This window comes from Centroberyx affinis, unplaced genomic scaffold, assembly GCF_046629955.1.
Source record: "Centroberyx affinis isolate AG114_WGS23_722 - 3 ecotype Tasmania unplaced genomic scaffold, CSIRO-AGI_Caff_v1 ptg001906l_1, whole genome shotgun sequence".
Lineage (NCBI taxonomy): Eukaryota > Metazoa > Chordata > Actinopteri > Beryciformes > Berycidae > Centroberyx > Centroberyx affinis.
This window is the reverse complement of record NW_027280269.1, coordinates 158,677-221,336: the sequence shown is the minus strand read 5'-3', so window position 1 is coordinate 221,336 and position 62,660 is coordinate 158,677. Positions and strand designations below refer to the sequence as shown.

At 41.3% G+C, this 62,660-nt stretch overlaps 4 protein-coding genes across 5 annotated transcripts; 1 reads left to right on the top strand and 3 right to left on the bottom strand.

Moving 5' to 3' along the window:
* Nucleotides 1-28,593: 28,593 nt before the first annotated feature.
* vrtn (vertebrae development associated) lies at nt 28,594-31,102 on the bottom strand. Its single transcript, XM_071530258.1, has 2 exons — nt 30,791-31,102; nt 28,594-30,369 (listed from the first exon to the last, which is right to left on the bottom strand). The coding sequence occupies exons 1-2, from the start codon at nt 31,100-31,102 to the stop codon at nt 28,594-28,596; spliced, it is 2,088 nt and encodes a 695-aa protein (XP_071386359.1).
* A 3,709-nt stretch (nt 31,103-34,811) lies between these two features.
* Nucleotides 34,812-37,811, bottom strand: LOC139653265 (uncharacterized). The gene is made up of 6 exons (XM_071530252.1): nt 37,723-37,811; nt 37,326-37,613; nt 36,555-36,860; nt 36,352-36,408; nt 35,269-35,315; nt 34,812-35,167 (listed from the first exon to the last, which is right to left on the bottom strand). The coding sequence occupies exons 1-6, from the start codon at nt 37,778-37,780 to the stop codon at nt 35,051-35,053; spliced, it is 873 nt and encodes a 290-aa protein (XP_071386353.1). The 5' UTR covers nt 37,781-37,811; the 3' UTR covers nt 34,812-35,050.
* A 3,779-nt stretch (nt 37,812-41,590) lies between these two features.
* LOC139653260 (mitochondrial basic amino acids transporter-like) lies at nt 41,591-50,263 on the bottom strand. Of its 2 annotated transcripts, XM_071530245.1 has the most exons (4): nt 49,853-50,263; nt 47,776-47,819; nt 47,090-47,173; nt 41,591-45,973 (listed from the first exon to the last, which is right to left on the bottom strand). In XM_071530245.1, the coding sequence occupies exons 1-4, from the start codon at nt 49,878-49,880 to the stop codon at nt 45,218-45,220; spliced, it is 912 nt and encodes a 303-aa protein (XP_071386346.1). In that variant the 5' UTR covers nt 49,881-50,263; the 3' UTR covers nt 41,591-45,217. The 2 variants fall into 2 exon arrangements, with proteins under 2 accessions (XP_071386346.1, XP_071386347.1); XM_071530246.1 differs by lacking the exon at nt 49,853-50,263 and having other exon boundaries at nt 47,090-47,189; nt 47,776-47,782.
* Nucleotides 50,264-50,948: 685 nt separating this feature from the next.
* slc25a47a (solute carrier family 25 member 47a) lies at nt 50,949-56,247 on the top strand. Its single transcript, XM_071530247.1, has 6 exons — nt 50,949-51,086; nt 51,567-51,610; nt 51,698-51,769; nt 52,030-52,209; nt 52,566-52,830; nt 54,342-56,247. The coding sequence occupies exons 1-6, from the start codon at nt 51,050-51,052 to the stop codon at nt 54,653-54,655; spliced, it is 912 nt and encodes a 303-aa protein (XP_071386348.1). The 5' UTR covers nt 50,949-51,049; the 3' UTR covers nt 54,656-56,247.
* Nucleotides 56,248-62,660: the final 6,413 nt, after the last annotated feature.

Genomic DNA, 62,660 nt, shown 5'->3' with positions numbered 1-62,660 from the left:
GTTTGTGTAGGCTTTTGTTACAGCTCAAGTGCATAAACTGGTGTATTTTAATCCTACCGACTGGGGTGCCCGCAGACCCCAGAGGTATACTTTTTGTCATATCTCACAGGTGCTTTATTCTATCATTCCAATTTTTCATGACTTTGTCAATCAATTTGTTCCTAATGACTTCATATCATTGTTTTCTGTTTCTGATTTAATTAGTGCTTTTTAAAAATACCAATGTATTGGGGTCCTGGGGGACCCCAGTCAAAAGCACCCAATTCCGCCTATGCAGTTTTAATAGATGGAACTATTTATTGAGTTCATGTTTGCTATGGGTCCTAATTAAAGTATCACACACTATTGGGGGGGTAGGGGCACTCTGTCAGTCATTTTGAAGGAGACAGACACAGATCCAGCAGACACAGATTTCCTCATGTGCTCTGTCGACAACCCTAAATACTGCTCTTCCTAAGGTAAGATGATGTTCAAAGTCAGAAATACAATACATAATTTAATTAACTGTAACTTTCCTAAAATAATAATAATATGGTTGTTTTTTTCAGATGACATTAATTACATAACTAATAATGTTTTGAGAAGAAATAAGTTAACATTTTACTATGATGGTTGTTTATTCTTGGGGTCCCCAGTCGGTAGTCCTTGTATGTTAATGTTGGTAGGATGTGGGTTAAACATATTGATTGTTTCATGGCATTTGTGCTTGTGAGCACAGACAAAAGCTGGCACTCAATAGAGCTTACCAGGATGAATACCGCTTCAATGCCACAAGCAAACTGAGCCGCTATGATGAGATAAAAGAGGATAGTTATGTACAAGAATCAATGTGTGTAACCTGGGGAATGTCACTGAGACTGTTTGTCCTTTGTGCAAAGCAGACATGAGTGGCTGCAATCAGCTGGTGGCAGGGAGAGACCTTTAGAATGGGGATCAGCCTCATAGTCGTCCTGATCTGGTGAATGGAGCAATCACTCCTCCGAAAGGGCCCAAGGAGAAACAAAAAGGTATGTAAATAGCGTCAGGGAGAGCGGCATGAGACGATACTTCCCGGCAGAGAGAGTAAAGAGTCTGGCATACTTCAGAGAGGTAAGGGAGAAATAGTGAGAGTCAGATAGAGAGAGACAGAAAGAGTGAGGGGAATGAAGAAGAGACCAAGGCAGCCGAGGCCGCCTGACAGACAGGTAGTGATTTACTGCCTTCCTACAGACTCTCACGTTGTTGTCTCTGTCCCCAATTGACAGTCAATTATCTCCCGATGACAGCCCCATCCAATGGCGAGCCAGTCTGCGTGAAGGCTTTGTTGACATCCCCAGGGCACGGCCAAGTTTACGAGGCTAGACTCCAGTGACAAATCAATCCTGCTTGTCGAGATCCTTCCTTTCACCTCAACAATGCTGAAAAAGGCCCATTGTGTGCCACATAGAAGAACGCATGCGTAACTGATGTATGGGGAAGATATCCATACCTACCGCTGCTAAAAATAGCTAGAAAAGGTGTTCTAAAGCAGTAAAAGAGGCTGATTGCAGGGTGGATGATTGTGCTTGATTATAGTGTTTTACAAGAAAGCATAATGATGATGAAAAGGGGAAAACGATGGATGGGCTCTTTCAAAAATGTCCTGAAGAGAGTCCTGAGAGTCCTGAGATGGACAAAAACACAGGTGGAGATCTACTGAAAGCCCCCAACCTGTGGTTTTGACCATGATCCATTAGCAGATCATTCCGCTGCTAATCGATTCTTAATTATGTCGCGGGCTGAGGCATCCAGCTGTTTGGGTTATTGTAGAAAAACTCTCATCCTGGGTCAAAGGGTGCCAGTGAGGCATGGCGGCGGACAAATCAATGTATTGACTATGTTGCAGCAGCAGGATCACAGCAGTATAAAGCAGGAATAAACACACCATCACAAGATATTGCCGAGACTCAGAAGTGCAGAGCCTTAGTGAGGGGTGTTTGATTGAATGTGTATCTACATGTCTTGCTTCTGAATGTGTGTATGTGTGTGTGTGTGTTGTGTTTTATGTGCTGTGGGTATTTTTATGGTCCTTGAGGCACAGCTCGGGTCCCAAGGTTTCTTTCAATCACAGCTGTTGTTGTAGATGGCTTTTTTATGCGAGGTCTCATCTCCCATCATCGATGAAAACAGCTTGATAAGGGTGTGTACTTGGCTCCGTAATGAAAAGCCTTGCTGTGCGCTGCCAGGCAAAGAGAGTGGTTACAAACACCCCCAACACCTGTCCAATCAGCCTGCAAGACCCAGCCTTAAATGTTTCCATCAGTGCTGCTGGTGTTCAGGAGCTCTGAGCTCACAGGAAAACACTAGTAATTGGCTTCTGTTTGTCCCTAGCCTTATCAGCGTATTACTTTCATGGATAACTTGGAACTAATTAATCAGGGTATAGCGGGATGGGAATTGCTCCCCCCACCCCACCCCACCCCACCCCACTCCACCCCACCCCTCTCTCTCTCTCTCCCCTACTTTCTTTCATTTCCTTTTCCCTTTCCTTTTCATTTTCTCCCAATAACAAACCCTACTCACAGTGTCCGACAAGCCCTTTTATTTTTGAACAATTAGAAAAAAAGATATGAACTTGCAGCAGTTGTGGAGATAAAAGTTTGAGTATTTCCCATTGAAACAGGTTCTGTTTGTACATGTCTAATCATATGTATTTGTCTCACATTGTCATTGTTGTTGTTTTTTTTATGTTTATATGTCTGCCTACCTACCCTGCAGCGTCTCACACACATTGGAATGCAAAATAACTAGATTAAAAATTCACTCTGTGTTAAAGTAATTGCTTTGATACAATCAAGAAATTTCATCTATTAATGCCCTAGGAAAATCATTAATGGAAATTGACTGGGTGTTGTTTAACATTTATGCTAGGATCTGTGCTCTCTCGCTCAGAAACCCATTCTTAAACATATAACATACCACTAAGGAGAAACCAGTATAACATAGTACAGTACATTCATGAAAAATATCTAACACATCCTCAAAACTGGGCAGTTATGATGAATCTCAGGAATTTTTCAAGCACTTGATTGAAAATAGAACTTCAATATTAATTCAGATAGCATTCAGTATTCAGATTCAGTATAGTATCAACAAACAGACCTGATGGTCAATACTCTTCAATTATTTATTGCAAGGTTTAATCAGTAGAGCAGCTGCCTTTGCTTTCTGATGGCAGTAGGTGATCATTTTGATGGTTATATGTTCAGTCAAGCGAAGCTACCATTTCAAAAGCCTTCAAAAACCATCCGCCCTGCAATTATATCCAGAGTATATACCACATATTGCGAGACAGATGCCCTTAAAACATGCTCACCCAACCATCAGAACACTAAATAAGCACGCATGTGTATGAACATGCTGTTTTGTGCATGTATATAAATATACAAATACATAAATACACAAATTCTGGTGTGCCTGTGAGCAAGCACGCACTTCTTGTTCACCCATCATAGCTGATGATGACCATGGCACGTCTCATTTTGTTGGGTTTTGGTGAGTGTGCAGATGGCTGAACAAACCAATCTGAGCCTGGAATTCTCTGTGGCACACTGGACAGGTCAGGGAGGATGTAGAGCTCTGAGGTGCAGCCACAAGTTCTTCCTTGGCAGATTTGCGCTCTTGCCTCTTCAACATAGCACAGGAGCTTCTCCTGCTCTCACAGAGGACTGCACCTTCCTGGACTTTTCTTCTCCAGGCAGGTTGGTCCTGAGCTAGGGGTTCCCAGCTTTTCAGGTCAAATCCAAAGCTCTTCAAGGAGGCTTTCAGGGTATCCTTGTACCGAGTTTTGGGGCCACCTTGCGCTCGCTTGCCATTTTTCAGCTCGCCAAAGAAGACTTGTTTTGGCAGTCTCGTGCAGGGCATTCTGGTCACATGGCCAGTCCATCTGAGCTGTGCCTTTCGCAAGCAGGGTGGGGATGCTAGGAATATTGGCCTTGCTGAGGACTTCAGTGTCAGGGATTCTGTCCTGCCACTTGATCTTCAGCAGTTTCCTCAGACAGCTCAGGTGGAGATGGTTCAGTTTCCTGGCATGACTCTGGTAGACTCTCCAGGCTTCGCACCCATACAGAAGAGTTGGTAATACGACAGCCTGGTAGACCTTCAGTTTTGTCTCCTGCTTGATGCCATTCCTTTCCCATACCGAATCACGTAGCCGTCCAAAGGCTGCACTAGCCTTAACAATATAACATACCAGTAAGGAGAAACCAGTATAACATGGTACAGTACAGTCATGAAAAATATCTAACACATCCTCAAAACTGGGCAGTTATGATGAATCTCGACAATTTTTCAAGCATTTGATTGAAAATAGAACTTCAATGTTAATTCAGATAGGATTCAGTATTCAGATTCAGTATTAATATCAATGAACAGACCTGATGGTCAATACTCTTCAATTATTTATTGCGAGGTTTAATCAGTAGAGCAGCTGATGGCAGTAGGTGATCATTTTGATGGTTATATGTTCAGTCAAGAGAAGCTACCATTTCAAAAGCCTTCAAAAACCGTCCGCCCTGCAATTATATCCAGAGTATATACCACATATTGCGAGACAGATGCCCTTAAAACATGCTCACCCAACCATCAGACCACTAAATAAGCACGCATGTGTACGGACATGCTGTTTTGTGCAAGTATATAAATATACAAATACATAAATACACAAATTCTGGTGTGCCTGTGAGCAAGCAAGCACACACACACACACACACACTCAAACACAAGCCATGTTTCTTTAGTAACCCTGATCTCTGTAGGAGGTCGCCTGTGTGTGTATGTGTGTGTGTGTGTGTGTGTGTGTGTGTGTGGGCTTGAGTCAGTCCAGTTTGCTGGCAGCTAATTCTCAGTCTCTGTCCATGTGCTGCAATGATGAGATAGTAAGGCATCTGTTACACTGTTGTTGCTTGAGTCCATAACTAGCTCATCTATATCTTTGGTCCCTGAATGATTGTCACTCATACTCCATATAAGGTTTTTACTGTTTGACAGAATTAATAAATATTCATGAGCATGCATTATATATGACACCATACATACTGGCAAACATATCAGTATATGTCAATAAAAGCAATGTCTGAATAAAGTTGTGCTGGATGCTATGGGCAAAAAAAGCTCTATGTTTATGTTTTGAGTCACTATGAATCTAGTGCCATTGTCAAATTATTGCATTTTAGTACTCTTTCATGCTCCGTAATCAAGAGGGAATTCAAGCCTTGCGGAGGTCTTCTATTATTTAAGAAACAGTGGGGAACATATTTGGGGTATAAAGCACTTTGACACATTTCTGAGGTGATGTCGAAATGTATCTTTATGCTTCTGTGTAGCATGAAGCACTTTCTCTCACTACAAATCCATCATTTGACTAGCGGCCCACGGGAGATCCGCGTTGTCATTTCTTTTCTTTTTTTTACCCCTCTCTTCTCAGCTTTTTGCCTTAGAGTGTGGGAGGAGTGCACAGAGGCCTCACATTAATGCTTTGTGCTTTCAAATGGAAGCCTATCGACTGGGGATGTGTGTTCATTTCATTTGCCTGATATCTAACTCGGGAGGTGGGAAGGGAAGAGCAAGGATTAGCAGGCAGACAGACACACAGCATGGAGGGCTGTCTGGCTCTGTTGACTCTGTGGGATCCCAATAGACTCTGTGCACACATATATATGTGGGGGCTTCAGGGTGGAGAGGAGGCGGTTTTGATGTATGAAAACATACAGATGCCAGCCAATATTTGGACATCTGCACACACTCAAACACACACACACACACACATGTACTCACACTTGCACTTACACATACACACACACAGAGAAGCATACATACATGTATACATTCATTGTACTGTTGTTGAAATAGGCTCGCTTCATTTTAGTAAGAAGTAGCACAAGTTCATTCTTAGCATGCCCTTCCACATATCAAATGGCTTTGAGATTTGGAAGATTGATAGATTTCTATCCACATAAAGCTCAGTAAAATCTCTCTCCCAGTGTGTGTGTGTGTGTGTGTGTATGTGTGTGTGTGCTGAGACCGAAGCATGGAATTAAAGACAGCAGTTACTATTATCACAGTGTTTGAGGGCTTCATTTGACTCACCAGCATAATGGCCATGCTGTGATTTACATGCAGGGAAGGGAAAATCAGTAATGTAATTGCACCACTGGCTGCTCTTTAACAGCCTACCTCGTCTTAAGCAGATGAAGGCGAAGAGAGGCCTGCTGCGTGCGTGTATATGTGTGTGTTCTGTGTGGTGCGTGAGACACGTGGGTGCGGGTGACACATGACGGCCTTGTCAATATGGCTCTGCGTGTGTCTGTCTGTCTGTGTGTGTGAGCGTGTGATCCTGAAGCACAGCTGTGATGTGGCAACACACTGAACATCAAGTTCAGATCAGGCCATTCATACATCATCCCAACAGTTAGAGGATCCTACAGTCATTTGTGGAGGCACGCTCCAGTAAGCAGCTCATCTTCAGAGCCACTTGTCGTCTGTACACTCGACAACACTGAAATGATGCCTGTAGGGCCTCAAGGATGAAAAGTGTGACGGAGTTTTCTATTATGCCTTAACAAAAATTCATACATTTTTAATCTGTTTCATGGAGGTGTTATTTCGTTTTACTTGTCCACCAGCAGTCTGTGATTTTCTTTAATTTATTAAAAGTTTTGAAATCGATAACCTCCCTATGCTTCTTTTTAGCTGTGTGGGATTATGTGTGTCTATGTGCATTTGTGTATGTGTGTATGTGTGCGAGATTATGTATGCTTGTGCACATTTTTGATTGTGTGTCCATGTATGTGTGTGTGTGTGTGTGTGTGTGTGTGTATGTAATTGTGTGAACGGGTGGGTTTGTTTTTCAGCACTGAGATGAAAAGCTTTGAGATGAGAAGAACAAGCCCTTTATTGTTTTCTCAAAGAGATTTATGTGCAATCTTCGACTGCAGCGCGGCGCGGCCTGATAACGGAAGCCAGTAATCTCAGCCATGGATTTACTGCCAGGGTCTGAGGGTCAACAAGCTCTCCATCCACGCCACAGCCTCAGTGTGTGATGGATGACCTGGACCACATCTGGACACCACAAACCTCAGCAATATTGTCCCTGTCCGTCAAATCCATACTGACGGCCTTCATGTAAGCACCTTATATGTCGTCTTATGTGTCCTCTCCCTCAAAGATTGAGACATCTTGGGGCGGCGGTGCAGCTAAATGGCTGTCACTGTCAACTCACAGCAAGAAGGACCTGTGTTTCCTCCCACTTTCCAAAAACAGGCAAATCAGGTGGATTGAAGGAATGAATGTTTGTGGACGCCAGGAAGACTAGCAGTCGCTGATGTGTCAGCTAACAGGGATCCTAATAAAGAATCTCAGTGGAAGCTGTTGTGAGGATGTGTCGAGATGTGTAAGCATTTCATGTAATCTACAAACTTTGGCTGTAATGGCTGACTCATCTGATTTTGTTTGACACGTCAGAGACCAAAGTTAGCCCTGGGTCTGATCCAGATTGATATGTTTTTTCACTCAGAGTATGTCTCATATCATAATTGGTCCTAGTGAGTCTTTGGTGAATGAATACTACCAGGTGCACACTTTAGCAGAGCCAACTTCCAGACACACACATTGATTTTCTCAGATAAACTGCATACACAGTCCACAGATGGTACACAGTGGAGTCCGCCGCAGCTTATGAATAGTTACTATTTTCAACTCCACTGTTTATTTAACTCAACACCACACAAACAGAGCGACATACTGAGCTATAATAACTTCACTCAATAAGCTATCACTGTCACCTTTTGACTCCAAAAGAAACACCTAATCAAACTTTGGGAGGGCCCGTCTGATTTGATACACTGAAAAAAAAAAAGCAAAGGGTAGGATTCTTATTGATATAAACATTATTAATAAAACATTACTGAGAATGACCTAAATGACTTTCTGTAGTCAATTTCCTCTGCATGCATATCCTATTTCTTAATATTCAGCACAGCTCTCTCCTCTCTCCCAGCAATTGCATTCTCTCTCTCTTCCAACCATATACTTTGAAAGCTACTGGGACAATTAGTGAGACACATTGACATGAAAATGTAATTATAATGTCGTTAAATGATAATTAAAAATGAGGCCATGATAATCCCGGCGGGACCACTAACTCCTCATTTGCCGTCAGCGCAGTGGTCTTCAGGGTCTGGCAGTATAGTGAGGCAACATTCACACGTAGCCATTAGCAGTGTTGGCATGATTTAAAAGAAAGTAAATTCCTTGACCATACACTATGTCCAAATGGGGGAATAATAGGGATGGGACGATATATCGAAATTCAATATATCGCAGTATAAAAGTGTGACAATACGTATAGTGAGGCAGAAAAATGAATCGCGATATTAGCTCCATTTTATTCTGCTGTAGTAATCACAAATGCGATGGCTTGCCATTGCTAGACAGATTTGTGGCTCAGAAATAAACATAATTCTGCACAGTCAGACTTTGTTGTCATTTAACTTTTATTTACTGCATTGTATCGCGAACCCCATATCATGTATAGAATTGTATCGCTAAAATAAGCAGATCATCCCATCCCTAGGGAATCCCTAATGATTATATAAATGGTAACCAGATACATAGGATCTGTTAGAAAATACTTTAAACTCCGCCTGTTATTCAGTTTTGTTTCTCTTTGTGCCAGAATCATAATGCTTGATTCTCTGTTGTTGTAGCTGCTGAATTTTATATTTTAAGGTTCGTCAGGCATTCATTTTGCTTGTTATTGAAGTGAAATTGGTTCCGTTCCTGTAGTTCCTCAGTGTTGCCATGTCCTGGGACTCAGTTTTAGGCCTACTCTACTCTGTTCTCCTCTGCTCCAGGTGGGATCTGAGCCTCCAGCCAGTCAGACAACAAAGGTAGCTGTGGAAGACAGTGATCCTGCTCTGGAGACTGAACCCATTTTCCAAACACTAATATACCAGGCGGTGGTATGCAAGTGGGCTTTTTTTATGTGCAATAGGTCCAGCTGGAGTGCTCTAGCTTACTAACTCAAAACTTAGATGCATTACTTCTCTGATGAAGATGTAGAGAAACCCAATCCAGACACAGAGCAGGCAATCGGCTCTCCCCGCCTCTCCCTATTGATTTTCCAAGAGCAGTCTTAAAGCCTGCTTAAGCCTAGTCTTGGCACAGGTGTGGAAGCCTCGAGAGGAAGAGATTTGTCTTGACTGGAAGAATAGGAGACACAAAACAATTCTAGAGATCTGGTTGTTCCTGGTTTCTATGACTCAGATATCTCAGTCTGATTCCCTCTTTTACAGTTAAAGCTTACAGTGCAGACATTCGCTGATTATAGAGGGTGCATTCAATGTTGTGATATTATGAACTTTCAAATTTGAATTGTGTGTATTTTATTTTTATTTAACCCATTTTTGTCAATCATATAAGAGACACTTAAGTCTGTTATGTCCCTTCTTCCATTCTTTCCTTCCTTCTGTCTTTCCTTCCTCCCTGTGCCACAGATAGGAGTTTTGCTTACTGAAACATCTTCTCAGGGTAGAAACTGTTATGGATGTTTCAATAAGAAAAACTCCTATCTGCCCCGGTGCCACCCACACCCCTTCATCTCTCCCAAAAAATTGTTGCGTAAACCTCATTTGACAAACAAGTCCCTGTGTGTTAGCAAGAGCCAAGAGCCATGAGCTATGCTTCCTTTTATTGCTAAATTTTACAACAAACATAGTAGGGACAGGCCATTTCTGCTCCTTGGCCGACGTAATGATTTCCCTTGGACTCTGTGGGATGTTTTGTCGGCAGCCAAGTGTTGAGTTGTTGTAGAAAGTAATCCTTTCAGCTCAGTTGCTAGCATACCTTTATCTGGGTAATGGCCATGAGTGTGTGCCACACATATGGGCGGGAGCCGAGTGAGGAGAGAAGTGTGTTGAGGATATAGGACATTGTGTAGCTCAGCTGCGATTGTAGCCTGAGCCAAGATTGCAAGTCACTGCCACTTAACTGCTCTATTGACTGTTAAACAACAGGCCGTAATAACAGTGGACCTTGGAGTGGTGAACAGCTCCTGCTCTGCCCATTTGGAAATAAACAGCACCTGCCTCATTTCACACTCTTCAGATCATTGTCCCAGCTGCCATGGCCACCGGGAGCAGGAAGCAACATGTGAACACGCAAAAAAACATGGATGCAGAGACTGCTGGCATACAAACACACAAGAATACATACTCAGAAAGGAGATACAGATTAATGCGCATGTACTGTGTAGTCATACAAAAAATGCCCGCAGGCACACATACACACACACACAAACTGCATAACCCTCTCTCTCTCTCTCTCTCTCTCTCTCTCTCTCTCTCTCTCTCTCTTTCCATAATGTACAATAACTTCGTCTAAAGTGTCAGTAGCTGGAATTTCCAGACTCTACAAGTGGCTGGAGAGAGCATCATCTCATGAATGTGATGGATGTGCAGGAGAGTAACTCAGGCAAATGGAAAAGTAAACAGCCCCGGGCGATGAGTGTATTAGAGGGGATTATACAGGTGGCAGGCTGCAGGGCCGCTCCAGCCCCATCAGCATCAATACTGTCCTGGCTTTATAGCAGAGGCAGCGTGCTTCTGGGGCCCTGACTCCACTCCAGATGTGTGACTCCACTAAGCTTGCCTGCATCTAAGGAGGGGTGTTAGAGGCTTAACACCCCCATGTTTACTGAGATAGAGGGGAGCATGTGTGGCAGCAAGATGACAAAATTAAAGTTGTGCATGTATCTCACATTTCATCATTTGTCTGTGATGGGAAATGCAATCCTCAAATGGTTGAAACTTTTGGGGAAAAACTTTCAAAATCCCCCCCTCTACCCTGTACTTCATTTGTGTTGTGTATTACATTTGCCATTAAATTTATGTCAAATGTCGCACGACCACTTGTTATGGCAGTTGCCATTCTCTGCTGTTCTTTTGATGTGGCTGACAAAGTGTGTTGCTGCAGCGGAGAGCAGCATGTGCACAGCTACACTGACATGTTTTATCTGTGTCAAAATGATGTGGCACTAATTATCTTGCATGAGTCACTTTAAATAGAACCCCCATTGCTTACGCGGTGCCTCCATTTTCCACTGCCGTCCAGAAACATTCACAGGGAGGAAAGAAGGAAAGGAAGGTCTTTGATTCTCAAGATTTCTGTATGTGTAGATTGATTGCCAATTAGAAAGGCAGACAGCGCTCTCCTGGTTCAGGTTTAGGGACAGATATTGACGCCTCAGGCCCTCTCGCTGTGCCTTTGTCTGGGTTTTTGATAGGGTGCAGTTGTGTTACCATGGGGGCATAGAAATGAACTGCTCTCTTATTTGCACTCTCCTGCTCTCTCGGAGGGAGCTGCTTCTTGAATGCTAAGCAGTGTCGCTGTGTCTTCAAAAGGCGACGGTGGATTGATCCCCTTGAGCAACAGAGGATTTTTCCATCAAATCTGGGATCAATTTACCTCCCTACCCCACCCAGCCTCCACCATTTGAGAGTGAAAACACAAGCCTGATTTCAGATCAAGATCCAGACTCTTGGGGCCAGGTTTACCTATGTCCTGCTACTGTGAGGCCTCCCTCATAGACTCTCTATTTCAGAACATACTGAGATACGCAGCACTCTCTTCAGGTGTCCTCCACTGGAGCAGGAAAACACAAAACTGAAAATGTGACTCAATGAAAATGGTTCACAATACACCTGCTCCTTGTTTATCTGACACCCATAGAGAGCTCAAGGTTGTAGACATACAAACAGCCCCCTGCAGCTCTTTCACTCTGCTTATGGCAGAATCCTAACAGGCAGCAGCGGTGTGAATGCAGTCCTACAGGCAAGGTTGGGAGTGATGGATTACAATTAACAGGATTCCCAAAAATGCTAATTTTAATACATTCCAGTGTGGACACAATGCACAGATTATAGAAACTAACACAGGTTTACAAATCCTGAAATAATAGTAATCATGCAGATGATTAAATGACATTATGCAAATTACAATCTAAAATTGTAATAAACTGTACATTTAATCACACATGTTCTAGATTCTGGATTTGAAGTAACAACAAGTAATCAGATTATGTAACAAATTATAATTGGAAGCAGATAATGTGCAAAATTTTTAATGTACTACAATTCATCCAGACCTGCCCACAGGTTAGTACAGCGGGTCATGGCGGAGGTTTGCACCCCTTCTATGCTCCTCTTGCGAGGCAGTGAAAGTGGTTACTACAGCTGTGCTGGACCAGTGTTACTGAGGACTTCTGCTACTGACAGTATTTCCACCTGTTGGAAATCTGCAGGAAACAAAGGACTCCATCCTATCTCTCAGTGCCCCACAGCTGGAGTTCAACCAGACTAGTAAGAAGGTGCTGAACCTGGTTGCCTTTGTTCGGACACACTGAAGAGGGTGAAACATTCAAGTGGCTCTTGGATTTGGGCCCTAACTCATTGCTAAGTGGTCGCTGAAGTATGTTTTCTAAACCTCCAATAGAGAAGCGGGCTGAAGTGGATGGTTATTCAGGAGCCACTGTGACAAACAGAGATGACGTCTGTTCATAGCACATCCACATGTGGGAGAGGGAGGTTTCCTCAGTGGCAAAGCTGATATGGTCTGAGTTTAGACTGTTACCCTTGCTGACTGTGGTACAATTTCCCCAGCGAGCTGTGCAGGAGACAGGGCCAGGTGAAAGCTGAGGGGATCTTTAGCAAACTGTGCCGCCCGTCTTTGGACCGAGGAAACCTAATTTGACAGTCAAAATTGTGAATATTGATTTCTCTATTACTGTTTCTTTTTTTTCCATCTTTCCTTCCATGTCACGTTCTGCAATTATTAGTCCGCCTCACTTTGTGAATGTGGATGTAGCTTATGCTGCGCTCCTGTGATGTGGGAGTATTTGATGAATGACTTAACAGCTTGGAAGTGTTCATGCATTTCAACCCGTTTGAAGTCAAACACCATGACAGAAGTTTTCTGTACTTTGTTGTTGCAATTAGTGACTGATACAATTGCTTTGCAACAAACAAAACATTGTAATGTCAATCACAAACAAAAAATAAGACGTTGTGTCCTGCATTTTATTCTGTCTTTGCAATCAGGTTCACTAAATTTACAGAAACTCTCCCACAGTGGTTCTATTTGGATGCTGTATATAGTTAGGACTAATCTTTTCTTTTTTCTTTTTTTGGTGGGGCGAACTATACGATTTTCATATTTCTTGCAGTGTATCAAGTTTAAAAATATAAAATGCTGGGGACAAAGGTACATAATGTGTCACAGTAAAATGTACAACTGGTCAGAAAGCCGCATCAGATACAGAGCCAGACACCAGCTAGTAATTTCCAGTGGAGCACCCACCATGTGGCCTCACCGATATCCTGGATACAAGCTATGCATCTTAGGCTCAAGCAAGGTCAGGTAACGCTTTATTTTACAGCCCGCTAATTACGGTGTAACTAGTTTGTAATCAGGCTGCAAGCGTTACCCAAGGTCATTCTAACATTATGTGGAACCTTCACTGTGTGGGCCGGGCACCAGCCACCGTGTGGCCATTCCCCTATTAGACACCCTTGACCATCAAGAGGAATATACTATCTAGTGAACCTTCTAGTGAACTTCCAATGTGTGGGCTGGGCACCAGCCACCGTGTGGCCATTCCCCCATCAGGCACCATCGCCTCCTTCTGTCATTTCTGTTCCATAGATGGACAATGTTGATTACCACATTTTGTTTTTTGTTTCAACCAGAGTCATAATAAGGACATCAAACCCCTGTAGGAGGACCATCAGACAGTGGTCCCCTGTAGCCATAGATAAGTTGAGTGACTGTCTCGCAACAACTGACTGGGATGCATTTAAGGAACCAAATCATGATCTGGACTCTTTCACTGAAGTGGTCGCACCTTATATATAGAATCAAATTTGAAAATAAGCTTAATTCTAAGGACTGATAATAAGTAAATTCTGCATTGTTCCTCATGGTGCTCAGTCAAACCATATCATATCACATTGAATCGTATTGAAGCTTATTGAGTCATATGATATTGTATTGTACTGTACCGTACTGTATTGCATGGTATTGTATTGTATCATATCATATCGTATTGCATCGTATCGTATTGAACCACAGCGTAGCATAGCTTAGTATATCGTATCATATCATATCGTATCGCATCATATCGCATCATGTTACATCGTATCAGATTAGATCAGATCATATTAAAAATGAACACAATCATATCAAATTGTTGACCTGCACAAAGAAATTTCTCCTATATTGAATCACTCACATCCTGTGTCATATTGAATTGGTTTAAGAAGCAGAGATTCACGTCCCTAGTGATGAGGATGGTGTGCCTGCTGGCCTGGGTACAAGGTCAGGCCAAGCTGTCAGACCTGGAAGAACAGATAGAGGAAGAGGATGGGATCAGTGTGAGCGGAGGCAGAGCGGTTTACTCCAGTGTTGTTCAGCAGGAAGGCTTCAGATGGAGTTCTTTTCATAAGATGGTGCAAAATATACTCCGTTTTTTTCTTTTGCTGTGAGAGGGATGAAGGGCCTGCTCTGCCTTTGTGGAATGGATGAGGAAGCGATGCTGGTGCTTTTATTTTACACAGTCTTTTATTTCTTTGAGTTGCTGTTTGGTTTACTCATGAGGAGGTTTCTGTGGAGGCATGTATTGTTGCTCAGATTGTAACAACAGGCTTTCTTACTATTCAAGCGTTCCTTTTTTCTGTTGATGCTCTCTCAGCTTTGTATCTCTCTCTCTCTCTCTCTCTCTCTCTCTCCATCCTCCTCAGTGACATTTAAAGGATGCTATTCATGGCAACTTTGCATCTCTTACTATGGATACTGGATCCTGATAGTGCTTTGAAGTCCAGACTGGGAGGAAAAATAAATATTTTGAGACTCTATTTTCCAGATTTGACAGCCAGCAAAACTAATTACTACCTTTTCTTGTTAAATTTGTATGTAACTCAAGTTGTTTCTTTGTTCTTACTCACTGTTGTTTGGGAGACGACGGTGCCTCAGTGGATGTGCAGCACAAATAAATCATACTCTCCCAGTGTAAACAAAGGCACTAGAAAAGCACAGTCACCCAGATGGAAAACAAACTAGATGAAAGGAAATTTTATCCTATTTGTATGTTTGACATTGCTGAAAGCATTCCATGGCACGTTTCCCACAGTTCAACTGTGTATTCATCTCAACAGGTAAAAGATGAGACAAGATGAGATGAAATTTCAATGATTTCTGTGGGGAAATCAGGTTGTAAATACAGGCAACAGTTCTATTAAGGTCCATTAAGAGAGATGAGATGTCTTTATATAAAGCTGAACAATGTAGTTTTAGGAAAGAAGCTGGAAAGGCAGAAAAAGTTTACAATATAGCTTCAGTACTGACTTAATAATGTATGCCAAGACAAAACTGGACCCTGGAACATTATGTGAAGCTAAGAAGAAACTGTTCTGCTATGATGGTCCTACCAACCTTCCACATACAATACAAAGAAGCATATTCTTCACTTGTGATTATATTGTCATTTTTCCTCCCAACCATATTAAAGGAATGCGCAATTTTTTGGCAAATAAGCTGCTCGGTCAACTTGTTGTAGGCAAGATGTGACAACGTTTTTTGACAGATGATTGTTTGCAGTACCAGATCTTTGTGTTTAGTACATATTTAGTTTGCTATGCTTATACTTCAGCAGTGTGTGTACTAAAGAGCATACATGATTTGTTCCCAATCTTCTCATCACACAGACTTTATTTGCCAAGTTTGTGTATTCTCTTAACCATCTTCCGACTCAACTGCTCTGCATTATCAAGCCTTTGCCTGTCAATACTAAACTACTTCTTGCCCTGAAAATATATTACACGTATAAACCTGTTTCAAGTGTTTATTATTTTTCTTCCTCAGAGTCATTTTTATTGGAATGGAGTGATAACTTGGTTTCGGAAAGCACTCTGAATTTGATGTCCTCATCTTGTTTTCCCTCGCCTTGGGCCTCTACCAGAAGAGTGAGTAGTGGTGAGAAGAGTTGATTAAAAAGCCATAAACCCACAGAGAGAGAGAGAGAGAGAGAGAGAGAGAGAGAGAGAGAGATGTGTGTGTGATTGTGCTGGGACCATCTCCTTGTGACCAGACATCTTCCTGAGTATTGGTTTTGATAGGATGCTGACTTCATTGACTGTGAGCACCCTAGCAGACACACTCTTGACTGATAATGAGTAACGCAGTCAATATTACGGATAACCCCTGTTCGCATTGGACACACAACAGCACAGCGCTGCCACAGCCGGTTGATTCAAATGAAGTACCTGGCCCATGGGATCGGTGGGTCATCTGTTGCACGGCTCCCTCTGAGTTTGTTTCCCGCAGCGCACAGCCTAATAAATCAGGACAGATTGAAGTCACAGCCCACGGGGAAAATGCCATTTAATTTACAGTTAATGAAAACAAAGTGACTCTCTCCTCCTCAAAGTTCGCTCCTCTTCACTTGGAGCTCTATTGAGTCTGAATAGTCTGCATTTATACAGAAAAAAAAGAAAAACCAAACAGATGCGGATATGATTATTTTTGGATGTAGATATAAATAGAGATATAGATAAAGAGGAATATTGTTGTTCTTATCCAACAGTTTGATTTTTGGATGTAGATATAAATAGAGATATAGATAAAGAGGAATATTGTTGTTCTTATCCAACAGTTTGAATAGAATATGGCCTGAACTACTGGTGTTTCTTAGAGAGCAAAGCACGCCACAGATCTAGACTCAGTTGAATGAAGTTCCCCCTGTGTGCATTTGTATTTGTATTAATGGTACGAAAAATTTACCTTATTTACTTTTGGCCTCAATACAGCATGGGCATCGTGTTGTCGCCGACTTGAGTAGATAGGTAAACTGAGGAACTGAGGAATCCTCCGCTGCGACTTTATTGATCAGTTCTGTTTCAAGATCAGTGCACAAGACAAGCCTATGTGCCCTTCCCACCCTTTGAGCGCTGTGGTATCAAACTGCATTCTGCATTACATCCTCCTCACTAGGCATGCTTGTACACAGTGGTGGAAGGTAACTAAGTGCATTTACTCAAGTACTGTACTTAAGTACAATTTAGTTACTAATTTACTTGTACTTTACTTGAGTATTTCCATTTCATGCTACTTTATACTTCCACTCCACTACATTTCAGAGGGAAATATTGTACTTTTTACTCCATTACATTTATTTGACAGCTTTAGTTACTAGTTACTTTGCAGATTTAGATTATTAATACAAATATAAATCAACTAATAAATTATGATATATTTTTATAGGTTAAGCTACCCAGCAGTATATAAAGTAAGGGCCATTCTGTATAATGACTACTTTTACTTTTGCTACTTTAAGTATATTTTGATGCTAATACTTTTGTACTTTGACTTAAGTAAGATTTTGAATGCAGGACTTTTACTTGTAACAAAGTATTTTTACACTGTGGTATTGCTACTTTTACTTAAGTCAAAGATCTGAATACTTCTTCCACCACTGCTTGTACATACACTTGCAATCTGTGTGGAGTTTTGGGCAGGGATTTTATTATTTTTTTTATGTGTTGCAAAGTTTATGAATGTAACTAGGCTATATTTCTCCCAAGGAGAGGTGCCAGACCCTCACAAACAGGTGATATAATATCAGTGAAAGATGCTGACTGGATCCTCTATCATGGATGCCCATGAAACAGTGCAATGTTTCAGTTTAGGACAGAGATGAAAATATCAGGTAAGTCTGGTAATGTTTCAACTTTGTTACCAAAATACGCAGTAACTCAGGACTCTCTATCGCATACGCACACACACATACGCCCAGAAGTGGAAAGTAATTAGACTTTTTTTTTCAGTAGTGAGTACAATGATTTGGCATCTAAATTAAAACAGATGAGGTCTGGTATTTGCAGTGAAAGCCATTCAGGACTTCACCTCCCATAATGATACAACAGCTTTGTTTGTTACAATACAAGCTAAAAGACGACCAACCAACCTTGGGATAATGACAATCCATCTATTTATTTCCAAGGACCATGCCAAAATAGGTAATCTGTTGACTTTTGGGGAGAGGATTTTGGAAAACGCACAAAATCTTAATGATTTCGGTTCGAAAGTAACAAAAAAATTGACTATTTTTAGAGATGTAGGCTACTCTTACTTGAGCAAGTAATTTGACTTGAAGCTCAAGTTGCAATACCTCAAGGAAACAGACATGCATGTACACACACACCAGAGGATCAGAGGTAGAAAATAACTTCTTTTTTTTTTAAAGGAGAGTCTGTAGTCTCCTCACCAACCTGACATTTTTTATTTATTTAGACAGTTGGAAAGCAGAGAGGGAGACAGAGGAGAGAAAGCTTCTTTGGGATTTGATCCAAGGACAGAAGCAGTGGCCCTAACCACTTGACTATCTCTTGGGACAGAGGTAACTTTTAAAATTACTTTTGCTTTTGCAATTGGCTTCATTTTTTTAGGAGTGAGTACATTTAGATACCCCCCCCCCCCCACACACACACACACACACACACACACACACACATTACCTATCACTATCTTTTCCCCCTTTCACACACACATTAACACACCAGGGTGATTTCTCTTTACCTTGATCTCTGCGTAGGTGTGTTTCATGTGCTCAGCAGGTATCCTGACCAATAGGAATCTTGACTTTCATCCCATAATATTTTGAGGTGTCAGCCCACACACTGCCAGATCACCTAGGTCCACTTGGTGTGAGTTCCCCATCCCAAAGCACATTGCTGATGCATCAGAAACATCACAGGCTCTCCCAAGTTTGATATTTCCTGCATACCCCAGATCTACAACTCAGCTACATCCAAAAGTTTAAGTCTTTTTCCTCTTTAGTGACTTAAAGGAGGAATAGATAGAACCCAATTCTCCAGACACTTTCAAAGAATTCTGCTTTCAGAGCAGAGGCAGAAGAACAAATGTGCACCGACAGAGAGATTTGGGACTTCTCTGCCTGAAATATGACAGACTGGATTGGAAGTGACACGACTATAATTCAGCGTGGTGAGAGGGACAATCCTTCGCTCCACAGTCCTGCCCCCCACCCCCCCACCCCACCCCCCCAACACACACACACACACACACACACAGCCAGCCAGCCCTTCTGGATACTTGCAAGGTAGTAGCTAATTTCCTAGCATTTCTATCCTTCTATCTTTTATGCCTATTAGAATTGCAAAATGATCACATCCATAACTTTACAGGCTGCTGACAGTAGAGACAGCCAAATGAAGAAGCATTGACATAGATAATATTATGCCAGACAAACAAAAGTAGATAGATGTTTAGATGCGGTTCAACAACATGGTTTGGATGGGAGTATACAAACAGGGGATGAGTGTGTGTACTTTTCTCATTTAGCACCACCTTTCCATGTATTTATATGTGTGTTATACTGTATGTCTGTTCTGGTGATGAGCCTTTCATACACAGCCTGATTTAATATCCATTCTCTTTGTGGTGCACAGATCCTACAAATAACAATAAATCAAAGTGATTTTCTTGATGCACCCAGTAGGCTAATAAGTAAAGATTTTAGATTAAAAAGAGAATGTCCTAATTAAAACAGACTCAACTGCACCCCCAGAAACAAAATATGGATTTTTTTTTTTTCTGTCAACTTTTCTTTAGGGCAACTTATGAACTGACCTTTTTTATGGGATCAATGCAATATATGTATTTTACAAGTCTTTGGACATAATAAATCAATTTACATTTTCATTATTAGCAGGCTAGAAAAAGACTTTGATCTTTGATTTGATGTTAATGTTTGCTCTAATCTCTTAGGGGCAATTTGTTTTTGTAATTTCATTAGAGGAAAATTAATCAGTTATTGTTTGGTTATGGATCGTTTTGGTGGCAACTCTGGAGGGAATAATCCTGTAATGCTTGTAAAGATTGCACACACGCACACACACACACACACACACACACACACACACGCAGAGATACACGTTTTAAGACTAAAGCTCTCACTAAGACACTTCTGTAAAATGCTTTGCCTGTAGGTGAAATGTACTCCCCCAGGCACACATCTAGGGTCTTTTTAGTTCTGTAATTTCTTGTAATTGGTAGGACCCTGAAGCAGTCTGACTGATGTTGTATGACTAAAATAACAGCAGTAATTCAACCTAACATACTCACCAAAGGACTCTTGTACGATTTTAGTCCAATAAATCGGATTTCCTGTATATATGAGCGCTTTGTTTCATCTACATTGTTATCGTGATGTACAACATCCCACTGACAAATACAGCTCTACCTTTTCACTCTGTTGCATTCTGGTGGCACAAACTGATCCCGGAACAGCGCTCAGCACTATCTACTAGCTGAATGCTTCCCTCCTCCCTGATCCAGGACTTGCTCTTTGCTCCACACACTCTCCAAGAACAATTAAGACTTCTTTCAAAGGTGTAAGCCCGAGAGCAGCAGTGGCAGAGCTGGATGATTTGACGAGATACCAGCAGGCACCTAAATCAATGAGTGTGTCTGCCTAAGCCCTTATCTAGGTCACATCTACTGGTAGCTGCTGGCTGGCTGTGCAGACTGGGAGGTACAGCAAGGAGAGCTCAGGACAATCAAAGTCTAGCCTTGCAGTTTTCATGTGGTGTATCCTTGAATGTCATAAAAGAGAGAAACCTTTATTTTTCTGCATTATTTCTGAATTTCTTTTTTCTATTTCAAGGACATGAGGGAAGGAACGCAAGTATCAAGATGTGCAGAGTGAAAAAAAACTCTGCTGCCATGAATGCAAAAGCTCCCATTTATAGTGTTTTTCTGGGAGTCACTAATACCGCAGACAGCCAGTTATTACCCAAACTCTAATTTCCTGCCCCCACTTCATAGTTATTCCCCTCCACGCCGCTCTCCCTTGCTTGCACTGAAACAAAATCTAGCAATTAGCTCTTATCTTCTCATTCCGCAGACAATAGCGTCCGCTGAAATGAGTTCATGGTTCACGGTTGCAGTGTTTTTAATCACAACCCAGGACATTAGCCATCAGGGGACCCAGCAGCTGCGCTATACACCCAGCAGCTCACAATAGAGCTTGCACGGTCATTATGGGAGGTTCATTTGGCGAGGTTGAGGTTACTAATAAGGCTCTCTTATTAACACAGGGAATCGAACGGGGGCATTAGCAGCGGATATAGAGGATCGTTTTTCCACCATTCTGACACAGGGAGGGTTATAAGACCTTCAGTTCTCACCCAGGAGGACACGGCAACACCAAGCCCTACAGGACGCTCCCAGGGCTGAGCCTCTAATCAGCATGTCAGCCTATCATAGGATTGAGATACAGGGAAGCCTAGAGTGAGAACAACTCCATGTCTATGTGTTCATTCTGTCCAATGAGGCGGTTCCACAACTGATATTTATAAAACAATGTCCTATTTACAATTGAAAACAGAGCTCAGGCGAGAACGAACACCTCACACGACTGGTACCATGTAGCAAAGAAGAGATGTGTAACCTGGTGAGGTTTTAGTGAGCTGGAAATGTCTGCTGCTGCTGCTGCAACCAAGAGCAAACTTAATACTGGGGAAACACTTCTGGTTATCTCCCTCTTTCTGTCTCTCTCACTCTTACACACCCACACCCATCACACCCACGCACTTATGTTTGCAAAATAGGCAATTATCTCCTTTCCGCCTATCCTGAAATAGAACAATTAATCAGAGAAGACCTCCTGAACTTGCTGAACAAACCAGAAATTCATATTTTCCCAAACAGCTGCTACATTAGGGTAAGATTTCAGGATGGATGGATGGATGGATGGATAGATGGATGGATGGATAGGATGGATGGATGGATGATCCCCCCCTCCACTTTCTGCTACATTAGGGTAAGACTTCAGTTTGGATGGATGGATGGATGATTTTCCCCTCACTTTCTGCTACATTAGGGTAAGACTTCAGTTTGGATGGATGGATAGATAGATGGATGGATGGATGATCCCCCCCCTCCACTTTCTTATCTTTTAATTCATCTTTACTGAAGTTAGCAGTATAACCGTTCTGCCTTGTGGAACACAGTGTGGATGTTCCCACGAGGGATCAAGCCTCTGGCTTTCACAAGCTTGTGTCAAATCAAAATGGAACAGGTGGTGGCACTGTACAAGACCACAAAACAAACAAACACACAGGATTACATAACCGCAAACACAGATTAACCATCAGGGCCCTTATTTACCCGACCTTTAACCCTGATTATCATCTGGTGACATGTGGTCTGATGCAGTAGCAACGACTGGAATCAGAGTTGCAGTGACTGCTCTTGTTAATACACTGCCAATCCCCTCTCTCTCTCTCTCTCTCTCTCTCTCTCTATCTCTCTCTCTCTCTCTCTCTCTCTCTCTCTCTCTCTCTCCCTCTCCCTCTCTCTCCCTCTCTCTCTTTCTGTCTCTCTCCACATTCATCAGCAAAAAAACATCATGAATTATCGATTCAGTGCAAACAAAGAGTGAAAGAAATGACGCAGGAAAAAACAAGTCAGGGGTTGTCACTCATCGATTTAGTTGTCAGTGCGGGTCTCTGATCAGTGGTTGTAGTCTGTGTGTGTGTGTGTGTAGGGGGGGGGGGGTTATTGGTTTATTTGCTGCAGGAATGGAGGTCTTTGAGACTACAACAACAGCAGAACGACAGTAAATCACTTCAGAGAAAAAGTAAGAGGAAATTGATCCAAGCAATATGAGGCAGCGGTAAGTAAATAATGTTTGTCAGCCTAACGCTTTCCTCCTCAGTAAGTTTGCGTTAACAAAAACCTCCGTTCCCTGCATGGCCTCAAGGTCTGGACCTACTCACGCATAGCATTATGCATAACAAAGTATAAACCTCCCACATTACTTAGGGAAGATTCGCGAAAAGCTTCTTGCCTCTTCTGCTGAAATGAACAACCCAAATCCCAATTCACAACCTGACATACACTTTGAGAGAAATTAATTCATGTCAGCTTCATCATAAAGTCAAATTGTCTCTCTATGAATACCATAGCTAAAACTCAGCAAGACTTCCCTGTTGCTCCACCCCGAAATCTTGAAAAAAAAAACGCATCTGCATAAGATGACAAACCCTTAGATGCTCTGTGTTCTGTTTGTGCCACCTCATGTGACATGGCACTGAATCAACAACAAAGCTATGCATGGTATTATTCTACATAGGATTACAGTCTCAGAACAAGTGATCTGTTGTGGTTCAGGATAAGCCTAACATCCCCCCATGTAGATGTGAAACACCATGAATGAGGCCCAACTCCCTCAAATATTAGGTCTGCTGCACATGCACTGACCTGCATATGCATGTGATTTGCTTTTGAAACGACACTGCTGTGCCAAAGGGAACATTAACACATACTGACATTACATACTGACATCATACAGATCAAGATATTCAATGAAAGGGTTCTTACTGTGTCTTGCCATTTGGTTTTCAGCTCTTTCTGGTCATAAAAATGTATTCAGTAGATTCAGAATAGCACTTGTTGCACACAGAACAGTGGTGAGTGGTGGGAGAGAAAAACAAAAGCTTTGTCAGATTGGGTGGGTTGTATGAAATACAGTAGGAATGGTGAAGAGTCCTCCTGGTGGCTTGGAGGGCTGGTACACATGTCATGTGCTCACAGGTCCAGCTGGAAACCTTTGTCGCTCCCATCTTACCCGTAGCTCTCCATGGTATCCTGCCTGGTGAGGCAAAGATGTCATGCAATTTCTTTTTATACTGAATCACTTTTATAGCCATAAAACCTGGCTGACACAGAAAAAAAGCGGATTATGTTCTGGTAAGATCTGGTACAAATTAAGCCTCGGCAGGGGCTCATGAATGCTCTCATTTCTCCTTTCTTCTGCTCTTTTTTTTCCTCTTTTTAATCTGTCTTCTTGCTGTACTGCTTAATCTATCAATGAACAATTTGTTTCCAACACAGTACCTGGTTTCTGCTATATTGACTGTGATGTTGGATTATGTTTATTAATGGAGTTATCACAAGCAAATCTCTACTAGACACCCTGAGCCATGCAATAACAGATTGATTTTGTGTCCAAACCAAAGTATGTGTGACTGAGCTCACCTTCTTCATAATAAGCAGCCAAAACCTTGGAATCTGTCCTGTGAAGTAAACCACTGCCACCTAGTGGACAAAGTATCTGCATCTCTCTTCAACATGACTCATCCCTGGATATTCCCCACATTGGATATGTATCATGGGTTCATGACCAATTAATGTTGCTACAGCCATGTTTGATATATGATGTAGTTACTGTATCAGAAGCTACTGTTATGACCAGGTACATTTATGGTGCATTTATAAAACATTTGTAATGTCTTGTTATGCTTATCATGAGATTTATGAGTATTCATAGTCATTATGGGTGTATATATTCATTTGAATCTGTCACAAATATCACCAGATTTCTAATTTTTCAACTAGAAACAATTTCCATATTTCACTCCTAAGTAGACTTCACCTGCACTAAGGTCAAACTTCAGAGTTCTGAAAAAGTCCTCTGAGTTCATGCCATTACTCAAATCGCAAGGTAATTGGCAGCAAACTGCAAGCTTAAAGAGTCCCATATGTCTGTTTTGTTTACTGAGGAAATTTGGCATCCTTGAGATGCCTCTGTGCTTTATCGCTCAGTCTTTCTGAACTGACTGCAGTATGCTAATCCTTGAAGACTTCAGCTCCCACCTGCCAACCCTCATTATTTTCATGCTATTTTTGAGATAAACAATGTAGAGTAGCTTAGTGCCAGTGAGAGCTCCATCTGTAAGAGCTAACACAGTAATGAAGATGGAGATGGCAGGCAAACCCGCAGGCAAAGACACAACAGCCTATGACTACATAAAATATTTCTTTATTATGTCAAGGTCAGTTAACCTCTGAGTTTGTTAGATACCAAGCTCATTGTTCTTTGAAGGAGCTATAAATGATAATATCAAGTTAAAGTTTATAATTATATGCAGTTTTGAACAAGCATTTTATCCAGAGTTTCAAAATTCTTAATGGCATTTTCCCATATTCACTCTAGAGTTGGACAGCAGACAAATCTTGATTTCAAAGCAGAAAATGTATCCTTCAAACACAAATCACCTTCAGGAGACACCAGTTTTGTAACTGTTCCAGTTTTATGCCAGCTAATATATGTGTACTTCACCTCAACTCCTACTCCATAAAGCCGAAGTGGAGCAGAACATTTAGATTACTGTGGAATAGTACAAATTTCCAGTCTACCAAATGAGAGAAAACGGTATCTGATTTATCTGATTGGACTGGCTAGATATAGGGACTCATTGTTTTATCTACCCGGTCCAATCTGATAAATTCTGTTGAAACACTTTGATCTACAGACTAAACTAAAAGATTTGGAATCAATCCATGAAATGTGGCTGCTACTGGAGCTGACACTGGTAGACATGTGTAGGTGGAAGGAGTGTTGACAGTGTGCTCGAGCAGAGGAACCATTAGTTCAGTTCTTTGCTCAAAGTATAAAAACTGTTACTTAAGTTTTGCTAAAGTCAGACTAAGCGTAATTATCGGGAAAGTTACCCAAGTAAAAAAGCAACTTGCTAAAAAAAAAGTACTGATGAATGGGCGATATGGTTGAAATCAATATCATGATAATCATATGGATTTTTCTCGATATCAATATATATCACGATATGGTTCATGTATGCAAAATCACGTTAAATAATCAAATGAATGTTCATCTCATTGAACCGAATGTTAATGTTAAGTGTGGTCTCAAACAAAACTGAAATTTTCAAATAATATTCCTACCATACCTCATTTTATGAGTTTTTAAGTAAAATTTGCTTGTCATCATCAATTTAGACAGCAGCAGAAATGTGTGTCACGATATCAAAATATCTTCATATCATCACGATATGATTCCACTCAAAGACGATAAACGATAATATTGAATTATCGCCCAGCCCTATGATGAATGGTTGTTATGGTTTTCTACATGTTCTAAAATTCTGTTAACTTGTTTTGTTTGGTCCTTGCAAATAATTTGATGGACCAATGTCAGCCCAAGATTTGAAGATGCTAGTATCAATTATAAGACACCCACAATGAAACTTACTCAAGTACAGGTAGAAGTAAATATGTAAGCGGTTGTAGTATAAGTAAATATAGAATAATTAAAAACAAGGCAGACAACTAGAGCAACATTACTCAAAAGATCCACTCAAATACATTAGTGTAGCTGTAATTAGTTTCCACTGTGGTATCACCTGATCAAGCTGATGGTTCCGATACTCATTTTTATGACAATGGCCTCTCAAGCGCAGATCCCCCGTCCTTCTCTCTCTGCACCTCTAGCCCTCCCCCTCTCCCTCTTCATTCTTGGATGTGCTTTGCCTTATCTCAAACACCTCTATCCCCATGCATACAATTAACCCCTCCCCCCCTCTCTCTACCTCCATCTCTCCCACTCTTGACCATTACCTTCATTAGCACAAGCACAATGGCTAGGCTGAAAAAAGACAGTGGGTAAAAACCACAACTTGTCTCAAATCCCATTTCCATTCTTTAGCCTTTGACTCTGTTTGACCTGCCTGTGTGTGCATGTTTGTCTGTGGTTATACAAAGTGATTTTAGTTTTTTTGCTCTTTGTTCCCCGTCTCCATTTTTTCTTAATCGTTTGTACAGCACAATAGATACAGTTGTTGTTGCATTATGTGCTTTATAAATAAACTTGACTTGGCCTGACAAATGTCTGGCCAAGTCAGAATGTACTGCAGACTGGTGTCATCATTGGTGTAGCCAATTTCAAGTGTGAAAATGTCAATTTTTCCTTACTGGGATTTCAAATGAAAATGCAACTAATGGGGTAGGAAACCATGTGCTTAGAAAGGGATTATTGGTCTCAGTTGAGCCAGGACAATGGCTCATTGACTTGGAAGAGGGACCCATTGATTCAGGAAAATTACATAGGCCTTTTACAGTTGCTTGGCCTACAGCAATGACTGCATTTTGTCAATGTGAAACATGAAACAGGTAGTGGCTATGACAATTTCTCAGAGTTGGCCTGTGTCACTGAGCTGACATAACTGAGCAATACTGACAAATAAACCACTGCTGAATAAGACTGACTGTCACACAGAAGCAACAATACGGCATGATGTTTTGCCGGGTACACAAAAGGAGTTGAGGATTGACCATGCCACAATTAAGCAAAGGGTGAGTAGGTAGTTTATTGATATTCTGCCTGTCAGTACAAATTGCCTCACCTAGTGATTAAACATAAAGCAGGTTGCCTGACAACTCTGCTCAACCTCAGACAACAAGAAAAATAAATATGCAGTGTTGTTATAGTGGCAGTCCTGCAACATGCATGTGTCTGTTTGCAGAGAAACCAACCTGGAATAAACAATTTCATTGAAACAAACAACTTGATTACCAAAACTTATTGGGGAAAAAAAGACAAACGTAGCTTATGAAGGCAAATATTCACCATAATTACAGGAAATAGGTAGTTTTGAAATGAAGAATTGTACCAAAAAAAAATACAATATCCTCATACATGTTCAAGTCGATTATAAGTAAAGAAATAATGTAAACAATTTTCAAGAAATGGAGAAGAAATCTCTCTCACAGCAACTTAGCCAGAAGGTGCAAATGTAATAGAAAACTCTCCTCGATCTGGTTATGACAGATAAATTCAATAGTGTGATGGAAATATTTTAGTGCAAATATAGTATTTTACAAACCAAACTCACCACATGATTGACAATTTTGCTTTCAAGCTGAACAAGCTGAACAAGCTGAAAACATGAGGCATTCTTAAAATAGATAGTATAAATGCCAAAACCCTGAGACAACCACATATACTTTGATGCACCAAGTGAATTCCTGACGTGTGTACATTCAATAATCAAAAGGACTGAAACCCTGTCTTTTTACAGAAGATGCCTGAGCAAATAGGAGTGAACTCATCTCTGAAAACAATGGTTTTCCCACTGGCTGCTCTTTATATTCAAATAATCTAAAACTACTACGAATCTCTCAGATTGATAACAAATGAACAAAAAGCATAAATTTAAGCATGAACAATTACACTACAACAAAAACAGAAAAAGAAAGGACCCCATGTACAATGCTTTGAGGGGATTAAAAGGGAATGAAGAAAATACAGCCTCAAACAAAATGCCATGAAACCAGTGGCTTTGAACTGCCTTTTGCCTGTAGGGCAGCATGCAGGGCTTAAGTGGAACCATGACACAGTCTCTTTTCACACACGTGCAAATGTCCATGAGGTAGGAGTGAGATGTGGTGGTGGTGGGGGTGGGGGCAGAGCACCATGCATTTAGTTGAGCTTTACTTAGTTGAAGTAGGTTAAGCCAATGTGCTCAATATTCAGTTCTAAAATTAAAACATTGTGCCAAAGTCAACAATATGCATCTAATATGTCTACAATAGAATGCAATGGTGGAGAGCTGAAGATGAGGTTTTCAGGGCTAAGAAGGTTCTCACTAGAGCATCTATTTTGCTCCTGGGCACCCATTTTTATGGGCTATACACTTTGTGCACTTATCCATGAACCAGTGACACTCCATGATGCAAAGCTCGTTTCCACATGTAGTACGTTGAGCGTGGAGTAAAGGGGAAATACGACCTGAATTCCTTGAATGTGGGGAAGGATTTTTCCTCAAAGCGTTGCTGCAGGAATAGCTTAGCCTTGGCCTTGAAGTTGGCCAGAGCCACAACATCCATCACAAACATTTGCTCATCTATTGGTGCCTTGCTGGGAAGGGTGTACTTTGAAAGTGGGGCATCAAAGGAGGTCATGGTGGAGCCTTCAAGGCCTTTAGGGCTCTCTTCAAAATAGAGCGCATTCTGACCATTCATCCTTCTCTCCATTATCTTGTTTTCCATTTCTGTAGTGGTGCTATCCAGACTCTCAGGTATGTTCATCTCTACACTGTGGGTGACCATCTTCTTCTTCCTGTTGCGGCTGTGACTGCTGCGCCACAGCCAATAGAAACACGGGGACATGGACGGGTACTTAAGCTTGAACTTCGTCAGGGACCATTTTGACTTCTGAACATGTAGCTTTGCAGCATCTCTGAGCTGTTTCTTACTTATGTATGCCAGCCTGAAACTTCTATGTTTTCGCCTACAGATCTTCACTCTGGGCACAACAGGCTGGATGGTGTTGGGCAGGACTGGTGACAAACTTTTTGGACTCAGGCTCTTGTCAGCATCCGAGCTGTCTTCACTGCTACCAACAGTGGCTTTGTAACCTCTGTTGAAGAGCATGGCTTCTCTCCTCCAGTTGTAGTAGGTTGATCTGGAGATTCCTGGGAAATTTCTTTTGAAGATCCTGAAGGGGAAGGAGGTGTTCATGGCAATGCAATTCTGCAGACACCGCTTGGCCTCCTGCATGTGGGCCACATTCTGGGCCCGCTCTCCCTCCAGCTTTCCAAGGTTGAGGCCAAACATACTGGCCACACTCTCATGGTGATCTGGCTCATCCTGCTTTGCCTCAGGTGAAGACCAGGACTCCTGCTCTGTGCTCTCCCCAGGACTAACCTCTCCAGTGGAAGATGTGGTGGAGAAGTTACCTCCAGAGGTCATGAGTTCATGCTTCCAGTTATAGTAAGTTGACCTAGAGATCTCAGGGAAGAACTCCTTGAACTGGTGCAGAGGGATGAGCTTGCCTTCCAAGTAGCAGGCCTGCAAGAAGTACTTTGCCTCGTACCTGGCTGCTGACTTTTTGCAGTGCTCCTGGGTCTGCCTCCTCCAGCGGTAGAAGGTTCTCTTGGTGATGTTGTACTTATCCTTCAGGCTGGAGTAAGACAGCTGCGAATCCTGGTTCAGCAGCTCCAGAGTCTTCAGGGGTGAGACTCTCTGATCACTGTTGGGGCTTCCAAACTTGAGGTCACTCGCCTGGACCAGTGCAACAAAATGATTAGGCTTGAACACTGAACCGGACTGCAGCTCACCGGACCACATGATGTGGAGGGTCACTGGGTCTGAATCCTTGGGCCAGGTCCTAGGGCGTATGACTCGGTTGAAATAGGGTCGAATCTTGAGGTTGAACATGGGGTAGATGGAGTAGATGTTGCACTGCAGGACTGAAGACAGGGCATACACATGCCACATGTTGGCATAGGACCCAGGAAAGCAGGAAGCTTTGACATCTGCATCGAAGATGGCCTCTAGGACAGTTATGGGCAAGTTGAGCATATCTTCAGACTCCTCAGCACAGAGACTGAAGCGAACTGCCTGGAGCATCATTTTAGAATCGATCATCCCACATAGGTAGTACCTCTTCCACAGCAACATCTCCACAACTGTCCTTACCTGTAGGGGACAATGTTGATAGATTAAAATTGCCAATACAACCGTTCAGTGGATATAAACAGCAAGAAAATCTAAATTTGCCAAAAAGCATGAGACTAGCACTGATTGCATAATTATGAGTTAATGCTAAAGGTTCTAGATTGGTTGCCATTTTAGAAGTCTCCCATTATGCATCTGTCCTGTATTGGTGCTACAGCAGACTGTAGTAAATTCGTTTCGAAAATTAATACACAAATTTTAACACATATATTGCACCCTTCAATGCCGTTTGCAGCTTAATTGCTGGAAAAAACAATTCCAAAGAACTTTCTCTCAGGCGAAGCAGCAGCAATTCAAATGTTGATTGCTGTAGAAAGTATGTTGTCTAAATTGGCTGCACATTCTAGGTGAATGACAGTGAAAATCAACCATTACTGCTCACCTGTAGCTCCAAGCTAAGGCTGGTGGTGCCCACTAACAGCATGCTGGCTGCATCAAACAGCAGGTTGCCTTCTCCCTTACAGTTGAGGGGCAGAAGGTCTCCGGGGGCGTCCGCTGGGTACAGGCCATGGGCAATGTCATCGATGCCTGTCCACTCAGGGAAATCCTGGCAAGGGGTGCTGGGGAGCTGGAAGGGAGTGAGGACTTGGTCCACTTCCAGGGCCACTCTGGTAAGGGCATCCAGGCCGGAGCTCTCTGTGGCCTCCTGGAGCTCACCCAGAACAGACAGCACTACCTCATTCCTCTGAATCATACCTGGGGAGGATCCAGTGAGAGATGGGAGTGAGTACATTCATTGGAAACTGAAAGATTTTGAGAAGTCTAATGGTCCGATAATTGTAAAAATGTGCTGCATGGTAATGTTTTGGTATCCAGCCATGATTATCTAGGTTGTCTAGCCAGATCAAATCCTCCTCACACATTTAAAAAAAAAAATGTTGGTTTGGTTCTTGGAACAGCACGGCTATATTACATCGAACCCAAGGACAGTAAAATTACACAAAAATATTTTGTACTAAATATTAATTGAAAGGGGGAATTTAAGCTACCGTGTCTGATTGGTTTAGCTTCATTCAAACAAACTTTCAAACTCATTAAGTAGAATATTTGCCCTGCAGTGCTGAGCAGCATTCGCTTCGTTTTGTTTGTAGGCGTTCAGAATGGATTGAGTGTTTTAATTGCCTATTTTATGTCATTCTAAACATCTCAGTTAACTGGCTAAGTTGATCACGTTTAGCTCCTGCACTAAAAACAGGACTCAAATGTTCTGTCGCATAAACAAAAAACACAACTTTCAACTAATCACAGCGCAAACACAATATTTAAAACATAAAGACTTTGCTCACCTGAATCTCCAGATACTAATATGAGTCTCAAAGAAATTCACTTTCGAACAAAGCGTCTGAAAGTTTAAACTTGGCAATATTGCTCCTTCTCGGAGGTTAGTTTAGTCCATTGTGTGCGTAAAGTTCCTGCTCCGAAATGTCCTGCGGTCCGATGGGGAGTCCGAGTGGAGATCAGGGAGTGATAAGCAGCACCACCCTTCAGGAAATTGTCAATCGCCGATTCGCTTTTTGTCTGCGGGTCGAGAAACACCTCCTCCCCACTGCACCTCCTCAAGTAGACTACAGCCAGGGTCAATTTCAATGTGAAGTGTTAACAAAAGCCAATGTGTCATGGGCCATCGAGGGGGCCTATAGGTATCGGTGCTTTGGCTTATCAACACGTTCTCGCTTTTCTTTGCCAAAGCCAACTCCAGATGTCAACAGTTCATTTTCAAGGTTATTTGTCAAGTTCCTTTCGCGTCAACGTGCAATAAATGGTTGTTTTTGGCTCATAAATCAGCCACCCTTATTCATCTGTGGCTGTGAAAAAGATATTTTCCAGGTTTACTTCTACAGCAACAACAGGGCTTCATTGGCTGTTACAGTGGCATGCCATCTTTATCTTTCCCAGTGCAAAATATGAAAGAATCATGAGTTCTGCAGGGGGAAACATCACTCCAAAATTGAATTATTTTGCAAATACAGTGTCACACCTCATTTATGTGATCTGTACTGGAGAGACAGTATGAAGGCTAGTTTGTGGATTAGAGAGTGGATATGTGCAGACAGGGTGTGGAGATGAGGTTTATGAGAGGAAGGCTGCAGCTCTGCTTGTTTCTCCACTGTATCACTTTTAACACCTTTCCTCTCCTGCCTTTTGCAGGATTTCAGTAATCAAGGCCTTTTGTTCCACACACGCACAACAATCCTAGTCACTGTCCCCAACCCCCACACACACTAGCTACCTTAGACTCCAACACTATGGCCTTGCCCACACTAATACACACACACACACACACACACACACAAACACCAGGGGACAACAGCATTTGTCCCCCGCTGATCTGTCCACTCCAAGCACTTGGCAGACAAGCTGGTGCCTTGGTTCAGTGGGGTTCAAGGCTTTGACTTAAAGCTTATCAGCTATGTAGAGATAGGGTGGGGGGTGGGGGTGAGGGGTTACAAAGAGTGGGTGCAATTTCACTAGTTTAGTTTGGATTTGTTCATGTTTTTGACGTAGCAATCTGAAATATGGCTAGAGATGTGCTGGTTGCAAAGCATGGCAGTGTGTGAATGATAAATTATAAATTTGAGTTTGAGTTTTCCCTCAGTCAGAAAAGATTCACGGCCCTTGACCTTTTCCTTACAAAATAATAACACTTCGTGAGTTTAGACTCACCAACTCTAAACACCAACTCTAAACTCACGAAGTGAGTTTAGAGTTGGCACTCCACTCCCCACACCCCATTACCTTGAACTCACTACAGACTGTAAACTCTGAAATGTTATTATTTTGTTAGGAAAGCTGGTGAATCTTTTCTCAGTGAAACTTCAGTGCCAGGAGACAATTTGTCAGAGAGGGTGACAAATTGAAATGCTATTCATTTTTCTTAGAGCAAAACTCAAGCTCAACATTTTCACACCTATTCCTTTTAAAAGCCATTTTTTTTACTCATTGTCAAGAGACACACAGACCCACTGTGAAAGCCTTTGGTTTAAACTAAAAATGCAATTTTATTGGGACAATGATTCATTGCTTCATTGCAATAACCTTGTGGACATGTCACACTGGTGGAATATTGTATAAATACACTGCAAATATACTGATCATACATTTCTGTCCAGATTCCTCCACTTTGATTCTGGGTTCAGGGATGTTTGATATCCTTGATAGGCTATGTATTTATTAACATCATGTTCAGAAGCCCTCTATGAAAACATGTTTTATATGTATTTGACATTAAACTGAGCCTTGTCTAGTAACAATGATTTAAATCTTGCATGCTTTGCTCTCTCTCTCTCTCTATCCCTCTCTCTCTCTCTCTCTCTCTCTCTCTCTCTTCTTTCTCTCTCTCTCTCTCTCTCTCTCTCTCTCTCTCTCTCTCTCTCTCTCTCTCTTCCATTCAATTTACAACCTAAAACAAAGCATTTTTGAAAGATGAAGACAAGGAAATGAAAAAATATCAAAATCTGATCAGCATATCTATTACTTTTTCATGTGGTATGTACTGAGGGCCTCTATCTTATCCAGGGACTGGTTTGCATTCAGTCATCTCCCTTTCGCTTGTCAGTGTTTGTGTCTTCACCCTTTCTTCTACCCCTTTAGACCCTTGGCTGGGGCCAGTCACACACCTTAGGGGTGTAGATTAGCTGTGCTGCACTGCACTGTGAACACAGGAGTGGGCTGGCCACCAGCATTTAAAATGCAAATAGGGCAACACTGGGACCGGCTCCGGCAGTCTCTCACCTGCTGTGGCTGTATGTGTGTGTGTGTGTGTGTGTGTGTGTGTGTGTGTGTGTGTACTTGTAGGGGGAGGTAGAAAGAAATAGACTGAGAAGAAAAGGTTCAGATGGTCTTCATTGCATTGTGTTCTTGAACTTGGCATTGTACATTTAAATGATGCAGGAGTTTTACATCAGCACACTCATCAACGCTCTGCAGGGAGTACAAGTCATCAAATATAACACCAGTCAGGATATTGTTGGTTGAATTGACTCTAGTGGAAGAAACACACGCAGAAAGTTTAGTCTCAGTCTAAACTGAAACAACCAGCTCTCTGATAAGTTGTGGTGGTTTTGTAAATGTGTACATTAGTATGTCTCCTTCCTCTCACCACGCTGTTTAATTCTAAATCAGACAGAGATGTAGAAACTATATGCACACATTATGTTTTAGTTAATTTTTACTATTTACTATATACATTATTTACACAACTTTTTCGTCAATTCTAACAAGTGGACGTTTGGAGAAGCTTTCAGTGAAATGTTTTGAGGTGAGATGTGTCCTTTTGGAGTTGTTTCTATATGTAACACTTTTTTTAAGAAAAGACTTAATGTCTAAGTCATAAGGAAGAATATCAAATATAAATTAAATTTCCAATACATAATTAACTTTTGAAAGACTTTAATTGAGTTCCACAGTATTAAAATAAATTGTGCAAGGTTACAATAGGTACTCACATACGGTGCAAAGGGACAAGTCATATAGACAGTAGACTAGGCTATCATATTCTGTGCTTTAGAAACATATTGAGACACACACACACACACACACACACACACACACGCACACACATACATACACTGAGAAACAAACAGAGAGTAACAGTCTACAGTTAAACTGAAAGTCCCAGACATGAAGTTGGTAAAAGCCTGATTCAAGCTCCAGTCCGGATAGAGGTGTATTCAGTGAACTGACACTCAAGGTCTCTCACTCTTTCAGAGCCGGTGGGGAAATTAATTTCAGCATAGGTGACATCATCTTCACTCATATCCTAAAGACACACACACAAGCACACACTCGTCAAATTTCAAAGTGGTTCAAAGTACATCATGAGGTTTTGTTCTATATCTTCTTAAAAGAGAGTTGACTTACGTCGCCGGCATTGGTTGTGTGGCCTGGATCATCAGACAGCTGCCTATCTGAAATAGTAAAAGGAATAAAACTAATTCCTAAAATGTATATTTTGACACAAACACAAAAATACTATTAGTCATGATCACTAGACATAATCACAGTGCTGTGTGGATGACTTTACCAGTGTAGGTTTCTCTCACTTTTTTCTTTAAGTTAATTGATGGTGAGGTTTATGTGTATCCATATACCAAAGGATTATTTTGTTTTGTAATGATTATTTACTTGCTACACAAGATACATAAAAATGCCCATGACACAGTAATCATGTGATTTTGTAATCAAATTTTACATTGCAAATACAATCTCATCTTGTGGGTAACAGAGCTGGGAGGAAATTAGCACGTCACATATGTCACTGCAAAGAACACAAAGCACAATTACGCAAAGGGGAACTGTGTGTGCAGACATGTGTGTGTGTGTGTGTGTGTGTGTACATGTGTGGGTTGGTTTGTGTAAACACAGAAGTATGTGACAATGTTCCACTGAAACCACTTCTCCACATCTGGTCTATAGCATCAGAGTATTTAGGAGAACTTACTGCTCGCTCTTCTTCTGTTCACCACAAACAATGCAACCACCGCCGTCAGCACCACACACCCCACCACCCCCACTGCCGCCCCTGCCGCCTCCCGGCTGCCACCTGAACATGCAAATCACAATCACTTAACACGCTTAAATAATGTTAAGTATGTCTGTCTTCCAAGTCTGCATCTAACCTCAATATTTAAATTGAACTTGGAACTAAATGGAGCACTGGAAACCATTCAATGCATTTTTTTAATGCACGTTAATATTTTGACATTATTTTTGACATCATGTAAGCACTCTATTTTATCTCTAATAATCCAAATAAGATTATGAGAAACCTGAATATAGCTTAGACATGCCAAAATTAGCTAAAATATTATCCCATTCACTGTTGACATTTTATTCACTAGTGTATACAGGGCTATTTGTTTTAATTAATCAGCTTATCTTAAATAAAGTCTTAATTGGAATATGAACTGCTAGCTGGCATACTATGTAAGTGTAGTATTGTACCTTTAGGTTCAGTTTCTGCTTCTGTGATGAAGCCTCTTCCTCTTCCCCCTCCCCCAACTGGAAAGAAAAAACTTGATCAATTTGTTATTAGTTTTCACTACAGCTCAGTCTCTTTGCACTAAACACAAGGGTTGATGATCATCTTAACCTCCATACTGAATGTATCTCCCTAGTCTACTGGTGAGGAATGATCATATCTATACCTGGGGCTCTAACTGGGACCTCCACTGAAGTCTTCACCTCTTGACCCACAGTCGCCTGGCACCTAAACCTCCTGTTGTCCTCTCCCTGACCGGTGACGATCAGAATAACATCACACTGAGACCGACGTTTTATCTGATGTCTGGAGTCTTCCTGTACCTCGAAACCTGCTTCGTTCACCCACCTCAGCTGGACAAATTCAGTTTGTTGTGTACCGCAGAGTCGATGCCCTTCGTAGGTGAGAAGAATACAATGCAGAGACACTGTTTGGCCAGGCGTGAAGTTTGGCTCTGGGGAGGAGGAGGGGACTGAAAGAAAGAAAAGTTGCTTTTGTGCCACAGATTCCTTCACAGCAAAAAATATCTTAACATCTTAACAAGCCATTTAGCCTCCTGTTGAGTCTTAAAAAGTCATTTTTCTTAAAAGAAATGTAAAAATCTGCCAATAGGATGATACCATTCCACTTGTTTCCAAAGCAAATCAACTTGTTTCAACAATTTTCTTGAATCAAGTGGTCTTCCTTTTTCCGCTTTATTCCCAGATATTGTCACTTGTTTCTAGTAAATTCCTGAAACAAGTCAACTTTCATTGCAAACAAGTACAATTGTCTCACCCCATTGGCAGAATTCTTCACTTGTTATAAGACTCAACATGAGATCAAGATGGACATTTTCTGCAGTGTTCTTGTGCAGCAGTTCTGTTATTGTTAAGTGGGGAAAAAAATCCATATCAATCCATACTGCTATAAAACTTTTAATCTTGCCAGCACTCACTGTTGAGAAGAGAGAGTATATTTTGTCTTGGCTGGCAGTGGTAGCGTCCAACATCCTCAGCCGTGAGACTTTTGATGTGCAGAGGGCATTTCGAACCCACTCTTCTTCCCTTGGCGTTTGATGTAGCTGTCTGGATCTCTCCATTGCTGACTACGGCGACATAATCATTTATTTCTCTTGTGCTGAGCTGCCATATAACAAAGCAGATTAAATCTAAGCCACCATAGCATGGAAAGCTAATATCATAACCCCTTCCTGCTAATATCAGGTTATCTTCTCCATTTACACCTGTGAATAAAAGATAAAGAAGGGTAGATTAAAGTATTTGCAAGCTGTGATTGTGATAATGTTTACCTCCCTGCTTCACAAACTCCCATCCAGTGGGTGTGTCTCTTACCTGTTTTGATGTGGGGAAGCAGCAGCAGCCCCATAAGAACATGAGGGATCCCAGCCATCCTGTGTCAGATGTTGTTTGCTGTGTAAATGTGTACGCTTTAACTTCAGTGCCACTATTGTTGGTGTTAGTCAACAGAGATGTCACATCCTGCATTTGCCAATATCCTCAGCCTGCTGATTTGGCCAACTGGGTCTCGCTGTCTCTCACTGTAAGGCTTCATCCAGGAAAAATTACCTTTCAACAGAGCAGTTTAAAGTCACTCAACATGTCAGGCAGGGTTTAGTTTCATCTCTGGTGAAGGTGAGCAGACTGTGAAGGAGAATAAGGAATATCAGCTTTTCTTTTTGAAAAAAAGGTTGAGAAACCATCTATATATTTTGTGCTAAGATAGATGAGTTGAAACAAACATACTGTCTAGGTACAAGGCATGAATTAAACATGTGGTCGTCTCTTTACAGGGAATTACTGAAATGTCCATGCTTCCTAAGCTGTGAGTGACAGTCTTTCTTTCTTTCTTTCTTTCTTTCTTTCTTTCTTTCTTTCTTTCTTTCTTTCTTTCTTTCTTTCTTTCTTTCTTTCTTTCTTCTTTTCTTTCTTCCTTTCTTTCTTTCTTTCCTTCTGTCTTTATTTATTTCACTTGTGCTTTAAGCCATAACTGTGTTTATGCTTCTCTGTATTTTGGGGGTTTTGCTTAGGTTAATATCTGAAAAACAAAAAAATATATATCTTGGCTATAGCTCTCAAAGGGGCAGTGAGAGCAGCAGAGGTGTTCCTGCTGGTTGTTTTAAACATCATAACACGGAAAAAAAAACAAATCAAAAACTAAGAAATATGAATGACCAGATTTAGATTTACAATAGTCAATGTGTGATTTCCCCCCTTAATTTTTTAAACTTGCCACTAGGTGGAGAGCTGCTGATTGTAAGAGGGAACGTATGGGGCATCAAATGTTCATTGGCTTCCATTCATTTGGATGTTGTGGCAGTTACCTCTACTGGTCAGCAGATGGTGCTTTCTAGGTTGTATGCATAGAAACAAAACTGCTCCTTCTGTGGCTATTTTCCAGTGCATTTGCATTGAGAAATTGCTTTATTCTTTCTCATTTCTTTTCACGTTCATCTTTAGATCTTTTAGAAGATAGATTGAACCAACTTTTCCACTCTGCTTTCTTGAAATGGTGTTCAGGGACATTCAAGGGGAGCTGTGTGTGTGTGTGTGTGTGTGTGTGTGTGTGTGGGGGGGGGGGGGTATGTGGAGAGAGTGTGTGTTTTGTTGATGCAAAACAACATGAGGATTCATGTTAGAATCAGTGTTTTCAGTTTCTGTTTTGTGCAGAGTCTGAACTCAGTTGATCTACAGCCAACACAGAGAGACATCAACAAGCTGAAAACATAAAGCACATGGCTAATTATGTCATGTAATTTTATTCATACTGTATCTTGGCCTTGGCAGAGATCCTAGCTTGTTTTGGGATATTCTGGATGGATTAAATGGATCAGATGGATGTCTGCAGGCTACATCATTCAGCAAGAGCTGCCAAAATGTTACAGATGTCATTCATGCTAGCAAAGCTGTAACTAGCTTCCTCTCGGGGAAAGGTCGTTTCCAAGTATTTTTTTTACAGTCTATTTATTGAACTCATGGCTCCTCTACTCTGTAATTAGGTGTAGTTTAACTACCTGAGTTTAACAGATTTCTTCAAATGCATGGCACAAATTCTGAATGGCAGTGCCAATTTTTTTGTCTCATGTTCTTGTTGTAGGGTGAACCTGATGAGTGTGACGGCTCTCTGTCGACCCCCCCAATAACAACAAACCTTTTAAGGAAAATGCCAGTAACTGACTTTGGCCAGCACAGGTCTGAATCCTCACTTCTTGGTTGATATAATTTTCAGAATATTTTGTTATGTTACAGGGCCAGGATCAAGATAAAGTGATTTATTCTGAGTGTAGGAAGGACTCAGAGAGAGGAAAGGAGCTAGTGGACATCAGCAACTTCTACACTCATATCAGTGAACACAGGAGCCCATAATTAGCACATTCAATTATTTGTTTTAATTTGATACAAATATTGCAGTTGGACACATAATGATTGAAAGATGAACAATTTTGCAAATTGTGTTAAACCTACTTGATTTCCTCAGGTGTCAGTTCACTGGGACAGTGGGCCCTCTAGTGGTGGCTTGGAGAAATGCAATTAGCGCATCAACACACATCCAAGTGTACTTTGGAACTCAATGGAGGACCAATCGATGATTTAGTCACATAAATGATCAGTTTATGATACCATGACATCATCTACATCTGTGGCCTCCGCACAGATGTGTAGATTGAAGAAACCAAACCCTTTGAGTCCTGTAAGGCTGCGGATGAGAACAGTGTTAGCTTGGTGCCTGCTGGTCTCTCCTGCAGCCATGATTAACACTGAGAGAATAAGAGACACCCATGAGATCAGAGAACTGAGAGAGACAAGCACCACACATTCTTCCTTTGGATGGTCAAATCATAACATATATTTGAGGTCAATATTTTATATATTTAGTGGCAAATTTTATGGCACTTCTGTGGGAAGAGAGACTTGACTTATTTTTTTTCCAAGTATGACTTCATTCATCAGAGTTCAAGTTGTCACCAAGCCAACAGAGTCAGATGACTGGATAGTCTTTCTGTGGAACATCGTCTGTCAGCTTCTTGATATTTAGTCATGCTGTAGCCGTAATCTGACTGTCATCTGACTGTGACACTACAGGAGAGCAAAAACAGGACTTTCAGGCTCCAGCTGACTGATAAAAACATAAATGTGAAGTGTTTGCTGACTTAAACCCAAATATCTGATTTGCTCATTGTCAATGTACTGTAACAAACTTGTGTCTCCAAGGAGTCTTCTTCCCATTGACTTCAATGTACCTGTGACATTATACACAATTGACTTGTCAATTGTGTATAATGATATAAACTAATGATTGGCAAGCATAAAATACTGTTTTGTGCTTCCTGGATTTATAGGAATCATACAAGGCTAACAAGTTATTTTGTCTCATGGGTGAATCAGGAATCCTCTGGACAGTGATCCACTGATAATAATCAGCTTGATACACAAGAGCTTACTGTGAAATGTGCTGCCTATTCTGTGTAATAATTAGATGTCAATCTAAAGCCCATCAAAAGACAAAACTTCAGATGGCAGCACAGATCAAATTGCATTTAAAGCTCTATCGATCTAGTGCCTTGGGCACATCCAAATGTACTGGTATTAAGCTCAATAAATCAGTTCATATTTATCAATATGCTTTGATTGTTGATATTCATTTTCACTTATATACAGTCTAAGCTGTGGCATGCTGACACCAAATCCCATGCCTCTGAAAAGTTCATCATAGTATGTTTTTGCCACCTAAAAGCTAAAAGTTAGAAGTGCACTGGTGTACAGCTCCCCTCTGTGGCGATATGAGTTTTTTGGAGGAGCACTCTCCATTCACTGTTTCAATAAAATACTCTTACAAAAAAAAAGCATTTATATTTGCAGCAGATCCTCTGAAAATCATTGACTGAATAAGAAAGAGTTGAGAAATTAGTCAAACAACTGTCATTATACCTCCATTGAATTTTGTCATCATTTGTGTTAATCACAAAGACACAACAGTATATTGTGTGTTAAACATGAGCATGTATGTGAAATGTTGAACAAAAATGTTTTATTTTTTTAACCTATCTTTGGTCCAGTATGTGCTTTTTGGAAATGCATAACAATTAATACCAATTTAGTCTGCTGTGTGTACAAGTCTAGGGAAAATTGCATGAAAAAGAGGCAAACAGCTACTGAGGTATGAGTCAGTCATTTTTATTTACCCATTTGTACAGATCCCCATAAACAAATCTAGACAAATAGGTTAACTGGCTCAGTTTTATCAGTATGTTACAAAAATATGCTTCAGTTTTTCAGTTAAAATTTCTTTAGTGTAACAGCTAACTCAAACTGATTAAATAGAGACTTTTAAAACCACTTACACTCAGACATTCAGGGAACCACACAACTAATTTAGACTGAAAAATATATGCTATATATGTATATATTTACACTTCCCATCACTTTAAAACAATCTAGCCTACATCTCATTTAAATACAATTACACCCTGTACATATTGCATCTTTCTTATTAGCTGGAGAATACATAAGTTTTCAAATGCCAATCAACAAGTTTCTCCATCTGTATATAGACACTTGAAACCAAATAAAATCCACAGGTAATCTAGTCATGACTGTGATTTTAGCAAGAGATTACAGTCACTGTGCTTCAGAGGTGGAATCAATGATAAACACAGCAAGTTTAACAGACATACCAAAAACCCTTTTGCATTTCTTTTCACTTTCATTTTGTCTTCTTCACCCACCATCAGACCAGAGCACTGCAGAGCAGCAGCACATCTAAAGGCCTTGGAGATTTCCAAGTTTCTCAGCAGCAACGGACCATCCAAACAAGGGACCAACTTCAAAGAATACTATAGGATTGCTTGGGATCAGTTTATCCTTATACTCTTGAGTTTGAGTCAAAGCACTTATGGGTGTAGTAAGAGTCCAGGTGCAATACATTCAGCAGACTTAAAGGATAAGGCTGGTGTTTTTTAATGCATTGCTTACCGTCAACAAATCCTATGAAAATAACAAAATCAGCAATGATTTTTGCATTAAAAACATGCAAAGAGCCATGCCGTTGCTCTGGGCAGCATATTTCATCATCGCGATGCACCGGGCCAGCCGACTTTTTCCTCAAACAACTTAATAAGCCGGCTGTAAACACGTTTGCGATCTCAGGAAAGTAGTTCCATAGCACCGAAAATAGTCCCCGGCGTAATGAAGAATTTGTTCCCATTTGCATTTGATTTGGTGATAACTACAACAGCCTGACTTTTCGTGGTAACAGTTAGCGATTGTTAAAATTGAAACTATGTCTTTGTGAGCTGTATTTCAAGGTTTTCAGCTTACAACTGGAGCCAATTACTACGTTTACATGGACTGCAATAATCCGACTATTGTCCTTATTCTAAATAAGACAATATTTCGATTAAGGTTTTTACATGAGTTGCTTATAGAATATTCCATTCATATTCCCGTTTACATGCTACAGTATGGATATATGACTGAATAATCCGATAGTATAATCCGATTAATGACTGAAGACGCACGCCCACATTACGTCCCTATGTCCTACGTTGGAGTTTCCCTCTGGAATTTAACCTGAAACCCTTTCTGTCATGTTGCTACCGTTGTAGGGACAAAATGTTGGGACTTCTTTTTACCGGTGGCCGTCGTCTTTTCTTCTGTAAACAAGTTGCACAACACTCGCTGGAAGCTAGAGCACGCGTCGTCAAGCAGTTGGATTGCCGTACGTGTCGCAAAATGCTGCGAAAACTCTGATAGGACGCCATAGTGCGATTAAGGCGTATACATGTCTACAATGCACTTCAATAATGCGACTAAGACCGGAATACTCCACATGTCTTAATTCGACTATTGCTTACTCCGACTATGACCTTATTCGGGTTAAGGTAATCAGAAAATGCTGTTTACATGGCAGTGTCTTATTCAGAGTATTGTCTTAATCGGGTTAATATCAGAATATTGCAGTCCATGTAAACGTGCTCAATGACTTCCGGGTTGACGGCTAAAAACGGTACGTGGGAAGTCAGAAATTAACGGGAGTAGATCAAATGCATTGTTGATTTTGTTATTTTCATAGGATTTGTTGATGGTAACCAATGCATTAAAAAACACCAGCCTTATCCTTTAAGTATTTAGTGCATGTGACTTCTCTCTTTCCCACAGCCTTTTATAGATAGCCTTCATACGGAAATAACAATATAACTCCTCATACTTTGATTCATCACTAGCAGTTTTACAACTTCAGACAGTGCTGTACTTAAACACCATTTACATGTTATCATATTTCATTGGATTGTACATCTTCCCATTCACAAACTCAAAGATTTATCTTGTTTCACCTTGCACAAAAGGGGGAGCAGACTATCAGATATCCTGACAAATTACTGCATTGTGAGGGGAATTGATAGATTAGCCTGTTTGATGGAGATAAAACTAGATTGCTTTACAGCAAGAACTTCAACATTCAGGCATAAAATACAGACAAAATCATCTGATACTGACCACACACATGCAGAAAGCAGACAATCCCCACTCTGGCATTAGCGATACCTACACACTATTAAGCTGATACAATAACTTATAATATAAAATAAATAAATCTAATTAAAGCCACAATCCATATTTTTTTATATATGAAGTATACTCATACACATTTTTCAAGGTCAGGACTTGCTGATGGAGAAATAATTTCTCACAACCTTCAGCCACTGTCACATAAAATACAGCTCCTTTTTACTCCAGTGTTTTTTCTCCCTAAACAACAACCATATCATTTACAGCTTCAAAATATATTTAAAACTAATGTTTAGCTGTCACACGTTATCTGTTCTTGTATCAACGGCAAAAATACAAATAAAAAAAAGCTAGTAGGGGACAAATGTGGTGCCACAGTTGGCGCCATGACCTATTTCTGGATTAGGCCTTTAATACGCCACTAAAGTTAGAAGGATAAAACTTCACATTAATTGGTAAAACACAACATGCCGTTTAGACAACAAAACAAGACATAAAACATAAAGCCACCTACAACCATGACTCACACACAAACATTTCACATTCATCGAGTTTTTGTCGACTATGGACAACAAGATGTGTCTGTAATATAGACTACCACTAATTGCGTTAGTGATAACCATATTATAACTGCAGTATATGTTTTTTGGTTTGGGAGCAGAAAAAAAGTGATAAGTTCTGCATATGTCCCTTATCACATGCTACATTCCATTGTTCTTTCTTTCTCTGCTCTCCAGAAGATACAGTATAGGTACAGATAGGTTTCAACTTCCTCACAGAAGATAAAGCATTAATATCATAAGGCAGGAAAAAATGTTTTTCAATATACATATAAAAGAAATGACTCAAAATAAATGATATATACAGCTGCAGTTCAACACTGCATATTTAAAGATATACATAACAGAGATAGCTCAACGTTCAGTGTCTACACTGTATACACTACCTGGCCCACACCTCCAGGAGTGTGGCTCAGTAACAAGTCAAGAGCAATGGCTCCAAGTGAATCTGTGACAGGATAAGGACAACTGTAAAAAGCTTGCATGGATTTTATAGTTGCCAAATTTCCTCATCTTATTACAGATAGGATACAAACAAGAATTATAATTTTAGGTTTGCCTCTGCAGTTGAAAACCTGATTGACATAAAGAAACAAGCTGTTAAAAATCAGGTAGTTTCTGACTTAAAACTGGGAATGACTGGTCTGGTGTGAAACTGAGTCAGACAGTAATTTGGGGTTGTATATTTTTCTCTCTTTCCACTCTTGTAAAGTGCCTCAGTTGAGGGTGAGACCTCCGTAGCCCCGTCACAGGCTGAAGGGCTAGACCTGCTGCTGTAGCTGTGCATGGTGGCTCGGCTGAGCCGGCTCGCAGTCTTTTGGTCCCTCCTCGACCCCCCGAGCGTACATGAGGACGAGGGTGACAGTGGCAAAGGTAGCTGCGTTAACAGGGAAGGCCCTTAGGAGCGTGGAGGTGAGGCCCCGTGTGAACACCATGTAGCCCTCTTTCCTGACACTCTGACGCACACAGTCGGCGATGCTGCTGTACTGGTTGACCCCGCCTACCCCGTCTGCCTGGAGGCGGGATTTGATCACGTCCACGGGATAGGTGGAAAGCCACGAGGCGATGCCAGACATCCCCCCCGCAAACAGCAGCTTGGGGATCATGTAGGGGTCGTCGGGCTCGCAGCCCAGGTGGCGTGTCAGCACATCGTAGGCCAGGAAGTACACTCCAAAGCCGGGCGTCTCGCGGATAAGAGTGGTGACCATGCCGCGGTTTACGCCCCGCAGACCCTCGCGGTTGTAGATGCGCACCAAGCAGTCCAGGGAGTTCTTGTACAGCTTCCTCTTGGACTTCTTCTCCCCGGTGCCCTGCATCTGCATGCGGGTTTTGGCCAACTCCATAGGGCAGCAGATTACACACTGGATGGCGCCTGCTGCTGCACCAGCAAGGAACTGGTTCATGGGAGTGTCCTGTCCCAGCCGCCGCATGGTGTTGCCCTGGACACCGAACACTATGGCATTGATGAAGGTCAGGCCCATCATGGGGGATCCAATGCCTTTATACAGACCAAGCATCTGGGGAGAAGGTCAGAGGCGTTAGAGATGTGGTTTATTAAGGAGGCTTTGCACATCTTAAAAGATCAAATCAACATCTAGTGGCAGTTCTTTCCTTCTCTTTTGTCCATTTCTTCAAACTAAATATAAAACATCTTTGGTCGTATTTTAACCAGGTCTCATCTAACTTTGTCACATGCGCTCTTCTAAAAAGCTGAACTTTTCCCAGCTTTAGAAAGTGCTATGCTCTGCCTAAAAAGATGTCATTCCCCGTTAGCTTTCATGTGAAAAAGAGTCTGGCAGCAAAAGTGGAATAGTGTAAACACACACTCTAAAGCTACATAAAAATCAGATCTTTAAAACAGATGTTTCTTCATTCTTGCCTCTGCAAAAACATGTCACAGGATTTCATGGAAGGTGCATAGTCAGATGAGTAACAAAGAGTAACAAATCAATCAAAACTATAATGTAAAAGAGAGGTTTGAACAAACCTCTTAAGTTGACAAATGTTATTCTTTTTGCTAGGGAGAAAATGTGATGATAAAAGAAAAAAAACAGAAACCAAAAACCAAGATTCTCTCTGTCAACAAGGGAAAGCACGCTGTCCAGGGGGCTTGTAAATAAACAAACCAAACAAGTCTGACCCCATTCAACAAAACTGCAGTTACCCCCATGGAAAGTGTGAGCATTCCAGCCAGCTCCATAACAAAAGCATCACATTCAGTCACAGGACCAAGTGTCTGACGCAGGTCCAATTTCAGGTCACACTGACCTCATTGGCTTTGAAGAGAAGACCAAAACACCTAGCTGAACACTAATATGAAGGCTTACACTTGGCCATTACATTAAATTAGTTTTTGTTGATCGTGAAAGGCAACTTCCAACAAAAATAACTAATTTTATTGGCGCCATCATGAACTGCAGGTTTAGAGCTTTACAACCAAGAGGGAAGTAACACATAGCAACAAACCATCTGAAAAAAATTGTAATTTATTTCAAATCACTACAAGCACTAAAAAAATCTGCAAATAACTCAAAACCCGGGCTGCAAATAACTCAAAACTAAGAAGCAAACATACTGTACATATCCTTAAACATGTATCAATATTCTTATAGCAGTATAAGGAATGGACATACCGACTCCTGCCGTACGATGGACTGGAAACAGTGAAAGGTCCCACGGTACAGAGGCTTATCGACATTCTGGACCTGCAGTCTTACCTGGGAAAGAAACACACTTCACTGATCAGCTGAACTCTTACTTACTACTGTGTTATGTGAGGAGGTAGTTTATGTTTATCTACAAAGACAGATTTATTTTCATTTAACTTCAATTGTTTAAAGTCAGAAGGAAAAAGCATTTAGATGGTGCGTTGCTCCTGTAATTAAACTTATTTGTGGTTGAAACAGGATGTTGGAGCAGGACATAATGAGGACAGACTGTCATGGAAACATGGAAAGTGAGCTGTCACTAATTCCGGAGTCTTCAAAATGAATAAATTATAGCCAGCGGGATGCAACCATGGTGTCTTAGGAAAAGGAAACTGGGTTGTCTGGGTTTAATATGTCCAAAATTAGCTGAGGGTATTTGTGGTTGGAGTTTTTTTAGATTTATTTATTTTTTTAGCATTTTTGCCTTTATTAGATAGTTCAAAGTACAGAGAGACAGGAAAGACCGGGAGAGAGAGGGACGACATGCAACAAAGGTCCCGGGCTAGATTCCTACCCAGGTATTTGGTATTTATGCTTTAATAGGTGTATGTTATGATACACTTCTCATTTCACTGTGATTTAAAGCAGTAAAAAAAGAAAACTTTGCCTACCTTAACTGTGTCAAAAGGGTGTCCAACTAAAACTCCAGCAGCACCTGAAGACAAAGAAAACAGGAGTGAGAATCATCATGTGTAATTATAATTCAGTGTGATTACACGATGGAAGCCCCATAGAAATTACATGAACTATGTCCGACCAATCTTCCTAAAACTTTTGTTTACACAACAAGCCAAATTACTTTTAGAAATGTTTACCCGCTGATAGGACATCATGCAGATTTAATGACTGTGATCTAGCCTATTCAAGATTGAAAATCCTGTAGCCAGCACAACTGTGTAACTTTAGAACGTGTTGCCATTTCCACTGGGAGAGAACTGCTTCATCCAGCCGGCTCACTGGGCATCACCCTCACCACCTTCCTTAGCACTTCTCTGAATGTTACATAACCTGGGCTCAGGCATGGCATGACATCACTGGCATGTTCCGATGCCAGTTTGGGCCTTCTCACCTTTCCAAGCACTTGGTGTAACCTGATAACAGTCTCCGGCCTGGCTGACAACATCATGAAAAGTTTACCCAGTACACTGGTACTTGAAGGAATGCCTACGTACCCCTCAACCCTAGACAGCGAGTGTGCCACTCGCTGTCTAGGGTTGTGAGTGTGTCCACTCTATCCCTGCCAATATCAAGAAACATCGCCTTTTTGGAACTGGAATCAGCTCTGTAGCTGAAAATGGGCACTGGATGCTGCGCAGAAATTTCACCATATTGGCAAGCAACAATCATAACATCATTCCAGATGTCAATTACAGAACTGCATTGTTTTGGGGTAAAACATAGAACAAATAAAGACCTGCAGTTAATGGGCCACCTGTGTCATCACCGCAGTAAACAGTAAAGCACAGCTAGCTAATCCTACCTAAGCACCTGCTTTGTCACAAGACCCAGGGTAAAAACAGCCAATGAGGACAGAGTTCCTGCTGTAAGCCAGGAAAAGCACACCAGCAGGCATATGTTTGAGACGAAGATGATCGGTCATTGACCTCACTGAACTACTATGATTTGAGCACTTGAAAACAAGCAAGGGGACGTTAAGCAGAGGATGTTGTATCATGGATGACATAAAGACACCACACATTTTAAATGTCTGGGCACAAGCTTAAATCAACACAGTTCACCGTTTCTAAAATGATGCCACTTTGCTAACCTCTTTTTGACTGTCTCCTCGTGTAGGCTATGGCTAGGCATAAACTAGGCCACACTTCAATAGGTGTAGTTTCTATTTGACTGCAGATGGTTCCACCAATTCTATCACAATGTGGGAAACCACATGGGCTGTCACACCATTCACTGATTGGTCTATGGAGGGGTGTGTAGTGTCTGTGTATGGAGTGTGGGGGCCAACTCTTTAACAGCCAAACCATCTTAGGTTGCATGCCTCAGTATGTAGCGTGTACATGCTTTCAATTCTCCACAGGGTGTACAAAGGACATCAGGGAGACATGCAGGAGATTGGAGCGCCAGGAATGAGCTAGCATTCATCTGGAGCAAGGACATAAGCTTATCTTTTCCATGACAACCAAGTGATATACATTGAGCCATACTAGAGGCTTAGATAACTCAAATTCTGTCTTTGAAGATCATTATGTGATTTAACCTACTACATTATTTAACAACCAAAACATGAACATGCTTACATTAACAGGTATATCCCCACTGTAGGATATCCATCACTGGAGAATACTGGAACAGATCTGACCCACTTGACCCTGCAGCCAACACAGAATATCCTATCCACTACATTACACCTTCATCCGCCAAGGTCTGTCGGCAGGTCAAATACAACCAGCAGCATGGAGGGAATTTGGAGAATGGCTTAGTGTGCCGACCTGCGGCGGAATTTCGAAAATGCACTTGTAATCTTGTGATGGAGTTGCATCACATTATTGTGGGTGGCGCTGCTCATTTTTGCTGCTGTGAAAACAGCTATCAGTGCGCTTTCAGAAACCAGCTACGTCAAGCTACACTATCCTCAGTCAAAGTGGTTCGTGGTAACTGTGCTCATCCCTATCATTAGATAAATCAAGAGAAGGAATGGTCAGTGCAACTGCAGCTGTACTGACTTACCTCCAATGCAGCCAGCAAGGAAGTCCATACCCGTTCTTCACCGTTAGCTGAAGCAGAACCAAGTACGACCTAATGCTAGCTGACTAGACTCTAGTAGAACTATACGACTGTATCAAATGTTGTTTTTATAACCGTTTTCTGCGTTGTACACCTGCTAACGTTTACGTTACCAAGCTCGCTTATCTAATGAACTACTTGACACTATCAGCTAGCGTCCAGGTTAGCTAACCTTAGCTAGCTAGTAACAAGTCCCCCTGCAAGACGTGACAAATAACAAAATGTCCACACGTATATATTGTCTCCGGGCAGTTATTTCGCCTGTTCTATGGTTCTTTTAATAAAACTTCACTGCTGAGCTATTCGACCTCCATGAGCCGTTGTAGCGTCCCTGTCAGTGTGGATACCCTTCCGCTGTCTGTATCTATTTCTGTTGCAAGCAAGCTAGCGTCGCAGGAAGTAACTAGGGGGCGGGAACCTCCTTGGGCGGGCCCCACCGGCCTCGGCTACACGTCGTATCCAATCAGATCGAAGACAAAACGCCGACACCCCACTCCGTGAACCCATCCCCGTCATTCATTGGCTACACACCCCCATTGCTAAATTGCGTCAGCAGTGCCGTGTGATGTTTTGCTTTTGAATGGGCTGTCACGCATGTTTTTTGCCTCCACCGAGCCTAGTTCAGTGTACGGGGCAAGTTTTCTAACGGAAACATTCATAATAATAAAAAAAGAGTTTTTTGGTAAAGTTGTTGACTAGTACGGTTATTAGTTGTAAAGCCAACTGTGCGGCTTCGAGAAACGTGATATCGGTTAGTTAAGCCCGCTTAAAAAAAAGAAAAGTCCCCTTTTAAGTTCGAGTTTTTACATTTAAGCCTTTGCATCTGTTTATTTTGCATGATTTCAAATTATAGCCTTAATTTATTGCATCTGGTTCAACATTTTTGTTCGCTCTTGTACTCAAACAGACCGTTGTTTCCAAACCATCTATTAGGAGTACCACATTGCATCTTCGGTAATCTTCGGCTAAAGTCGGGGCCAATGTTTCGCAACATCGCGATGTACTCGTGTGAAGAGGCTGTGGCTTAGTTTGGACACGTGACGGAACAGCAACACATTCAAGGTTATGCTATTTAACGCAAGGTAGAAGAGAGTGGGCTGATATCGGGCAAGTATCCGCTGCCCAGCCGGATCTGAGAGGATGCATATTGCTGATTTTGTGGCTGGATCCATTGGAGGTAACAATGTTGTTAATTTGTTGCACGGCGGTAGTAAGGCGTGTTTACTAAAAGGCCATGTGCATGACATGCGACAACTAGCTATGGCAGCGTGAGAAGAGTAGATTAAGTTGTAGCCATACTATGGTAACAATTTCTGCTTCATTGGAGTCCTACACCACATAACCAAATTAATATCAGGAGTGCCCAACCTAACTTAGAACCAACAAGGTCTGACAGATAGATCTCTAAAGAAAGAAACATCTTTACTGTCTTCAGTCAAACAGATGGTGGCTGGCAATGATCTTAATGTGTCAAGCTGACTGCCGATTTAGATTAGCCTATCATAAATACTAATAATAATAATAATACAAGAAGATGCATCTGTTGGGACCCATACAGTGTAGGCTTCTAGTAGAGGATTCAAAATGTTTCAGCTCCAGTTCACAGAGTGTTGTGTTCTTGTGTCCTTGGCACTCTCTTCTCTGTGAAAACACACAGGAGCATGTGGAGTGGCAGTCGGTTATCCTCTGGACACTGTGAAGGCGAGTATAAGTAGTGTGTGTATTTGAGATAGAGATGGCCCTAAATCAAGCGTTCATAATTTTTAGACTGAATTCTCTCTTTCCTAGGTTCGAATACAAACACAAAGGCAGTTCACTGGAATATGGCACTGTGTTGTGACAACACTTTCAAAAGAAGGGGTAAGTGGCATTGATTGGGTTTTCAATAATCACTTTATTATAACAGTAACAGTGTTTATAGGGTGCTTCACAGTCAAGACAGACATAAGGGACAGAAACAGTGTCACACACGAAGAGGACAGCGTCCAAAACAAAGACATAGCCATTAGGGATGCAGTTGGGATGCAGCATAGATTTGATGATTTGGGATTTCCACCGTTTGCTTTGTTCACTGCATCGTATTCTTACACTGGATTCTTTCCCCTCACTTTTGCGTCCAGGTGCATGGCTTCTTCAAAGGCATGTCCTTGCCCGTTACCACAATCTCTATGACTTCCTCGGTGGTGTTTGGCACGTACAGGAACTGTCTGCAGTGTCTGAGCCAGTTTCGAGGAGCTGGTTGCGGTCTGAACACCAAACTAGAAGTCTTCCTGTCCGGTATGGCTGGGGGTGTAGCGCAGGTACTCAATCAGATTTTATAAATGGTGTAAATTGTTGAAAATGCCTCTATGATGCTCGTCATTTCAACTGCAAATCAGTACTGCAATTTTTAGTTTATGTCTGTGCATTTTTGATAATTTCAATAAGACTTAGTTCTTAAGTCATCCAAACATTTCACTCATCCAAACAACCTCTATTTCTAAAAGGGTGTGGTTTAGTGATTATCTATTTTAATTACTTGTTTGTTATAACAGATACCTTATTGTTACTTGTACAACCATCATTACCAGTGATTTTCCTAGCAATAATTTGGACATTGACAAGCATTTTCTGCCTTGAGCTCCATGCTGAGTGTCTCTTTATCTGGCTCTGACAGATATTAGTGATGTCGCCAGGTGACATAGTTAAAGTGCGTCTGCAGTGCCAGACAGAGTCCATGCGAGGCGGTACCGGCATGCCCAAACCCAAGTACCGTGGCCCAGTCCACTGTTTGCTGAGCATTGTGAGAGATGAGGGGGTCCTGGGGCTCTACAGAGGGGCTCTCCCCCTCATGCTGAGAGATGGGCCATCCTTTGCCACGTACTTTTTGACTTACAACACCATCTGTGAATGGCTGACACACAGTGGCAAGAAAGGACCAGGTGAGCAAAGTTCAAGTGGACTTCCCACTGTCTTATTCAAGAAAAGGCTGCTGTTGAAGTGTGGGCTGGAAGAGTCGACGTTTCAGAGGATGACTCGTTATGTGTGCTGAGCTGTATCAGCACATTTGATCTGTTAACCCAGCTTCATGCATTTTATCATGTCAGGTTATCTAAGACATGAGTCCATGTGATAAAATATTTTTTATAAAAACAACTAGCCCTGAACTTAAATTCTGACTGGCTGAGCCACATTCAAACTAAGTAAAAAAAAAAAACACCGGATAAAGCATGTGACTGCATAACTGATCATTTAAATATTAATGCACTAACTGAAACTCACCACTTTTAACGCACACTGTTCAAGAACTACTTTGCTTGGTGGAAAAATAATATTTAATTATTACCTCTGCCAAGGAGGTAATGTTCTCGCCTGCGTCTGCATGTTTGTTCGTCTATCTGTTAGCAGGATATCTCAAAAAGTTGGGCACAGATTTGCACAAAACTTGGTATGAAGGTTGGTTATGGGCCATGGAAGAACTGATTAACTTTTCAGGTCAGTTGTCAAAAGGTGGTGTGGTGTTGGGCGTGGCATATCACCAAAAGGTGCATAACAGCCTTGTGGGATGTTGTCCGACATGGCGGAGGTCTGTGCTCTACTGAGCACATTTTCTAGTTATTGTTATTATTATTTAATTACTGTTGATTAAAAGTAAAGTATTCTTTGAAAATGTGCATTCCTTTTTATTTTAATGATGTGTTACTGCCCTTTCATAAGCAACATGAAGCAGAATTTTAGCTGTTCAAAAATCATTGTAAAGCACAGCCTCTCATGGCTTATTGCTTAAATAATTTCACAAACTGTATTTTCTTGATTGCTCTGAATCACTTGTAATTGAACAGACTCAAATCCCTTCAGACAGCACTCATACCATTCTGTCTGAAATTATAGTCTGTTACATATTGCTAAATATTTCTGCTTTGGTACTTCAGCTTACTGAAAATTGTTTGTCACCCTTGTTAGTATTTCCTATTAAATCTAATGGGTTCCACAAGCTGTAAGCTTGCTCATTAGCTTACGGTTAGCATTACCCACTGCTTTCAATGAGGAATGCCAACAAGCTGATGAAGCTGTATGTGAAATCTTCGATAAAGATCCTTTTTGTATTGAATCCATAGTCCTGGGCCTTGAGTGTATGAAATTTTTAACTTTACCTTTGATTCATATATATATATATATATATATATATATATATATGGATTTTTTCACTTTAGCTTTGGGGACCTCCTTGTAGTCTCCATCACCTCCTGACCTAAAGTATATGCTGTGCTCAAAGCCTTCTCTTTTTATTTATTTATTATTACTTATTTATTTTTAAGGCTAACAAGCTGTTCATAGGGCAGCTGAGGGATGAATGTTGAACCTTTTTCCCATAATGTAACCAGTGCCTTGTGAAAAACAAACCAAGCTGAAACTGTAAATGTTAACCTCAGTGTCTTTTGATTGCCACCAGATTGGAGTGGGGTGATGCTGGCTGGTGGACTAGCAGGAATGGCGGGTTGGACCGTGGGAACGCCCATGGACGTGATCAAAGCCCGCCTGCAGATGGACGGAGCGAGGGAGGTGAAGCAGTACAAGGGTTTCTGCCACTGCGTCTCTGAGACCGTGCGGGTGGAGGGAGCTGGCGTGTTCTTCAGGAGCTTGGGCATCAACTGCCTGCGCGCATTCCCTGTCAACATGGTGGTGTTCGTTACATACGAGGTCCTCCTCGGCCTCCTCCGAGCCGGTCCTGACAGCGCTGACCCGCCCGCTCTGGAGTTTGAATAGTGCTGCTCATTTCCAGTCCCAATGCTGCAATCTTTCTTTCTTTATGTATGGTTTATTTTTTTACCAGGACAGATATAATTGCAGGGACATATTGCAAGCAAATGGCTGTTGCATTGTAGTATTTTTAAGAAATGTTAGCTTGTTTCCTATGCCTGTCCTTGGAGTTGTCTGGTACATAAATACATCGGGGTCAGTGCTCAGTGTAGCTCAGGTAATGAATCCAATTTGCTCAGGGGCACTTAGTCAGTATTGGCCACTTCTTTTATTCTTTGTTTCTGTGTCTGTGTGTCTCTCTCTCTTGGATTCAGGGAGGCCAGGCAGCTTCCTGTCCAAAGTCAGTGTTGGGTCTGTTGGGTCTGTTGAGGCAATAAGACAGAGAGCTTCACATGTTCTGCCTCATTCAATAAGACTCCCTGGTCCATAAAGGCTGTCTGTTTTTTTCTGGTTGGACACTGGGGGTTCAGAGGTGACCTGTATCTTCACTTCTGACTTCTAACTCCCATCCTAACCTCTCATCAGCAGAGAGAGCAATAAGCTAAACAATTAGCCCAGTTGCATGGGCACACAGCAGTATGTGTGCATTCATAGGCAGCCAATACTTTAATCTGTTGTAGATGTATTTATTTAGAATTTATGAATGGCCTGCAGTGCACACAATTTAAAAAGGAGATAAAAAACCAAATGAATGTATGGAACACGCACAGGATATAAACATGATCATGATCATAATGATGGTCCTGATCTATATATGTGTATGCTTGCAAGTATTTATTCTAATAAGAATTTTACTGTTTGTTTTCATATGGTGCATCTCAGTTATTTATGCTGGAGTTGAAGCTGCTCATTGAACATGAATGAATATGGATGAGAATATGACTGGAAAAATAAAGCAAACTAGTGAGATCCCTTTTAGGTTATGAAAAAGGACTATCGATGAAAGAATTTGGTAGGGAGTGTACCTCTATACGGCTTTCTCATTGTCTTTCTCTGCAAGAGTTATTGAAACGGCATCTACATTTTGGGAATATTCCCATATGATCTTGAAGTCATAAAAAAGATGTGGAGGAAATTACACTATTATACTTTTCTTTATGTCTTTAATATCTGTACTGTACTCTCTTTGTATTATTATGAGAGCTCATCTCTGTATGGAAATTTGCAAACTGCTGTTCAGCACATCTTTGACTGCTGTTCAGGTCACCTTTGACCTGACCTGAGACAGATAAGACAGTGGCTAGTTGAATTGGTCCTTGTTTGCGCTGGAAATCTTTTATCTCCAGAACCTGGCCATTCTATTCATCATGTATCAAGCATGATACCATTTCTCATTTGAATGCTGTCTCTGTCTTCAGTAATTTTCCATTCTCCACCAGTTTGAGATAAACAAAGGTTCTGTCCAGAGATGGTCTTGAGTGTCCGGTAGGAACTGGATTTTGTTATGCACAGATGCACCCTAATCGCATAATGTTTCAAGTATAAGAATGTGTCGGACTTCTCATGACTCAGCTGTTTCTACTACATGATTATAAGAAGGGTGGACAAAACAAAACACATGGGTTCGCTCTTTGTCTCACACACTCGTCAGGTGAGCATTGCGCCTTGCTTGCAAGCAATAAAGACAACAGAAAGACAACTTCTCATCTCCAAGTCTCTTTATTACAGAAAACTTCCACCACAATTTGGCGTCACGAACAGGATCTCCACGTGAGCGGCGGCAACTCAGCGTTGAGGGATAGGAGACTGTGGCCACAGCCAGGGAACAAAAAATTCTCTGCAAATCCCATACCTCCTCCACCAAGGGTGTGATGGAGAAGGGGACTCCCCCGACGTGCTGAAGTGGTGTTGAGGCACTGCGAGATTCCAAAAGACAGAAAACTTCCACCAGATAAGACTTTTGGGCTCCTAATCCATCGTAGCTCAAAATACAGATTTGATTTACTTCAGTTTTTTCAAACATAATGACTGTGAATTAACTTTTTGCAGCCCGCACATAAAACTCTTTAGCTGTTACATGTTTGTCTTTGTATCAAAATCTTAAGCAGAGCATTTCGGAATGAGGAAAAAAAGGGGTGTTACTCAAATTACTGAATGTGCATTCAAGGAATTATAAGATACCGCCCATATTGACACATCAATAACAAGTCATTTATCATTCCTGGCTATAATTGAGCTAGAGTAATTTTCTACAACTTTTTGTGATCTGTTCTTGGTTATATCTACTGTACAAATAGACTCTTGTCGGGTAGAACGTACCAATGAAAGAAAAAATCAATCATTTGAAAAACTTGTATGTTTTTAGTACACATACACACTTGTGTAAATGTACTGTGTATGTGTACAAGTACTATGTGTGCCGGCTTTGGCTCCAGTCCAGACCACGTTCTTTAGCCTCAGCCGGAGTCATAAACAAGCAAGCTTTTCATCTAAATTACTCAGATTTGTGGAAGTGGTTGTTGCAATTTATCCTCAGTAAGCACAGTTTTGAAGAAGGGACTACTGGTGAAAGTGTGTTTCGACAGCCAATTAGCGCTCTCAGTGTAGCACCCAAAACCCATCATCTCAATTAGGGACGTCTCCGATAATCGCTCAGTAAATGAATTTGCGGAGGTATGTTGGAGATGCGGATGGATGGGTGGACAGAGATGTTTGTCATAGATGGAATAATGGTGGTGTGGGGACCAGAGGAAAGTAGAGGGGGGGCCCAGATTCCTAGCCTCGTCCCTGAGTTAACACCCCCTCCAAATCTCAAAGTTGTCTTGAACCTAGTGGTACAATTTACAATTTTACAATTTCACATTTGGCAGACGCTTTTATCCAAAGCGACTTACACATGAGATTTGCATACAACACAAGCAAGTTTCTAGATAGGAGAGAACAACGAGAGTAAGTGCTATAGAACTAAGTTCTGTAGTCTGTACTGTACAGTGGTCTGTACTATGAAACAAGAACTTTGTTTGCTGCTCTTAATTAAACCCTGCATGTCTTTTCCCCTTATGCAACAACAGCCTGCAATTATCCCATGTCAACATGGTGGTGTTCGTTACATACGTGGTCCTCCTCGGCTTCCTCCGAGCCGGTCCTGACAGCGCTGACCCGCCCGCTCTGGAGTTTGAATAGTGCTGCTTACCTCCAGTCCCAGTGCCTTTCACTCTGCTGCAGTCTTTCTTTCTTTATGTATGGTTTATTTTTTTTACCAGGACAGATATAATTGCAGGGACATATTGCAAGCAAATGGCCGTTGCATTGTAGTATTTTTAAGAAATGTTTGCTTGTTTCCTATGCCTATCCTTGGAGTTGTCTGGTACATAGATACATGGGGGTTTTAAAGCATGATGAAGTAATATTTCAAAACACAATGTAATGTCTTCACACACTGGCAGGGAATTGATAAAACCCATTTTCCAAATAAAGCAGGTACTGTTGCGTCCTTTTTAAATGTCTGGGGGTAAGTGCCTCGCTCAGTTTGCCTATGCTTTAGCGTGGAGTTGTAGCTCCATCTAGTGCATAAACAGGGCAACATGTTGGGAGTGTCATCCTCAAAGGTTTCCTCACACATAACTCTGCAGAGCTGTTGAAGGGTGGAGTAACCAAAAACACTCAAGTACTACGTGTGCCGGCTTTGGCTCCAGTCCAGACCACGTTCTTTAACCTCAGCCGGAGTCATAAACAAACAAGCTTTTCATCTAAATTACTCAGATTTGTGGAAGTGGTTGTTGCAATTTATTTGCCTCCAGTGGAGTAAGATAAGGTCACTGAGTTTTCCACTGGACATACTGTACAAATAGGCCAGTGGCCCTCAAGACATTTCCATGAAAGATAATTCAGATAATTCTAACTGATACTGGAACATTGGTAAATTAAACAAAACACAATTAAAAAAACAACAGTACAACAACCTTCAATGATGCACAAAATGTATTTCTCTTCAAATCTACATTGCCTAAGCAGGGCTGGTTTGGCTGGTTATTTTAAAATAAAACCTACATCCACTGTAACCTATTACTTGCATCAAATTTTCTATCCTAATGAACTCTATTGGAATAGTCAAAAAGTAGTGTAAACTGATTATTTTCATTTACTTTGAGTAATCTTACTTCCAAAATCTACAGAGGGGAATATTTTATGTCTATGGCAACTGTCAACCATTATTTCAAGATGTGAAAAATCATGATTGTACAATCTTACAATCAATATGCCTATTTCCCTTGAAATATGTTTTGATGGTGAGTAATTCAACAAATAAGCAGCTATTTTTCTCAAAATCATCTTTAACAGATTTGTTTAAATTACTGTTACTGTTACAATTTTTTTTATTTTTGTTTGTTTTTACAGTAACTGTAATGGGTTCCAGTTTTGTGTTTTTCCACATTTTGTGATTCCTGCAGCCTGTTGCTTCTCCAACCCTGGGCATTATATCCCAAATGTGCTGCATGAATGCATGAACTACTCCATAATTCATTCTGTTGGTCCAGTGAGCAACAATCCCATGTGACCAAAGATAAAAGAGTAAATCATGAACATGCAAAAAAATATACAGAACATGACATGAAAAATTTACATCAGTACCATAAAAGAGCAGCAGCGTAATCAAAGTCTCTTTCTGTATTTGGTCCTGTATTTGTCAAGCAATAGCACTGCTAATAAGGGAATAGGGGTACTGACCCAGGCCCCCCTAGCTGAGGGAGGGCCCCTAAAGTGTTCACACTAAGACTTGTGGTCCTCAAATGTACGTTTATTAATATTTTATACTTTTATTTCACACTGCTGTGGTTTTTAAATCTACAAAACTGCAAACAAAACTCTCAAAAGTAAATGTGATACAGCAGCTGTTGCATTATCTGAGACAAAGAAGAAAAAAATTGGGGGGTTTTCTGTGCAGGCTAAAGCAAAATTGTCCTCAGTAAGCAGAATTTTGAAGAGGGGACTACTGGTGAAAGTGTGGTTTCGACAGCCAATTAGCGCTCTCAGTGTAGCACCCAAAACCCATCATCTCAATTAGGGATGTCTCTGATAAACGCTCAGTAAATGAATTTGCGGAGGTGTGGAGATGCGGATGGATGGGTGGACAGAGACATTTGTCATAGATGGAATAATGGTGGTGTGGGGACCAGAGGAAAGTAGAGGGGGGCCCAGATTCTCCTCCTGTGCGTGGGGGGCCCCATCATTCCTAGCCTCGTCCCTGAGTTAACACCCCCTCCGAATCTCAAAGTTGCCAGCTGCTGCATTCCCTTCCAACCTCTCAGTGTTGGAGGGGACAAAAAGACTATTGTTTAATGAAATAATCTAACCGAATCAGATTATCCCAGAAGCAATATGAAATGGAATCCAGGAAACATTTTGAAGAGATGATTGAGTGAACCGCCACCGCCCGGACCCTCCTACACACATTATTACTACAATCAAACCAACTCTCTCCCTCTCTTTGTTTTTTTGCTGTGTGAATTGACTATTATGTGCTTGACATGAGATATGTGTTAAATTGATGTTTTCATCTCAGCTACATGCATAATTGCCGCATATTATCTCCCCTCCGGTGCAATAAAGCCCTATTATAAAGAACTCAGCAGTAATGAAGTCTCTTACGAATAAAAGATTTACTCAGTTGATGAATTGGGATCATGTTGGGTGAGACCCCAGGAGACCCGCTTTCAGTGGGTTCTGTGGCAAAACTTTGGATTACCAGCTGTAAACAAGAACAGGTATTTCACATGAAGAAATTGGACATAAAATAAGTCTCCTTAAATATATTTATACCTCATCATGCAGCTGCAGATCGACTTACATGGTAAGTTAACAACAACTTATTAGACTAACTGCAAAATCAGTCTCCTCAAACAAGTTTCATAACTGCTAGTGACAATTAATAGGTTGTATTTAATTTACAGTCATCCGATACAACAACAACTTGTAATTTTGTCTATTTTGCAGCCTGTGATCTAAAGGGTTAATAGTTTGGCCATACATTAAAGGGCGAGGGGTCTGCTGAATCTGTATGCCTGCATTTCAGCTCCTAGCACATGCCAAGCTTCATAAACTGGGCTTTTCCACAAAGGGATACTTTCTGAAATTCTAGGAATCACAGTCTGTACTGTGAAACAAGAAAAACCCTGAATGTTGCCTTTGTTTGCTGCTCTTAATTAAACCCTGCATGTCTTTTCCCCTTATGCAACAACAGCCTGCAATTATGCAAGCATCTAAAGATCTCATTGAGTAAAGTTACAGGCTGGCTAGCTATGTACCACTGCGCTGCACATGAAATTACCAGGGTTTAGTGACACCTTTTTTCAGTTATTTTTAATGGATTTCCAACCCAGTTTTGAATGCTCAGACGCTGCTGTCTCTGCTTGCACGCCATGTTTCTGGGGAAAAGGGCAACAATTATCAGACAAGACTCAAAAGGTGGAATATTCTAACTTGACCTATTCATACCCTGTTTGTGAGAAACGTGGGCAAATAGTGTCTGTGCTGCCAGCCTTCCTAACGGCTTGTGCACTTCTATGTTTGAAAGCAAGTTAATTTTGCTTGCACCACTGAGTATCCTATGACTACTACTCTCATTGAGTGACACCTACACACCACTATCTTGTATTTGAGTTATTAGGAGCGGATGACCGGGATTATTTAGCCTATTTTGGGGATTATCTTTAGTGAATTTATACAACTTTGGCAACAAGACAGTGTCTCCTCTGTTACAAATGGCAGTTCATGCGATGATTATATATACCAGTTGTGAATATTGTGTAAACGCTGCTATTTTCGGTATCCTAACAAGGGTTTAATCAGCAAATGGGTGGGATGAGTTCTACTGCATGACTCATATCAGCACAGCCTTTCATGTCTTTCAACTGTATAGCGCTGTTTCCCTCCGTGTCGTTTCATGTTGCACGTCCAAACCCCGCCAGGGATCCTATAGCAGCCTGGAAAGGCTTCACCAAGAAGTCCCTAATTGTTTTGTAACCAAAGAACACATGCGGTGGAGTTTGCGTAAAAGAGCAAAATTCATTCCGAATAATTGTTTCCAAGCATGTCCCCTATGCGCCACTCGGTTATATAAAATAGTGCTAAAATACGTGATAATTCAACCATCGGGGTTTGTGCGGGTGACTCATTGGGCGATGGGTGTTCACATGATGTCTGGAAAGCTTAATTTTGTTGTCAGAATCTGTCCTCAGTAACCACCACTTGGGCCCCCATTCACCGATTGCTGTTTGGGCTATTTTGGGAGCGCTGCGCTCCCCGGTTAGTGACGTGTGCTGCTGGGTAAATTTGCAGCTCCGGCGGCCTGGGCCTGCAACCTCAGATGGCATCAATCGGGAGAAAATGGAGGCAGGGAGGGATGAGGAGGAAACAGATAAGATGCTAGAAAGGAGACACACAGAGAGGAGAAGGACTGGAGAGGAGAAGTGAAGAAAATATATATATAAAAAACAAAAAAACAGCTAGGTGCAGGATAGGCAGGGGTGAATGAGGTGCTGTTCAAAACGGCAAAAATAAATAATAACTATCCAAAATAAATTCGAAATATAATAGTGAGGGGGGGAGATCAATTGGTTTTAAGTGGATCTGAAACGCACAGTAGCCTATGTGAGAGATTGGAAGGAGAAGGGGAGAATCCGTTTGTAGGAGATGAGCGAGAAGAAATATGAATTAATGAGGAGAAACGAACAAGATCTCATTGATGACTAACAGCTGCGGGGAGGAGAGAGAGATGATGGATAGAACAGAAGGAGTGGGGGCGCTATTGTACTTCAGACCCGCTGCAACAAAACAGTGGCAAAGGAGGGGAGGAATGAAGGAAAGAAGGACACACTGGATAAATCTCATTGATGCTCATCTTAATTTCTGTCTTAAATGCTGTATTTGGTAACGTGTTTGCACTGCATGTTTTATTTTCTTGCATGGAAGACCCACAAATGCCAAACAGATGTGCTTTTAGTTACATGCCAAAATTGATTTTAATTAAGTTCAGTCAGTTCATATTAATTCGTTTTTTGTTTTTTATTTT

Excerpts from the sequence above, each read along its gene's own strand:
- vrtn (XM_071530258.1), bottom strand. The coding sequence starts at position 31,102 with ATGATTCAGAGGAATGAGGTAGTGCTGTCTGTTCTGGGTGAGCTCCAG. Across the intron at positions 30,370-30,790 it reads GCCTTAGCTTGGAGCTACAG|GTAAGGACAGTTGTGGAGAT; the intron begins GTGAGCAGTAAT and ends TGTCCCCTACAG.
- LOC139653265 (XM_071530252.1), bottom strand. The coding sequence starts at position 37,780 with ATGGCTGGGATCCCTCATGTTCTTATGGGGCTGCTGCTGCTTCCCCAC. Across the intron at positions 36,861-37,325 it reads TATACTCTCTCTTCTCAACA|TCCCCTCCTCCTCCCCAGAG; the intron begins GTGAGTGCTGGC and ends TCTTTCTTTCAG. Across the intron at positions 35,316-36,351 it reads AGCAGAAACTGAACCTAAAG|ATAGGCAGCTGTCTGATGAT; the intron begins GTACAATACTAC and ends TTACTATTTCAG.
- LOC139653260 (XM_071530245.1), bottom strand. The coding sequence starts at position 49,880 with ATGGACTTCCTTGCTGGCTGCATTGGAG. Across the intron at positions 47,820-49,852 it reads CCTTGCTGGCTGCATTGGAG|GTGCTGCTGGAGTTTTAGTT; the intron begins GTAAGTCAGTAC and ends CTTTGTCTTCAG. Across the intron at positions 47,174-47,775 it reads ACCCTTTTGACACAGTTAAG|GTAAGACTGCAGGTCCAGAA; the intron begins GTAGGCAAAGTT and ends TTTCTTTCCCAG.
- slc25a47a (XM_071530247.1), top strand. The coding sequence starts at position 51,050 with ATGCATATTGCTGATTTTGTGGCTGGATCCATTGGAG. Across the intron at positions 51,770-52,029 it reads CAACACTTTCAAAAGAAGGG|GTGCATGGCTTCTTCAAAGG; the intron begins GTAAGTGGCATT and ends TTTTGCGTCCAG. Across the intron at positions 52,210-52,565 it reads TGGCTGGGGGTGTAGCGCAG|ATATTAGTGATGTCGCCAGG; the intron begins GTACTCAATCAG and ends TGGCTCTGACAG.